Source organism: Fusarium tjaetaba (assembly GCF_013396195.1).
Source record: "Fusarium tjaetaba strain NRRL 66243 chromosome Unknown NRRL66243_c0000030, whole genome shotgun sequence".
NCBI lineage: Eukaryota > Fungi > Ascomycota > Sordariomycetes > Hypocreales > Nectriaceae > Fusarium > Fusarium tjaetaba.
This window is the reverse complement of record NW_023501226.1, coordinates 1-66788: the sequence shown is the minus strand read 5'-3', so window position 1 is coordinate 66788 and position 66788 is coordinate 1. Positions and strand designations below refer to the sequence as shown.

Below are 66788 nucleotides of genomic sequence, written 5' to 3'. Positions count from 1 at the left end.
CGACAATGGGGGCCTCATGAACCTTGCTTATTCCCCACTCCCACTAGGAAAAAGCTGAAGTAGCCAGGCCAGGGCAAGGAAAAACAGGGTCGAGCGGGGAGACGGTCACGGACACAGCAACCAGCATGGGGACGACATACGCACAACAACTTTCTTCTACTTCTGCTACTCAAAGTGAATTCGATTTGCTGCTGCCCAGGCAGATGCCAACACTACTTCCGGGTCAGCTTCATCGTTCAAGATCGCAAACCTGAATGGTACACACCGCAAGGGCCAAGTCTTGACAACATTCACAGTGGAGATACACACCAAAACCATTGAGTTTAGAGTTGCATTGTTTCGTATTGTCATTTTTCGCAGATCTACAGATGCCTATGTACAAGCTGTGCGTAACGCTTCTCCAAATTCCATCTTTTTTGCCTCTATTGTGAGGCACTCCCGTCAGCCATGTTTTATGACAAAGAAGGACTGAATGAATAAAGAATTCAACGACAATACAAGTCAAAGACTTGCCTGGTATTCAGGATGGCACGTAGCAACAAAGGCGGTTGCAAGATGCTCTTGGTATTGGTGCCGGAAGCGGCATGAAAAACAGGCGCTTGTAAGTAGCATGGTTGACACATACAGAGTACAAGATGGGGGGGATAACGAGCTAATTATGATAATGGATAAATAATAAATACATCAACATGCTTTGGGAGAAGACGTTTCGCTCATCGACCCCAGTGATCGCCCGCCCAGCCAAGCAAGCAAGCAGCCAAAATAACAAGGGAAATGATGCATCTTTGTCGGTCCTCGGGGAGCAAAAGATGGAGCGCATCGTCTAATCAAAACGGATAGGCCACACAAAGAATAACAAGGGGAAAAAGAAAAGGAAAAGAAAAAAAAGGAAAAGAAAACAATGCCTAAACGAAATGAGAATCGAGTCTAAATCTCCTTCTATTTTGAGTACCCTTTTTTATGCGCCGCTGCGACCTAAAAGTCACAGTAAGAATACTCCTTGTAGTAGTAGTAGAGACGACAAAGGCACAATGCAATGCGACATTGTCAACTGAGTGCCATCATGCGGGCAGGCGGGCGTTTCTGTTCTGCTGTAACCCCCGCCTTGGAGATGATAATGCCAAGCCCAAGGCGGCGAACGAGCTACCATGACGATGACTTGTTTCGATGTAAACATGCCCTGACCTTGTTCTTGATCAGTCAAGACAGACAGCTGGGTCGACAAGAGTGACAATGCCATAGCAGTCAGCCCCAAAAGTCTCGGCGTCTCGCGCTCAGCCCATGACCGCGAGTCTATGTGTTCGGATGCAAGGTGATCCGCCCGTGACCGCCAGGGTCTGTGTGGGGTCCAGCCTAGTGAGTTGGAGAGTAGAGTTAAGTAAAAGGATGAATGGGGTAAGGTGAGTCGAGGTAAACTGAGGTAAAGTTGTGTTGGTGGTGTTGGTGGTGGTTCTTCTGTCTAGCTCACAACGTCCTCCCCTGTTGCTTGAAACTGCCACCATCTCTCTTCCATCCTAGGGCGTCGAGTCGATGAAAAGAATAGGAAGCTGATTTGCTTTTTTTCCAGAACCACTCACTCACTCACTCACTAAACTTCACCCCTCTTTTTCGCGGTTCCCGCGGTAGCGCAAAGGTGCAGATAAGCAGGCTAAGTTTGGTCGATATCTCTGGAGGAACACCAATTTTCATTCTTTCTTGTTTTTTGTTGTCTTTTTCTGTTATTTTCTTTTTTTTTTTTTCGTCTTCGGGTCTCTCTTATGTATCGTCTCATCCGTTTCATTCCCCAGCCAGTAAGCCCGTTGTTGGTATAATCAACCACTACGGCCCTCGCCGGCCGCCAACAGAACTGACAATAGGTGACATTGGTGGCTGACACTTGCCTCGGGGTGTTTAGGACGGAAGATTTCCATATTCAGAGTGCCTGGCCGTTCCAGCTGTAGACGTCGTTAGGGCCGATCCCTATGAGGCGTTCGTTGACTCCGTCGCTAGCACTAGCACTAGCACTGACACCAGCGCCAGCAGGGCTATTGTGACCGCTGCCTTGATAGACACCTGTGACGTCTACCATCCCATACGGATATTCGCACGGAGATGAACCAACGTACATGCTTTGGGTGCCACTAGGCAGCGTATACGCGGTAGTGCCGTTGCTGTTGCTGGCGCTAGAGTTGACTGTATGCGCGTGTATTAGGCTCGGCTCTGGAAGCACGAAGCCAAACCCACTCGAGTCGGGTGTCATTGGAGAATACTCCTGCTTGATGACTGGTTGAGAATACTCCTGCTTCATGACTGGCTGTGGCATTCTGCCGACCCGTGGCATCATCAGCTCCTCGTAGCCTCGGTGCTGTGGCTGTGGTGACTGATACATGCTCGGCATCGTAGTCGCTCGGTGCATGGGATGAGGATGAGGGGGTGCGATGAAGTTGATATGGTGGGACCTCGGTGCCATTTTCACTTCATGAGGGTATTGACGTTCGCGCATCCTCATGTCGTTCGTCATGAACTCGCCCTTGACAATTGAGCTTCCCTTGGCGGCAATTGGGCTGTGTCGCTGTGAAAATCTGTCATCGTATGGGTGGTGATGGTACTTGCGCCCAATTCCTCGACGTGATGTGTTTTTGCCGCGGTATTTTGTTGTGCTCTCAACTCCATTGAGGACAGCCCAATCCTCCAACACCCACTCCGTCGCCTTTTTAGCTTCACCAGTTTTAGTCGAGCCTGAACCCTGCTCCGTTGCTCTCGACGCCGAGTCTGACCCCAGCTTGTGTTCTCGTTTGACAAAAGCCTACCATCAAGATCCACTGTTAGCTTTCATCGAACTCTTTAGCATGAATGATTCGTCCGAAAACACAACAAGCGTTGGTCCATGTACATATGCAGCTTATGCCGCAAGCTATACCCGGTAATAGCAGGGGGGGTTATGGAAACGAGATCTGAGACAGGAAATCCTGGAGAGTGTATGGCTTGAGGGCTGTTCTAACTTACATCATTCATACTCAGGTTGTGGCGGATGCTGTTCTGCCAGCCTTCGGCATTTTTACCCGGTCTCTTCTCTGACTTGTCCTTCTTGATGTCCTTATCAGTGTTATCACGAAACCACTGGTAAATCTCTTGAAGGGTCATAGCATGATCCGGAACGCTCATCAGAGCTCGGTAGAGCAGCTTGGCGTATGGTTCATCTGTCTTGGCGCCACCAGCAGTTGTGGCCTGAAGGTCCTTGCCTTCTTGAACCACTTCTGAGCTCGCGCGGTACTCCGGTACACCGGCGGGTGATTCATGTCTAGCTTTCATGAGCACGGGGGTTCCGAGAAGAGGTTCTTGCGGGGATCCGCTGCATGATAGTGCTCCAGCTGATGAACTGGGAATTGTCACTGGGGAGTAGTTTTGGGGCAGGCCATCAATCTCATTATCGAAAATCTGATTCATACCGCCACCGGAGAAAGGCGTCAGGCCCCGAGGGCCTCTGAAGGGGTATCCTTCGTTTGATGTCGGTGTGTAAATGCGGAGGTTCTTGAAAGAGTTCTGTTGGAGAGGATCTGAAGGTTGAGATAGAGGGAAGTCTGGAGAGGACCACGTCCTTGGTGAAATGGGTGATGGGTTGTAGCAGCTCATTGGGGCACTGCCACTGCTTGGGGAACTTTGGTAAGAGTAGTTGTCATAATCGTCAGGTCCTGGGGGAGGTGAAGGCCAGACTGGGTGATGACTTCGAGGCGCATATGGAAAACCTGAAGTCATGGAAGCATACACAGTCGCATCATGAGCCGGATGTGACGTCTGCTGTTGGTCCTCCTGGTGCTGTGACAGGGTTGGGTCTAGAGACAGCGGACCAGTTGATGATAGATGAGATGGTTGATCCTGAGGACCCGAGGAGAGGGCAAAGTATGGCTCCATACCGGTGAGCTCTGACACGCAAGGTGATTGTTGACCGTGACCCGTGATAATATTCGTGTAGCTAGAAGCTTGCTCGTCACCAGAAAACGGTGTATCCATTGCGGCCTCTGTTGAAGTCAAGGGCACTTGTTTGGGAGGAAGTACAATAAGTCGCGTGGGTGGTTTGATGGTGTTCTCGGAACAAGGAGATTTCTTTACTCAGGTACCAAGCAATGGGAAGCGAGGTGAATGAGAGATGTTGATGAACAAGTTGAAGAATGGAGGGAGAGAACGGAAGATAGCAGAACGTTACAATAGACACAATGGGACAAGGACAAGGACGGGGGCGAGGAAATATGGCGATATTTGATGCCGAAGCGAAGGGTGCTTGTGCTCCTCCCGCTCGTTTGGGGTAGGGCGTGGAGTTGCAGGGCTAGCTTTTAGACAACGGCTTCGTTTAGACGTCGATCCGTTGATAAACAAATGCCCGTTGACAGATTCAGCAATCTTAGCTTTCAGATCTCCCATCCACCCTCATCCGTCGAAGCTTATGGGCAAGGACCTCAAGATCGTAGCCAAGGTCGCTCGGGGGGCGTGTGCCAAGTGAAAGGGCGAAGGCCGACCAACAAGCGCCTAGCAAGCCATAGTGGTCCGTGGCAGACAAGGAAAACGGACAGGGACGCCATCTGTAAGCCACCCCACGGGCGTAGCTGATCACTGACGGAAAGCCTCCCTCATAAAATGCATTTGTGTTGTAAATGTGTGCCTGTGCTTGTGTTTTGCTGGCTGTGTTTTGTGTGTGGCCATCACCAAAGTCCAGAAGATGTTGGGCGCGAAATGAATTCCCACTAGGGTTTTCTGCCTCTGCCACCTTTGTCTTCTCTTGTTTCGACTCCAGTGACGTCTATGAGCCCTGCCTACCTGTAGGAAGAGTACCATGTCCAGCAGGCAATATCAGTCACCTCATACGCCATAGGCGCATGCGCTCAGATGCCCCGGTCTTTGAAACTGAGTTCAGATATTGTACTATGTAGGCTCAGTACTTGCATGAGAGGAGCAACCAGGCAAGGATGAGTGAGCTACATGCAATGGGTGATTGCATCAAGAATGAGATGGTCCAAGGGCCCTGATCCAAGGTCCCGAATAGGACGTGAAACCTTAGAACGAGTGCTCCTAGCAAGAAATGTGCCGATATTCGTTGGTTCAGCCTGAGAAACCTTGTGTTGCATGCCCCTTTGCGTATCGTCAAATCTTCCTTCTCTTCTGTTGAAACATCCCTCCTGGTCTCATCAGGCAGACCTGGTATGTATCGGGACCGAGAAGCATCACACCCTGTAAGGAACACGCTACCAACGGGCTTCAAGTCACTTGACGGTAACTCAACCGGCTTGTACTCTCATCAACGGGGCTATCGCGGGTAGTCTGCGTCTCAGACGGCACCTTGCATTTCAGACGATACGAATCGGGACACCAATCTGTATGCCAATCAGACCGCCAATCAAAGCATCGGTGGGTGCCCGTCCCGTTTGGATCCCCGTTATCCATCTGTTGCTGTTGTGAATCAGTATGGAAGCTGCCGGAGAAGCCGTCAGAAGCTTTCTGAAGCATAAAATCACCACTACTCTGCGGTCCGCTGCGTCAAAGAATATGCATAGAACAATCTTTCGAAGCTTCATCGACGGGTATCCGACTAGAAATCAGGACTCAAGGCATCATCAGGCTTGACGCAGCTGTTCTGGCTGGTGTTTGCTGCAACCAACCCTCTTGTCACATCTCGATTGCCCAAGCTCCGCGTGGATTTCACTCAAAACATAAACGTAAAGATGCCCGAGCGGTTTGGTGCTGTCTGTTCGCCCCGGTCCGTGAACGCTCGCAAGTGACAGCTTTCTAGAAGCCTTCTGATGCAGTAGGCCTGATGACCCGAGTTTGCATGCAAGAGTCATCGCAATTCTTGTGACAATCAATTGGATCATGGCTGCAGCAATCTTTGCTGATTTGAGGGGCTGTCTGCTGGGAAGATGTGGAATAGGGACATAAGATGTAATTCATGCCTGGTCTGCGCAGGTTCTCAAACTGGGTGCTCAGGTCGGGTCGATGGTCGAATAGGTATTAGGTAGCAGGACACTACTCCAGCATCGACTCAACCTCTGCCCACTCTAGCTCTCTACCAATCCCCGCTCTGAATCCCGAATTAGAAACCCTCAAATGGGTGGTACAGATGTATCAATGGACATGTCCCGGGTAGCGTAGACATGTCGAATGCTAATAACAACAATCATGATGCAAGCCTTATCAGACAGGGCGGATTGGTCCGCTCTCCCGCGTGAAAACGTGCATTTTTGTCCTCTCCGATACTCAATCTCAACGGAACGGGCGGTGCAGAAGCGGGCTTGCCTCCCCTTTTCATTAGGTGGTGGCCCAGTTTGGCTCTTGCTAGGCGAGGACCAACACAGCTTAGATAGTGAGTGATCGATCCGGAACTACTTCCGGTAGTAGATCTGGAGAAACGTGTTAGTCTAATCGAACAGGCTGGACCAACAAATATGGTTTCGAAGTCATACCTTTTTGAACTGAAAATGCAGCTGCAAGATACCCTGTTGAGTGTGCATGGTTAGCTTGGTGGGTTCATGAGCATGTAATGGAGGGGCGATGGCGTCTAATAGCATGGGAAAAGTAGGCTGTCACCAACGCAGACTGTTCTGGGCTGCATAAAGTGCAGTTCATCCAACGGCCAAGCCATCGTTGCAATACGAACTCAGGGCGGCCAATGCAGAGGCAAAGAATCTGCCCTGCCACGTGAAGTGAAGTGCAGGGGTCCAGATGAACATACCTTGTCGAAGGAGCTCTTGAAGCCTCGATCCTTCTTGGCGCTATAATCCCACTCTCGGTCAACAATGCGGAACGCAATATCTTCGTATGGAGGGCCTGCCATGAACCGTATCAGGCACGTGTCCTCCTCACCAGCAGCAGCAAATGATTCTCCACGTCTACGGCCATGTTCTCGAATGATCTTGAAGGTTGGTGCCTTTGTCTTGTCGATGAGCTCAGGATAGAATATGTTAAACTTGTAACCTTGAACAACCTTGGGTGGCGGATTATCGTGGTCGTAATGAGTCTGATTATACTTGTTCCAGTCGTAACCCATTTGGACACGATTGAAATAGCGTGGCTTCCGGGGTCTATATTTGTCTGCCCATTGAGGCTTAGTAGTGGTAACAGTCTCTTCGCTAGTAAAGATCTCCTCGTTCTCGTCGACGCCTCTGGCAACCTCTCGATCATACAGTGCTTTGGTTGCCTGTGAGAAGTCCACATTGTCAACCTGGGAAAAGCGTTCAGTCCCTGGAGGGGCTGATGTGCCCACATGCATCGAGGATGAAACGGCTGCAGGGGACGCCTTTTCTTCTGAAGCTGATGCGACTGGCTGAGAACCAAATGTAACTTTGGGGGCAGAAGTCGGCTGGCCCGATGCCTTGACCTTGGTTGGATCACGCTCCTTGAGTTGGCTAAGACGAGTCTCCTTGATTGTTTCGTATACTTGGTTCAGCTTGGCACGAGCTTTCCACACTCGGAGGCTTCGCAGCAACTGTTCCCAGTAGTCCGTGTCGATATCCTCGTTGGACTGTAGCTTGGCCTTGATCTGCTTTTCTAAGGCCTCCAGTTGGTCATGCGTCTTGGGAGCAAGGATCTTGTCGATGTCGTCTGAAACACTGCTTACAACCCTTCTCTCGTGGCCGTGCGGATCTAATTTCGCCTTCCTATCTTTACAGATGGTCTGCAGCGCTCTCCAATATTCCCGGTTGGTCGCATTGGTTTCAAGCACGTGGTATGAGGCGATATCGGATTCCAGCTCAGCAATCTGCTCTGCATCAAGCGAGGCAACAACATCTCCGGGTGCGGGAACATCGATTTCGATATCAGCATCGTCGTCGTCGAAGATATCGCGGTCTGTATCGATATATCTTAGGTTGAATGCCAGGTAATCGATGGGCTTCGCGCGGCCTTCCCGAATTCGGATATCTGCCTTCTTCTTGGACTGCTTCAGTACGAACTTGTCCTCATCGGCAACAAATTGTCGTGATTGCTCATCTTGAGTCAAGTACTTGGGGTTGATCTTGGAACCACTTGGTTTGGTGGATTTCGTGATTCGGTTGGTTGGATCGTGTCTCGGGGATGTCACATCTCGTCGGGTAGGTGACCGCCGTCCGGCGATCATGGCTTTTCTTCCAGGATCCATTATTGATGATTGTAGATGCTGATGTTTTGGAAGGGAGACGAGTCAAATGTTGAAGTATCAGGGAAGTATCGATCTTATCGGTGAAAAGTGGATACCTCTCGTTGGAAAATCCTTATCGGCAGGAACGCCTTGAGGCGCCTTGAGGCGCGCGAGCACGTGATGCAATACAACATCTCACTTACATGAAACTGAGGTTAATGGGCCATGTTATTTCGTACTACGTAGATCTACAGGTGAGGGTTGCCCTTTACTTGTGGTTTGATCGGCTTTGTTACTGCGGTCCTGCATCGAATTTTCGGCTTCTATTCTTTAGGGGTCCAACGGTTTTAACGCCATCATTCCAATCATCAAACTTGACTTACAGTCGATATGGTGCGAGTAGTGATTAGTTATCAGGCAACAATCGAAATAAGGTAACAAATTGCGGTCTTGTGGATGTTATGAGAGTGTATTTACAGATACTGTTGTGTATTGTACTATCTATTATCTTTGTTCGGGTGAGTGATGCTCTTCATTCCTTGTGCTATTTTGAATGTTCCTCGACTTCATGGGATAATGATGCTTAGGGTCAGTGATACCAGAAGCCTTATATCTATCAACAATTGCTAGGCTACAGTAGGTTTACGGAAATAGTCTCTCCACGATAGACTTTTTGTCCGCTGCAGACTGAACATCATGTTCGCCAACATGCACTGTTGTGATACCCAACTTCACTCTCATGCAACAACTTACCCTGTGTCACCTCGACAACCTCAATCACAATCACCAACACATGCCATCACCACACGAGTTCACCAAAGTCTAGACCAACATAACATCATTCATGCCGCTAATATTCACACCAATAAGAGTCGTTAACTACATCAATTGAGTTAATTATCCATGTTTAAGCTTGAGAAAGAAAAACAACAGCTTTACCTAACAGGGGTTGGTGCGGCCATTTGAGCAAGTTAATTATCATCTCAAACTCGCTCGCTCTCAGCCATCCCCCGCATGGCCTGACCTTATTGGGAGAATATGTGATGACAGGCAAGTGAGAATCATGTACAGATTCCGGATCTTATGCTTAAAGGAACCTTGTTTCTAAGCTTATTGTGAGAGAAAAAGAGAGTTCACGAGGATGTGTAGTTGTATCATCATGAATAGACTGAATTGATCAACGTTCACACTGCAGCTGCATCTATATAGCATGCTCCGGTCAAAGGCCGTTGTCAAACGGCCACCTGCAGCCCCAAAACCTCACACCAACCCCCGAATGTCCGGGGGAGACACCGGCTTCTTCAACGGTAAAGCTACCAGTGACACAGCAGTGGCTATCACGCGAAGTCAGCCACAACCCTGCGAAACTGACTCACGCTAAGTCAATAATTGCTTGGTCAAGAGCAGCTTCCAGATGCAGAGAGCTAGAGCTCGGTTACATGAGCTGGACCCTGGAATGACTGAGGTGCTGCTTTGTGCATATAAAGACAGCTGAAGCGCCTGCTGTGCTTCCTTTTGTTGTTACTCACCCTCTCCTCCACCGCAACACACTCGTCACCTCAACAATCAAGATGCTGGCCTTCAAGACTCTTCTCGGCCTGGCCACTGTCCAGGCTGTCTCTGCCCACTTCGGTCTCGTCTTCCCTCCTTGGCGTGCGGACACCCTCAGTGAGGAGGGCGAGGAGCGCTACAACCAGTGGGAGCAACCCTGTAAGACATTTCGTATCGTTCGCTCGCATACTCTGCTAACAAACAATAGGTGCTCGTGTTGACTTCAACAAGAAGAATCTCACTGACTGGCCCCTCGACGGCGGCGCTCTCACCCTTGAACTTCACCACGAATGGTCCTACATCTTCGTCAACCTCGGCCTCGGCGAGAACTCCACCAACTTCAACATCTCCCTCACCCCAGAGTTCCTCAACGCCACAAACTCAGGCACTCTCTTCATTGACAAGCTTGAGCTTCCCTCAGACGTCAAGCCCAAGGACGGAGACATCGCTAGTATTCAGGTTGTTACCGTTGGTGACACTGGCAATGCCCTGTACAACTGTGCCGATATCCGCTTCAAGGAGAATGCCAAGGGTCCTAGCAACAAAACTGGCGACGTGGACTACGTCAAGATCAAGCAGCAGAAGGGCAACGGAACTGAGGAGGATAGCTCTTCCAACTCTACATCTTCTGGAGACAGCAAGGACAACGCCGCTGGCACAATGGGTGTGAACACGGTGGTTATGACTTCTGTCGTGGGTCTTGCTGCCACTTTTGTGATGGGATTGGGCCTCTAGATGGATGACCTTATGAGACATGGTTACTTCAATGTGTAATCAGTAGTCATGATAGAACGTTCACGGCCTTCGAAAAATTATGATTGTTTATGCGCGGAACAAGATATTCCATTGACGTTGCCAACCTGCAGTATAGGCTGGCTACTGGGAGCCTTTTATTGTTAATCCATTGGAACCCTAAAGATGCTTCCAGACCCGTATATGATGACTTGCATGATTGAAGAAAAGGAAAATGAACATGCAGATGGTATAATATATAGAAACAAGAGTTACATTAAAACGTAAAGAATAATAACAGGGTATATCCAATCTGGGTTGGTCAGCTTGGTCAAACCAGGGGCGTTGTTTGTTTACTCACCATCGCACTCATAAATTCAGCATGTAACGCTGAAACACCAAACTCCAGTCATGAAATAAAAAAACAAAAGACAGATAATGACCAGTTGATTATTCTTGTGAGATCCTCTCACATATGGTTGATAACAGTTGCGACTCCTTATACGGCCTTCATCCCGTAGGAGCAGCAGCCTGTTCAACACTCAACTCTTGTACCACTTTGGCCATAGTGATACGTTGGTTGGGGTTAGGGTATAGCATCTCCATAACGATCCGCTCGAGTCGGTCCTTGGGATTTAGACTCTTCCTCGCATCGAAGATCTCGGCAAGCCAATCTCGCATCTGCTTCATAGCGGGTTGACCATTTCCATACTGCTTGTGCGGCATGTTGGGACTGTTCACCCCAGCGATCAACCAATAAAGGGGTCGCGGGTGTCGTCGATGAGCACGAGAGTCAGGGTACGTTATTTTGCGCAACACGTAGAGCATAGTGACACCGAGTGCCCAAACGTCAGAAGCAGGACCGCGTTGTTTTCGACCAATGAATTCCGGAGGAACGTAGTACGGTGTTCCGCCTACGGTCGGCGAATTAGTAGCAGTGGCCGGTGTAGACAGGCCAAAGTCACAAAGGACTGCACCTCTCTCTGGCGAGTAGAGGATGTTGGCGGGCTTGATATCGTTGTGCACCAGCTTGCGACCGTGGATGTAGTTGAGGGCCCCGGCGATGTCTCCCAAGATCCTGGCAGCGTCATTTCTGTCGCCAATGAACTCATCGTTGGTATTATTCCTCCATCGAGGCATGGAAGTCAGGTCCTTTGCGTCGATGTGCTCCATGTATAGGGAAAGGAATCGGGCATCACCGCCATAGTAGCGAACAATCGACTTGTGCTGCAGGTCTTCCTGACCCCTACACTCACGAAGCCACATGTCGGCCTGACGGATGACAGTCCGCTCGTGGACGAGCGCCTTGTCGTTGGGGTTGGCAACGCGCGTCTTGAGTACCTTGACAGTAACGATGTTGTTCGGTACGTGGGAGTGTGTTGCTGTGTACACGGCAGACAAGGAAGTCGAAGCAATTGGCTCTCGCTTGGTGAGTTCGTACTCATCGACTTCGCAGACACCTGAGATTGCAGCAGTTTCACCCTTTTCAGCGTCCAGCAGAGGATGGCCATTCACCGAGGAGAGCTCCTTGCTCTCGCGACCATTCGGGAGGGAGAAAACCAAGGGGTCCGCGGAAGGCCTGAGGAACATAACAACACCGTCGTCACCGGGTGTATTCGGGTCTGAGACACGACGTTTCACTCTCTTCTCGTCATACTCCAGAGAAAGGGCCCGCTTGCCGCTCGAGTTCACGGTGGGGGTGCTGGACTCCGAGGGAACATCCTCGACAATAGACGGTTGTTGTGGTTGATACAGTATCACTGGGCGCTTTTCAAGTACCCGGAAGTCGAGGACTTCCATGTCTCGAAGCGTAATGCGCCATGTTCCAGGCCTCAAAGCCTTGGCTGATCCGGGGTTGACGACATGCGAGGGACTGTAAGGGCTCGACGGCGGCGTCGGTGACACTCCTGACAGGGAAATTGGCAGGTCTGACCGGTTCAAGAAGATGACTTTGTCACTAGCGGGATCGTAGTATAGCTCGCACCACAAAGGGGGCCTTGGATAGTCATCCTGAGTCTCACCGGGGATACGGACGGTGAATTTGATATCTTTGGAGGTCTGAGTCACAGCGAGAACTTTGTGCTCAGGCTGCTCTGGTGAAGCCACTTCGGCGCGGAGAGCGAGCCACTGTAAACTTTCACTACCAGGGCTCACAGACCGCGACTTGGGGAAGTTGGCTAGGGGACGAAATAGAATGCGGATGCCTTGCCTGTGGTGGTGATCCTCGACGTGGAGCTCGTCTAACGAGACAAGCGAAGAGCTAGCAGCAGGGACTGGTTCTTCAACACCAATCCCCTTGAAGCGGGCGTCAATTTCGGATTGAGAAAATGGCTCGGTGCGCTCTTCTGAGACAACCTCAGAGAGCCCGAGCCTAGGTTCTGCCATAAGTTTGGCTATCTCTGCTTCATAGATGAAGTTGGTAAGCAACCAAGGCGTAGAGCGGTGGGTGGACCAGGCAGAAGAACTAGGCAAGAGTTTACCTCAGATGCTAGCTAACCAACCAAACGCAAATGAATGGATGGCAGGCTGAACAGAATGTCTATAGTAATTGATAGAGTTTGTGTGATTGCCACGTAGAAACGCAATCCGTGCGGTGATGCGTTGCGTAGCGAGATACGATTGATGTTGCGCCAGGCTGAAAAGTGTAATGTAGTTGTGAATGAATATGTATGAATGTATGAGTAATATGAGGGGCTGACTGTGATTGAATTCCAGGCAGGCTACTCAATGCTGCGCTTGTGAGGCGATGCACTCCAAGAATGTATGTACAGTACGACACAAGGCGAACCGAGGCGGGGAGAGAGTGGGAGTGGAAGGGTTTAATAGGAGCTGGGGAAGAGTGGGCTGTGGCTAGGTATTATTAGATGCAGCAATAACACCTTAGCTTGTACGGATAGGATGGGAATGTAATGTAGGAGATGCAGGAACAGAAACAAGAGCCAAACTCAGCAGCAGATTTGACCCTCAACGAGCCCTGTTTTAAGTGAATGAACAGGGCATATCAGAAGGACAGGACACGATGGGTGTGTTCTTCTGCGAGGGTTGAAAAGACAGCTTTCAGCCCAGGTCAGCCCAGGTCCAGGACAGGCCTGCTGATGGCGTATAGTCTCGTCTCAGACTCCACGAGGAACAAGACTGAATCGGGGTCGAGTCATACAGCGGTTTAGTTATTCGCTGCCTGAGGGCTGAGGGGATGATCCAAAAACGGGGAACGAGGGCGATTCATTCTATTCAAGAAAGGATAGAAAGAAGCGGGAGCGGGCGGGACGAGACGGTACGAAGCGAATGCCACTGAGCACTGGCGTTGGCGCTGGGGACTGTCCTGACCATCCTATTCTGCGCTTACGGTTGTTGGCTTGGGAGGGAGCTTTTGGCGTGTGTGGAGTGTAGGACTGGACTCTTAACGGGTAGGGCTGGGCTTGACAAGGCAGAATTTGACTGGACACAGTTGAGGACACATCCACTGCCACACTCGCTGCCACAACCGAACGTTTTGTGGCTGTGCATAGTCATCTCACGTAAGACTGACTTCCTAGGAAGTCAGGGACATTTACCTCGATGGCCAGATGGTATTATCTATTGGAGATGTCCTCATAGATCTCTGGTCATTATGAGATCCAATAGCTTGTACAAATGACAAGAAGGATGATGGATAATTCACTCGAATTAATTGCTGATGAGCCCTTCGTGAGCCTTTTGGCTGCACGTTGTCTACCAAAAGGCGAGCATAGAAGCATCTGGCATCTTACATGGCTCAGCGGATCTTACTATGACGACACTGAAGCTGATATTGAACAGACCAATTTCAGCATGACTGAATAACCATCGAGATTTGGGGAAAAGCAGGCTATATAAAGAAGACGATAAACTTTACGAGACAACGTGAGTTTGTCACGATATTAGGCACCAAAGACATTTGTGCAGAGGTCAGTTGTTGTCTCATAATGAGTTTCGGTGAGTGATCGTGACTTGAGACTAAAGTGGAAGTTGCCTCTGATGACAGTCCTCGTGACAGGTCAGACTTGGTCAATGAGTGTTTACGTGGCCAATACTTCAACAGTTATCAATGCCAGTCATTTCTGAGGAAACTACACTATAAAATTGTAAAATAATTAATGAGTTTGTAGCAATCATTGTGATATTGAATATCGACATACTTGGTGTTTTGTGTTTGTGTGAATCCTTCATCAATGATGGAATCGATTGGAAGCGGCCGGCGTCGGAACTGCCCAAACAAAATCTGCCGCAATTGCACGAAAGAAGCATCAAAGGGTGGGCTGCAAATGGCCCCCAATGGACGCCATCATATCACTAGCGTTGCCTAGTTCAAGAGATTGCATGAGATGGCTCCACTTGCTGCTGAGAAAAGATCGTCATTGGACGCTAATTATGCAGGCGCGTCTCGTGTCTCCGTCTTCGAAGGGATGACAGCCAATCGTAGCCCCTTATCGTGTCTGCCTCAGGCATCTCAGGCTGCACTCGTGGTCTTTGGGTTGCTGGGGGCCAAGCGCACCCTGAGATATGGGTATGGCTCTTGCCCCCCAGAACCTGCCGAATTCTGTTTCTCGTCACGCCCGCCTCCAAAACACCCACGATCATCACCTATAACCAAAATCCAAACCCGCCCAAAGAGTCCCAGAAGAGCCCAACAAGCACGCTTCTTGCACATCAGTTCAGAGCAGTCTTCATTTTTTTGACTTCTGAACACCTCGAGGATTTTGACGCCATGGACATGAAATAGATCCCGTAGCTCCCACGAGCTCTCGACCCACGGATACCTGGACACTCTTACTGGACACTCTCTTCTTTACCACAACCATTCCACCACTATAATTTACCTACTTCTATTGACTGTGACCTCGACATGGACGATCCGGGCTTGTCATGGCCGGCCTGGAAATTCGGCATGAAGAGGGATGACCTCTTTCATACTCTACACGAAAAATACAACACCTTTACCTTTAACCTCCAAGACCCCGAAGCCTTTCATCACGACGTTTACGAAATTTCCCGCGATGCCGATACCATCGACGATTTCCATCGCTTGCTGGATGAGCGAAAGCAACAGCGGATTCACGAACTCCACGAGTCTCTCGAATCTCTCGCTGTTGAGATCATCGCCAACCCCAAGTTGATGGATTCTGAACATTGGCAGTACGCCCTTCAACTCTTCCGGACCAAGTCTTTCGACTCGATCGTCCGTTATTTTGCAAGCTACCTACCCGAACAATATCTTGATCACAACGACCGTGATCATGATGCTATTTCTATTGCTTCCTTATCCTCCTTCTCTGAGACCAATAGCGTCAAGACCGAGAGCACCACGGCCAGCAGCGTCGATGATGCCTCTAGTTTCTTTGATGATGAGCCTATCTTGACAAAGGGTCCCCTCTCGATCCATACCGACATTCGATCATCATCTGTTGTTCAAGCGCCCCCCTCGCCCCCCCATTCCGAGGCAGCGCACGGCGATGAGTCTTCTGTTTCCTCTCCTACTTCCGTAGAGTCGCACGAATACTCCACCCCCCCTTCACGTTCCATGTCGTTTTCTGGTTCCGAGACAGCTGAAGCTATCTCTGACGTCAGATCACTCGTTCACGACGAAGATGAGACCTCGCAGTTCGATGACGGCGACTTTGCGGTCGCCTCGGATTCTGATTGCGCAGAGAGCCAGTCGTCACTGGACGTAATGGATGACGGGGAACAATCTAATGACAAGTATGAGGATGATCTAGAGGAGGAGGATGATTTTCCTACTACTCAATTTCCTGAAGATGCTAGCGACGGTTGCGATTTCTATGACGATACCCCAAATTTCGATGACACACCGACTCCCCGACAGGAGTCTATCGCGCCCTGCTATATTGAGTACAAGTCTGTCGCGGCATGGAGAATACCTTCTCCTCGTCGTTCAACCTCCCCCTCTCCACGAAGCCACCATCCCTACCGCCGCGAAGGCTCAAGCCTGAAGGACATCCGCCGAAGTCCTGAGGAGTCGATGAGCAAAATTCAGAAACCGATGCATGAGCAAAGGAAAAGGCCGACGTTTAGGAAACGGCTTGATTAGCGATTGGGGAGGCAGGGTGCTTTGTATATATTTGACGCAAGCGATAGATACCTGTATCTGATGACTTTTAATCCTTTCTTAATCACTTCTCTCCACAGTCGCTCGCGACATGGTCACTCTTATACAATGCCTTGGAGTAGAGGCTCTGGTGGTCATTTTCAGGTGAGAATGCCCTACTTTTAGAACACCCTGGTGAGTACGTTCCTGCGCCTGATGTACCTGCAGCATTTGACGTGACCGTTCTACCCGTATCACGACACGTGGGTCATGTGGCTTTGATTGTTGACATGCGACGGCGCAACCATCACGAGGCACAGACCTTTTGAAAGAGTGATATATACTACCACGTGGGCTAATGACGTACACGAAGCATGTTCTCGATGGGATTGTCGACGATTGTTGATCGGGATCGAAGCGTACCTGCATGCTGTTCCTGGCGGCCGGCTGTTAGGGACGCCACGGGAAGTTTGCTGTAACGACATGGTAAGCTGTGAGGGTGTATGATAGAGAGGTATGTTACGATAGATGGGTTATCTCTTGGTTGTTGATTTACTGTTGCATCAAGGAGTTCGGGGTGTTGATTCTATGCTATCTGATGTTATTCCCGAGCATCATTTATGAATCATGCATGATGCGTATCACAGGCGACGCAATGAAGGCTTGACTTATTCATAAGCTCAATACGAGCACCTTGAAGACATAATAGAATATTAATCGTGCTAAATATCTCTCCGGACTGCATGTGAATCGTTGATCTTCCCACGAAGACACAAGATTATTGACTACCGCGTCGACTCCTGTCAGATTTGTGAGAATGAGAGGCCTGACACGAGCTTGGGGGCCGTCTTCAAACCATCTCGTTGATGATGGTGTTCTCCACTGTCTTTGCCAGAGCAGTGAAAAATGTCACTCAGGTCAACTTATTACCTTGCTTGCATAAGCGGCCACCAGAGTAACAGACAGATGAATCGAAGTGCTTTAGGCGTTGCTGGTATGGATGTAACATGATCGTTGGCACTGTTCATCAAGGTACGAAGGAGGTATATGTCTCTTACCTGTAAACTGATTGTAGTGCGGAATCGCTCCGCCGCTCAGCGACCTTCCTATCACCGCAGTACGTGCCTAAATAAACGAATAAACGAGCTCGTTTTGTTTAGAACAAAAGTTCCATATGAAGATAGATGCCTGATTGGGTTGAGATTGCTGTCCATTAAATACTGCAGGGCGCATCTTACACTTGTGTTCTCTCTCACCCCGCACTTTGTAACCAAACCTGAACATCTACAATCGCCATGTCCACCACAACCACCAAGAAGACTGCCCGATATGGAGACTGGGAATCACCAATCTCGGTAGATTCAATCGTATCTAAGACGAGAAAACTTTCCTCACCTAGAGCCAATGTAAGTATTCTGGCACTTGATGATCCGAGCAGCCGTTGACGTGTCCAGCCCAAATCTGGTAGAGCTTTCTACACAGAAAGTCGCGAAGATGGAAGCACAACTATTGTTGAGATCCTGAAAGACGGTATCAAAGATATTCTTCCATCCGAGTACAGTGCCAAGAACACCGTGTATGAGTATGGCGGTTCAACATACGCCGTTCTCCCAGATGATCGTATCATCTTCTCCAACAAGGGTGATACAGTTCATATACTGAACCCAGACAGCAAGGAAGTTACAGAACTTACTGGCCACCCAAACCTGAGATACTCAAACTTCGAAGCAAACCCGGCGTCGTCATGGGTTCTGGCCAACCAGGAAGACCATGAGCATGACACTCCTGATGGAGTTCGCAACTACATCGTGGCAATCAACACTGATACAGCCGAGGTGAAGCGGATTCTTGACACTGCTGACTTCTACTACGAACCATCTTTCAGTCCGGATGGCTCAAAGCTTTCGTGGCTGGAGTGGAATCATCCTGAACTGCCTTTTGACTCTGCGAGGCTGTATACTGCGACATGGAACGATGGCTCTATCTCAGATATTAGCCTTATTGCAGGAAAGGATCGTGAGGGAGTTGCAGAGCCTAGATGGGGCCCCGATGGATCTCTATTCTTTAATAAGGAGGTCGGAGAGTATCGTCGCTTGTACCGTATTCTTCCCGGAAGTGACGAGCATGTCGAGATCAAAGTCGATGGCATCGGCAATGCCGAGTTTGGAGAACTTCGATGGTTTCAGGGAAGGTGAGAACTCCGAAGACATCACAACAACCATGCTAAATGAGTATAGTCATACCTATGCGCCCCTGTCTGATCGACATCTTATCGCTTCTCCCTACATTCTCGGAACATCTAGGATGATTCTCATCGATCTAGAGTCGGGAAGTTGGAAAGACATCGGCGATTCTCAGAGGCTGGCGGAAGTCCAGCTGGACGCAGTTGCACGCCTGAGCAATACTTCAGTTCTCGTCGTTGGTTCCGGAGAGACTAATGCTAAAGCGTTGTATCGAGTTGACACCGAAGGCTCTGTTTCGATCACCCAAGTACGGGGTTCTACAGATGATGGACTTCCTAGCGAATTCTGCTCCAAGCCTATCCTGAAGAAGATTCACTCAAAGGGCCAACCAGAAAGAGAATTGTATGGATTCTTGTGGCTCCCGCACAACCCGAACTTCAAGGCACCAGAAGGGGAACTACCTCCTCTGATTATGATAAGTCATGGAGGGCCAACATCCTACACCGGCCCTGGTCTTAACCCAAGAACACAATACTTCACCTCGAGAGGATATGCAGTTCTTGCTTTCAACTACAAAGGATCAAGCGCTCATGGGCGTAAATATCGAGAAGCTCTCTGGGGAAACTGGGGCTTAGTGGACTCAGACGATGCTGCAGAATTCGCAGATAACTTGACATCTGAGGGAGTTGTCAAATCTGGCGGAGTAGGGATCACTGGTGTCAGTGCAGGAGGATACAACACTCTTCGAAGCTTAACCCGTCACCCGAGCACCTTCGCTGGTGGTGTATGTCTCTCAGGTGTAAGCGACATCAAACGCCTGGATGACTCAACCCACAAGTTGGAATCAGACTACACAGATCACCTAGTGTTGCAGAAAGGGGTAGATAAGAGCGAAAAGGACAGAATCTGCCGTGAGAGAAGTCCCTTGTTCGAAGCCCAAAAGATCACAGCCCCATTGCTGCTCTTACACGGAGGTAGTGACAAGGTCACGCCGCTGGATCAGGCACAAGAGATGGCCGATGCCATTGAGAAGGCAGGGGGTGATGTTGAGCTTATCGTTGTACCTGAAGAGGGTCATGGATTTGGACTGCCGAAGAACGTGAAGCTGTGGCTTGAGGAGGAAGAGAAGTGGTGGAGAAAGACGTTGCTGTGAGAGACGGGGAGAAGAATTCGAAAGAGACACTTTGTCATAAAGAAGACTAGCTATAGAGTCAAAAAGAGCAACGAGAACTACATGACAACTGCATCTTGAGAACGTGAAAACAAGGGACTCTGAAATGACCATTCTATGCTAACGCTTCTAATTTTCAAGCACCATCACCAGGGGTATCCCGCTTCAGTTGACACCCGATTTTAGCTTACCATTAGACTTCCAAACCTCGTATTCGAAATCAGGCTGAAACTCAGTATACAACGCCTCCTATTCGCCATGTCAGTCAACTGCTTGTAATTTCTTCCATAGAACGACAACTCACAGGGTCAGCATTGTATCGATAAGTGTACTCAGCCTCTTCATCACCAATAATTCGTCTCGGCAGCCCAGCACTCTCCACCAAGAGCTGTATCTCACACGTCCTCTCCATGAGGGAGAACAAATACGCCGCTTCATCGACTGTTCTACCGGCCGTCAACAGCCCATGGTTCTGTAGAATGACGGATCGATTTTTCGGACCGAGTGCTTTGGCAATACGAGCACCCTCATCGTCTTCAAAGACAACACCTCCAAAGTCGGAGTACACGCTGTGGTCTTTGTAGAAGATACAGGCATCTTGACTGATCATCTCGAGGGGCTTTCCAAATGTTGACCAAGCCTTGCCATACTTGGAGTGAGCGTGGCATGCAGCGTCCACATCTGGCCTGGCTTTATGAATAGCAGCATGGATAGTAAAACCAGCTGCGTTGACGGCGACTCGGTTACCGCCAATGACTTGACCGTCTTCGTTGATGTGGACCATATGGCTTGCCTCAAGCATTCCGAAGTGAACTCCGATACTGATGCTGTCAACGTAAATGTCACCAGAGAGGAAGATGAGACTCACGGGTTAATCCAAAAGGTGCTAGGATCAACAGGATCTCTCACACTGATATGTCCCGCAGCACCCTCAGTGAATCCCATACGGGCAAACACACGAAAGGCACCAGCCATGTGCTGCAGTTGCCATTGTCGCTTTTGATAAGGGTCCTCGATCTTGGGAATGCCAGGATATGGGATACCACCCGTTGCAACAGCTGCAAAGTTCTGGTTGACTGGCTCTTCGGGGGTTGGAGCCGAAGCTTCGGAGCTTGTTGCGAAGGATGCGGATCGAAGAGAAGGTTGAAGCTTTGAATAAGGTTTGGTTGTGAGTTTATGTGAGGGGAGGATAATACGGGATCCAGAGGCTGAGCTGCTGAATGAAAGTGAGGCCTGCCTGGAGATAACTCGCTTTAGAGGCGCTGCACGGAAGGATTTTGATGAGAGCATTTTGCTTATTTGCACTTGAGGAGTGGAATATAATAGAAATGATGCCTTTATTATGATAGATAGAGATGTATGAAATGGCAGAACCGTCGTCAGTTATTCACTCGGTCCTCATTTATATGAGCCGGCCGGCCAGAGAGAGTGAACCGGCTCTCTTCCGGTCCCGCAAGTCAGTGAATCCAACAATCAATCAACTCCCCCGCCTCAAGATAGAGTCCAAGCTAGAGCAGCACCTAACAGCGGTAGTTGTATCTCTATGCGAACTATCCTAGGGTATTCTGGTGGACCTTGCTATCTGCGGGGTGCACTTCATATGACAAATCCGGGTCTTGTCATTTGAGCCAAGATGAGGTTCATGAACAAATATCATATTCAAACCAGACGCTTTTGCCGGAGCCTCTATTATTGCCAATTACTAAGTACAACACTTGCTTTATATCACTGACGCTCTAATCTGTGTATTTTCCTCCATCTGCACCATTAGGCTTGGTCCTCTCAAGGCGACCGAGACTCTGTCCATCCATCCAGCCCTTTGGTCTTCTGCTCAGCTTCCACCTCACAGCCATGCACAATGCGCCAAAGGTCTTGATGCCAAAGGCAACCCAGAGCAAGATCTCAGAAGCCAGGCGTCGTCTTCCGTGCATGCTGATTCCATCTGGCAAACGCTCCTCGAAATAGCTTAGGTAACGAACAAAGAAAACTGAGTTGATACATGTGTGACCGGCAGCAATGCCGAAGTAAGCGGCCGAAATGGCCCAGTAGGTAAGACGGACCTTGTCCCAAACGTAGTCGTCAAATTGCTCGATTTCCTCCTTGCTGCCCTTGGGAAGAGGACACCATCGCTTGCCGATGATGCAGCGACACTTCATCCAGTGAGGTCTGTTGGGAATAACCCACTCTCGGAGAATGTCCATGATGCTGAATACCAGAGCGACATAGATGTTGATCCAGACGATCCAGCTACTAATTGGAAGTCCGCCGCTGGCCATGTAGCTTCGCCAGGCTTCAAAGAAGATGTTGCCACATGGATCTTCATACGGGCCCGGCTTGGGGCAGTTGAAGGTGTCTTCTGGAAGTCGAAGCTCAGTGGCAATCTGGTTAAGATCATTGACGATATTTGAGTGATATCGTAGTCCTGAGGATGTGATTCCAACTTTTGGAAGACCCTTGGGGGCTGTGGGATGTTCCCATCCAAAGGAACTGGCGAACCAGTTTAGGTGCACCAAGAAATGAGAGGTATCATTGTTGGGAATTATGCCTTCAAACTGATGATTTGTTAGTCGGAAGATCCGGAAAGATATATTGACATTTCAAATCACCGTAATATCAAGGATATGAGAAGTGAGTGATTATGGGTGAACTTACCGAGACCAAGGCTAATGGCTTCCATAGAAGATGATCAGGATCACCACGAATAATGGTGGTACCAGCAATAAACACAATGGACGCCAAAATGACTGAGATAACACTGCCAATCACACCCAAGATAAGAAGAGCATCAGAAATGTTCTTCCTCGTGGGCTTGGTGAGATATTTGAGCATCATGTTGATGATGCAAGGTGAGCCGACCGATGCCCAGCTCAAGGCAGAAACTGATACTGATACTGATGCTGACGATGACGTTACAGAAGAGATAGATAAGAAGATGTCGTGTTTAGACTGTGAGGAATAAATGAGAGAAATAAATGAGTGCCAGAATGATAACGTGTAAGTAAAGGTATTAACTTGGACTAGTTGATGCCTCTTTAGGTAGTGAAAGTGCCCCTATTGAATGATGGGATTGGAATGAATGGGCTCAGCCTCGTTTTCTCAATCACGCACGATACGAGAAGAGAATCAATAACAACGCGGGGGGGCTTGAGGCGAGTCGCCGAACTAGGCCTAGTCTAGTCTTTTTCCTCTGCAGACGCCCAATGTTCAGGGGTGCTTTAGGGGAGACTACAGCACGTGAGGCCTAGATCTTTTGTTTGATGGGAATATTCTACAATCAACCCACTGATTTAAGAGCAGAGGCTTTGTGATGTATGGATCTTATCATTAGAGATTGATGATGATGTTCTAGAATGAAATCCTCAACTTCGGCAGTCCCAAAATAGATCCCTCGCTAGTTCTATCAACGGGTATAAATATTTGGCGGCCTCAGTTCTCGACCCATGATAAATATCAAATGGATCCATGATCCATCTGCCAATTTCCATTCCTTCAGAGACCATCTCGCATCGGATGTTTAATATTACCCGTTTAACCCCCTGCGTAACGCATCCTCCGAAGCCGAAGCATCCGTTGCACACACTCTTTGAGTCGGTTGAACTAACAAAATGTCACATCGGGCGCTAAGGTAGTTCTGACAACTGTCTTGTCTTGTCTTACAGAATGCAATGTAATGCAATGCAAGTCAGTGATAGGCGCCCGGGAATAACTCACTAATGCTAGCTAATAACCCCCTGTAACATGTCTTTTATCTGTCTTGCTGTCCATTCGTGGCGATCCTTTTCTCTCGGGGAGTTTATGTCAGATTTGCCCACTATTGGCTGCTCTCACATTTCTTGGATTCTGAAACCATGGTGATGGGAAATTCTGGAGCTGGGCCGCTTATAAATAAGGCTAGGCGAGGAAAGGATACAACGTCCATGGCAAATTCCGAGAAACGGATGAAGGAACAAGGATGATGCTCAAATCCGCGTATAGCTTCAACTTCCCTCGGGTCTTCAAACACTGTCTTCCAGCATATCAGCTCTTGACAACAGGCATTGTCTCCTGTAATACAACTCTCCTGATGCTTCGCAAGGCTCCAATGGTCAATGAATATTGATTCGACTTGGTCATAGTCATGTTCTCATCTCACTTGTTGTCATTCTCGATAGAGGCTCATTGAGCTGTCTCTTATAAGGCTGACAACTGCCGAAGCTGAAGATCATCTTGCCCATCAGATAAGACAAACGACCACAGCCCTTTCACTTTATATTCGAAGTTTCACCAACCCACTGAGACACGAGACTTGATTAGGAGATTTGTTCCCAAATCTAGCAACTTTAGGAAACTTTTCGTCGACACTAGTTTCTTCACCAAGGGTTTGAAACACAAAGCCTGTGCTTGATCACCCCTCAATCGGTGCCTGTTTGATGTTCCACCATCAATTCACCATCTATGACTGGCCATCATACGGGTTAATTGTTCTGGAGTTTTTCCACCGCTCTCAGCTCGTCTTTAAACATGTTTAGCTTGGTTCATTGCGCTGGGGTAGAACGCCATGGGTTCAGCTTATACACTTATAAGAGATGCTGCTCTCCGGCTTAGGTGGAGGACAGAGAGACGATAGCTTCACACACTGCTGGCTTGGATAACTGACCTGGGGTATAGTCCTCTTTACATTCTTTTGCTCTATTCATTCATTACTATTCTGACTACATACGTTCTTTTCCGTACACTATTCCAACCGAATACATTCGTTCCTTGACATCTAAGCCAACATCGCAATGTCTCGTCTTCTCACTTTCGCTGCCGGCCTGGCGCTGGCTGCTGCCCAACTCACCTCGTCCTCGCTCGAGAACCATGTCGATACCCTCACCTTGGGTGCCTCTTTCAACCCCGTCAAGGAAGCTTACTGGACTGGCCTTCCTCACCATCGCCGAACTCCCTTTGCCGTCTCTCCTGATGGAAAGACTGCTTTCCTGGCTTACCTCGATGCTAGCGGTACCGATGTCCACATCCAGGGCGTTGACCCCAAGACCTTTGCCGCTGTTGGAACTCCCGTCACTGTCAAGAACGGTAAGGAGGCTGGTGGTCTTGTTGCCCATAACGATGGTTTCGCTCTCCTGACCAACGAGGTTGTCTCTGGGGAGGCTAAGGATCCTCTCCCTGTGATCTACAAGTACACCAATGGCAAGCAGGCTTTCCGAACTCTCCTTGGTGGCTCTAGCTTCTCAGGAAATGCTCTTGCTTCTCCTGACATCAACGGTGATCTTGTCTTCTCCGAGAAGGCTGGTTACTACGCCGCCTACATCGTTGTTACCTCCTACAGTGGCGATGCTTCCGGTCACTTTGGTGATGCCATCCGATACATCACCTCCGAGGGTAAGGTCGAAGAGATCCAGGGAGCTTCTTCTTCCTGGGGCTGCTCTCACAACACCGGTATCGCCTTCGAAGCCGCCGATGAGCCTCCCTTCGCTTCCCTCTGCTCCGAAGATCAGGGTGCTATCTGGCTGAACACCGAGACTCAGGGCATGAGCAACAACGGGGTCAAGGTCTCCAACGAGCACGTCATCAACGGAGCTAGCAACGAGCCCATGGGTGGAATGAGTGGCTCTTACAGCTCTCTCGCTCGCTTCATTGGTGCTGACTCTTACATCTTCTCCTGGGTTTCTCGTGGTGCTATCGATCTTACTCTGAACGACTGGATGGGCGAGGGCTACACTCACGCTGAGAACCGCACCAACAACCGCAACGTTGCCATTGCTCTGTTCTCTGATAAGAAGACCCTCATTGGCGAGCAGGCTTCCTCCAAGGTCGGTGCCAAGGATGGTGATAGCCAAGTTAACTGGGTGACTGATGGTGCCAATGACTGCTCCAACGCTCACGTTGCTACTTTTGATGCTTCCACTGCTCTTGTTACCTGGGAGGAGATCTCCAACCCTGTTTGTGAGTTCGAGGCCATGGGTTGCAAGGGCAAGTTTGCTGGTACCAAGTTCCAGGCTGTCGACAGCAAGGGCAAGAAGCTTGGCTCTGCCATCACCTCTGAGGATACCTACGTTGCTGGTGACATGGTCACTATGTCTGATGGCCGTATCTGCTGGCCCTATGTCAACATGGCTTGGTCTCTCAGTGGCCCTACACAGGCTGCTGATGTCAAGAAGATCTCTTTCGCTTGTATCTCCAACGGCAGTGGCTCTGGATCCAGCTCTGGATCTACCACCAAGGCTTCTACTGCTGTCGTTCAGCCTTCTGCTACCAAGACTCCCAATGCTGGTGCTGCCAAGCCTTCGACTGTTGAGTCTGCTGCCGCTGCTGAGGGTTCCTCTGGAGAGTCTTCTGTCCCTGAGGGTGCGCCCCGTCCCTCTTTCGCTACAGTCCCTGGCTCTGTGACTGATGTTCTCTCCGCGCCCACTGAGGTCGCTTCGTCTGCTGCTGCTGAGAAGCCTTCCTCAGTTGTTGTCAAGCCCTCTGCCTCCGCTGCTCCTGTGGATGGTGACAACGAGCCTGCTACCACCGAGGCTCCTACCAAGGTCGCCCCGGTTACTACCCAAGCCCCTGCCGAGAGCGCTGCCCCTGTTGAGACTCTTCCCACCTCCGCCGATGGCGAGGATGACTGCAACGAGGAAGCCTCAGGTAACTCTCCTGTTAACACCCAGGCACCTACCAAGGTCAACAAGCCTTCTGGCCGACGCACTCGCACTCGAACCCGCACCCATACTCGCCGCCCCAGCTCTCCCTTTTCCAAGAAGGAGTGTGTAGCTAAGACCGTCACTCAGACAGTCTATGTTACTGCTACTGCCGCCCCTAAATACTAGTTAGTGGCTGGTTCAATTATCATTAGCAGTATATGGAATCGCTTGTGTGCCTGGCAATTATTCGTTCTTGTATATAGTACTTTACCTTGAAGAGCCCGTGTTTTATATATAAGATACGATATGGAGGCTTTGTTTACACTGGACATGAATACTTGAAATTGCAGGAAATGATGCTCGAAATTATGACTGTGAATAGTAGACAAAGAGTTGTCTAAAAAGCGACTCGTTGACTGAGTATGGATATGAATAGCTATCTCTCCCCAGCTCGAAGCTTAAGAATTTGCTAATATGACATGGGATGAGATTGTTTTCTACTCTCGGAATCTTCGACGGTACAATCAGAAATTCAAGGAAATATTTGACTTTGATCTAATCAACTACTCTCGGTGATGCCGTCATTGTCTTGAACGGGATTTCATGACCAACGACGCTGCAAATTCAACTTACAAGAACAGTAAAAGACTCTCAACTTAAATTCACATCGGGCATAAATGATATCGGCAATTGACTGATATGGATCATCAACGTCCCATCAGCCGTTAAATCCACTGTTGTAACCGACAGTTGGGACCATCTCGGCGGTTTTCTTGGAGCCGTAAGTGGATATCGTTTGGCGCGGCTGGCGTCATAGGGGTCTTTAGCACCAAATCTTTCTTTCAACTTCGCTTCCTCTCAAACTTCTTCCTCAATCATAGTTATTTCACTCGATTAGGCATATTTCTTTGATAACTTGACTCTAACTGGCATTTCGAGACGTTTTATTAATTTAAGGGATTGGCGACAAGTGCGTCATCGGCGTCATGGTAAGGGCGGTAGATCGCGGTGTTTGCAACACAGCGATGAGAGACGAGGAAACACCACTATTGGGATCGTCACTCTCTAGACCCCAGAAGAACTCTTGGAAGGAACGTTTACAACATGATGTCTCTTGTTCGTGGGCCGATGCCGTGTTACTGGCCTGTTACGTCGTGACTGGACTTCTCGACAGCTCCTCTATCCAGGTCTGGGGAACATTCGTGTCTATGCAGACAGGTCAGTAACTTGTAGCAACGACTAAGAAGATGGATGGCTAATAAGAACCAGGAAACACTGTATATGTCGGTCTCGGGCTGGCAAGCCTTGCGACATCAGCTCCTGGTCCTCGTCTATACAAATCCGCCCTTTCTATTGCATCTTTCTGTCTCGGCTCGTTCCTATTCGCCCGCTTCCATCGGCTTGTCTCCCCTAGACGTCGATGGGTTCTCTGTGCATCTTTCACAATCCAGGCCCTTCTCACAAGCGCAGCTGCGTTGATCGTTACCCTGCGACCGCCCGGTCCAAACACGGATAGCCTGGCATGGAACGTATTGGTGCCGATCGCCCTCATGGCCTTCCAGAGCTGTGGACAAGCTGTCGCAAGTCGAGCTCTGAAGCAGAACGCTCTTATCAGCCTGGTCCTGACAAGCGTGTATTGCGACTTATTCTCCGACAAAGAGCTGTTCGCATTGGACAACGTGTCGAGGAATCAGCGAGCAGCTGCGCCTACGCTACTACTTGTCGGTGTGATAGCCGGCGGGTTGTTTGCGCAAAGCTCTGTCGGCATTGCGGGAGCCTTATGGATCGCCGCAGGGTTAAAGCTGTGCATGGTAATTGCATGGTTTCTATGGCGCTCAGAGGAAGAAACGGAGGAGAATTAGTTCCGGATTTGCGGAATTAGAGGCATAGTTATTATCAGTTATTTCGAGTGAACGTCATCATGCAGCTTCAACGGTCAAGTGACCTGAAGTCGAATTGGCTGATGCAACATTGGTGACAGACTGGTTGATCATGGACAGGGACCTCGGGGTTTGTAAACATCTTGCCGATGGTTTAGTCAGACTGGAAGAAGATACTTCAGTATCAATCGATCAGCTGGATACAACACAGACCCGAAATCGGACATCCTCTACCAAGATTCGCGATGTTGGAGAGGATGCGCCGTGGTTGGGTTGCATGGCGCAGACTCAATTCGTGACCTGTTTCTCCTTCGGGATACCTATCTAGGAATTACAGGCTCTAATAGGACAACACGGCTTACTGTGATTTGCGAACAAGCAAATGATCTTCAATGTCTAGGATGTTCCCCCAAAGACAGGTCCTCCGGCTTCGGTACTCCACCGGCCGGCACGGAGCCGAAGAATCCTGCCTCTTTGGGAGAGCAACTCGGAGCTGTGGAACATAGAGAAAAGGGCCGTCAAGCGAAAATTCGAGACGATGAGAAACAGAAATTGAGTGATTGGTAATGATAGAGACGCAAATTATGAAGGAAAATTGTTGTATAATCGGGCCATTTTACGGCGGCTACTGTTGAAAAATTGCGAAATTCATCACGCATTGGGCACCTCTTGTTCTATTATTCCCTGTCTTATGCCCCCGCTTGGTTTGGGTTGGGGTGGTCTTTTTGTGTCACAGTCACAGTTTACGTACTGAAGGGTTAGAGTAGGATTGCCGAAGCGGAGCCTCCGCCTGTTTTGATAAGACTTTTCTTTCATATGGATGCTTCGAGTTTTTCGTATGCCTTGGAGTTAGAATTTTACCTTATTGGATTGGACCGTCGTCAGCTCGGATATACGAGTGAAGATCATAAAGAGTGGGGAGACAAAAGCGAAAAAGACACAAAAGATCGTTTGTATTCCCGCGATGAGCGCGGGTAGAGTTACCTTGGAGCTTCTGCATTGAATTCACTGTTACAGTTACAGTTGCGGGTGTAACCGTTTGAAGATGGAGAGTGTCGTGTTGTGTTGCTGTGCTGCGCTGCTTAGTGAGAGTGATGAGTTGTTCAGGCCGGAAGAGGTGAGCCTACAGGACAAGACAGCGCATTAATACGGGATGCTTACGAGGTTGACTAATGAAGGAAAGGTGCATTCGTTACTTGCTCAAGATAACCATCTTCAAGCAAACAAGAGTCAAAGAGTACCCCATTCATGGCGCCACTGCGAGTCATTGGAGCAATCCGAGTGGTGATCTGATCGGCGGGCGGTGGATCCTCTGTTGTTTTGCCGAGCGAGCGAGCGAGGGTGAGTGAGTTATTAGCGGATGGATGCATTGAGTAGGTAGACTCAGTCAGTGAGTGTCAGAATGTGAGAGAAGCCGTAGTAGCTGCAGATACATCTGCATCTGCATCCGCATCTGAAAGCGAAGCTTGTTAATAAAGTCAATGTCTCCCCCCGCATTTTGTTGGTGCTTGTCTCCCAAGTCCAAGACCAAGACCGATACCAAGACAAGACAAGAGTGTCTCGTGCTCATTGCTTGTACTACTCCTCGTCTCTTATTTCCAGGTCGTGTACAATTGCCAACCCGAAAAGAGTCAAGAGTGCAAAACGCCCAGAAAAAATAAACTCGAGCCATTGGTACACTTCCTCTACCTTAAACCAACTTACCCACCCACTTCTGCATTACTTCCGATCCGATTGACTCCAATCACTCACTGGGAAGGCGCATCGCTCCGCTTCAATTCCCTTTATTACATCCAGCTCATCTCCTTCGTCCCTTCCCTTGGGGCTCCAGGGTCTCAGTCTGGGTCTGGGTCTAGGTCTGAGATATATATTCTACATTCATCCATATATATCCGTCCGTAACCCGGTCTTGATCATTCTTGGCATTCATCTCTCATCTTTCATCTCTATTCTTTTGTCAAGTCCATATCTTATCTCAATAGCAACAACCATAAACAAGCCACCCTCGGCTCTTGACGGTGTCACAAGACGAAACATTAACCGATCATCTATTCGCCCCCTCCTGCCGATCTCAACTCTTCTCGATCCGTTCCATCGACAACAATATCCAAAAAACCAAAACACCATCTTCTTCCATCTCGTCGCATCACGGCCACTGAGTAGCCACAGGCCGGATGTCGAGCGACGTGGAAATGGAAAAGGTGCCCATTCCTGTGCCGTTCCCTCCTCCGGCCGCTGTTGACGATGTCGATTCGACTCTCGGAAAAGACGCTGTAAATACCCTCCTCACCCTCCTGCGCAACTTGTGCGCATGCCACCAACGCTGCAAATACTAACACTACGTCTCCCAGGACGCCAACGTTCACTATGCCGAAGCTATCAGCGGCCTCGAGAAGCAACTTCTCAGGAAACAAGACCTACGTATAATCCCACTATCAGGCGCCATCTACTTCTTGTCCTTCCTCGATAGAACGAATATCGGAAACGCCATGATCCTCAATTCGTCGACCAACGACGACATGCAGCGTGAGACCAAGATGACAGACCATCAGTTCGTCATCTCCCTCATGCTATTCCTCGTCTCATATGCGGTGTTCGAAGTTCCAAGTAACATACTTCTCAAGAAATTACGGCCCAGTCGTTGGCTCGCTTTTCTCATGTTTTGCTGGGGTGCAATGACGATATTGACGGCTGCCACCAAAAGCTTCGGTAGTGTCACGGCCGTGCGGTTCCTACTGGGTGTCTTCGAGGCTGGGTTGTTTCCTGGGTTGGTATACTACTTGACGTTTTGGTACAAGCACGACGAGCGTAGTGTTCGGTAAGTCTCTCCGTGTCCAAGCCTTATCAGCTGTCGGGGCGCAACGGTCGAGATACTAACTACGACCCTTTAGCGTCGCATTCATCCTTGCATCTGCCACTCTAGCCGGCGCATTTGGCGGCGCAATCGCCTATGCCATCGGCCACATGAATGGCACAGCTGGTCTCTCTGGCTGGCGTTGGCTCTTCATCATCGAGGGCATCCCATCTTGCCTGGCCGCCTTCCTCGTTCTCTTCTTCCTACCCGATTGGCCGGAGCGGGCAAAATGGTTATCTGAAGCAGAAAAAGATATGGCTATTCACCGGATGTACCATGAGGGTTCTAAGGAATCGCATCCCACGATGACCTGGGCAGAAGCCAAGGCAACATTGATGGACTGGCGACTGTATGCGCATTATGCGATTTACTTTGCGTCTGGGCCGGCGTTTGCGAGTTTGAGCTTGTTTGCGCCATCAATTACCGTTGGATTGGGATATTACGACTTAAAAGCACAGTTGATGACCGTGCCTCCGTGGGCCATTGCTTATCGTAAGTTTTAACCTGCTTTCTTGGCTTTAAGAAGTGAGCAAAACTGACCGTATACGACAGTCTGCCAGGTTTTGGTGGCTTGGTCGGCGGACCACTTCAACGCCCGAGGCGTTCACACAGCCGTGGCTGCAGCCGTGGGTGCTATTGGCTTCATTATATCGGCTGTGGTCCCGGCCGACGCCTATGCAGCCCGCTACGGAGGTTTAATATTGGCAACGGCCGGCTCTTTCGCATGCATGCCACCCATGCTGGGATGGCTCAGCTCTAATGTGTTCACGACGGCTTCTACCGGTCTAGCCATTGCCCTCAACGTTAGTCTCGGCGGGGTTGGACAGATTCCTGGTGTCTGGATCTACCAGACGTCACAACGAGAAGGGGGATTTACAACAGGGCACTGGGTCAATGCAGCTCTGCTGCTGTTTGTGTCAGTTGTGGCCCTGGGCCTGAGGATGTTCTATGGTTGGAAGAACCGGAAGTTGAGAGAATATGCAGAGAGCGTCGCAGTGCCTTATCGTTGCTATAAGTTGTAGGAAGACATGCTCTTCGTGATACGTTGTGTTATGAATTATTCAATGAGTTCAAAAGTAGAGTCTGTTCTATTGCGTGATGACGATGTTTGGGTTCTTGCACCGGAGAATAATGAATGGTTCTGGCACGATGAACTCCAATGCTACCCAGCTGAATCATGTCTCAATGAGTCAATCTGTTGAAGAAAGAAGATTCAGGAACCAGTGACCCGTCCATGGGGAACTACCTAGGGGAGGAAATAAAACTCGGGGCCTTAAGCCTAACTAATAAAAAGATTTAGGTAACTTAGTATAAGTTAAGGATACCTTTTGTGGAGTTTATTTTGTCACCCTAAACTTAGGTCTCGTGTTTTCTTGCTCCCTGAGGACTACCAATGGTCTGAAGTCAAATCGCTTGTCTCCAAGTGCCGAGATCCTGATGGAGACAAAGTTCCAGGAACGGCATCCAACCAACAAGCATCAAATCAGGGTTTCTGTAGTAGTCTCGAAACCCCTGGTCAGTATAGCTGAGACACCAACCATCATGAGAGTTTAAGCTGGGAGATATCAGAAATGATGCTAGCCGCTTAATGACCTCACGAGCTTCATTTAGGCAGCGGAAATATCAGAACTCACTGCCGCGTCACGGCGCTTATGAGGAAGGCTAGAGCACATGGCCCAAGAAGACGTTTCGGGCGTCCCATCGGTGTGCCTACTGACAACACCATGAACCCTGGCTATGGTGGTCTAGACCCTCGCACAGAGCTTCTCACAGCCCGGATAAGCTAAGCCATACTGTACAGTACAAACCCAGGACGGATGAGGGATAAGCAGTATTGTCCATGCCGTTTCATCCAATTCTGCGATGAGTATTTTTGCTTTTCAATACGGAGCATATGTTCCCATTAACAGGTGAGCTATAAGCCCTGGCAAGACGTTGGGTTCCGAGGAAATCCAATCAAGAGGGAATATGAGCAATCTTGGCATGTTGGTAATATGCAGCCAGGGTCTGAAATAGAGATCCAGACCGGGCCAGCAGGTAACATGGCATAAAGCCAAGTAACGTCCGAGTGGTGTTGTACTGTCAGCAGCCAACCCAGCCTAGCCCAGGTCGAATCTAAAAGCCTGTTTTGAGACTGGCTGCATTTGTCTAGGTATGTATGTAGATGGAAGACAAGAGATAATAATAGATAGACGGTGGATGAAACTGAGTGGTTGTACAGTATCAGGTGCAGTATCGTCATGATCAGCATCTCGTGTCAACATTTTCCATTCTTGTCAAAAGTGAAGCAATCCAGCTGAAGGAGAATAAGTGCTGTGATACAGGTGGCTTTCCCTGACTCGTTGGGGAACGGATCTACCTTGGGGTGATACGACGGATATGAAAAGGAAAAAGTAATGATGTGAAATAGTGTTACAGTTACGATGGACACGAATATCAGTTTGTGGAGCGAGTCGAGTGAATCTGGAGATGGGGGCTCGAGTTATCAATCAAAACTCCATAAATAGTCGGGTTTGCATTCAGACAACAGACAGGCCATCACGAGAAACTCATTCACTCATCTCTTGCAAGAGATTAAAGTCCACTGATGGATGGTTCCGGCCTGGGGAACCTTGCAGTGAGTGAGTGAAGCTCCAAGCTTGTTGCTGTGATTTCATTCTCAGCAGCCAACTCACTGGAACAGCCGCCACCAAGCCAAGACATCGCAGGGCTCTAGGTCCTCTAATTGGGCGCTGGCATCTCCAGATATCCACTCTTAGAGAGCGTGATGTCGTCACCAGCGTCATAGGGCGGAGATCTCGCCAGGAGCACCATTTACGTACGAGCAACGAATTATCTCCAGTGCAGTACATACATGCATGGATTGTTTATCGAGTCGTTGCTGTAGTCATGATGGATTCCTCTAAAAAAGAAACGGCGGATGTAGGTATGAGGTATTAGCCTCGAGATATGCGCAAATGATAAGGTACCGTAAACCGATGATGCCACTAACAAGCGACGAAGCACATGCATGGCATGGCACCCTAGCGCGGAGCATGGGTGACAAGAGGTGATGCCATCATCATCATCATCATCGCTGCGTGGGTGTGCACCTGGACCCCTTCTCTCTCACCTTTTCTTTTTCTCAGCCTACGGTGATTTGTGTCATTCCGTTAGGGGGGAGAGGGCGCTGGCAGCTTTGTATCTTTGTATTGTAAGTGTCGTAGTCAGTGACGGACGGGATGCATTAGTACTCCGGCGGCTGTGACGATGTCGCGGGGACTTTGGTACTGATTGACGTTTTGGGTGACTTCATCGTGTGTCTATCATCTACTATTACACGCCCACGACTTCGAATAGAGTCTAGTCGACACGTTTTATTTCAACATGAGGCTCTATCCTTAACTCGACATCTCAACTGTTTATTTTCTTTTTATCTTACTCATCTGGAGATTTTCTGTTTACGAGCTGAACTTTGTCAACGTCACAGCGAGTCTCTTCATTGGATACCCCGCTATCACCACTACTGACTCACTGGACTGGCCTGGACTGGACTGTATTTACCTCGTCGTCTATTTAGCTTTGACATCCATCGTCATTCACCTTCGCTCGCCAGCATCGTCTTACAAATCCTCTGTTTCAGCTGTAACCATACACTCAGCACATTCAGGGCAATAGTCTCCGAGATTGACCTCTCTTGTTCACTCAGTGACCTCACTACCCCCAGACCAGTGGACAGTTATTCGACTGCCCGGGCTCCTAGCAATTTCCTAGGACACTGAATTTGGCCTACAAACCCCTGCGTTTTCCAAGGTTTCCCGCTGGGAAACGCCCCCCATCCCCACCCGATCCGCCTGGCGTTGGCCTAGAATCCTGCTAAAATCTGGGCTGCCACTCCAAGTGGGCTGCCCACCCTTTCCCTTTCGTCACCTCTCAAATCTCGGTCCTCCCCCCGTCAAAAAGAAACCAGGCTCTACCTAACCTTACCTGACCTTGCATTGCCTCGAACAAAAACAAGCAACCAGCAGCGCAAGGCACTTTTATCCCAATCGATTTCCTTTTCCTGGTTTCTTCCATTGGGACGACTTCTCTTTTCTCTTTCTTCTCCATCCTCCAACATCTGTGTCACTTTTCGACTCACACACAACGTTAACCATTACTCATCATCTCTTCACTGACTACTCGACTTTCTACGACACCCTCACATCAAACGTCAAACAAGAAACGCTCCCGTCCGCTAGAGTAGACAGACAGACCTGCTAAACCCCGCATCGTCCACAGAGCAGTCCAATCCTGTTTTCCTGCTTCCGTCAAGAAATCTATCCCACTTCGTCTTTTATAATAATATTGCCCGCGCTTTGCGACACACCAAACAAGGCTCACGTTTACGATCACGACTCGCTACGACTCCAAGACGGAATAGCTCTAGGCTAGACCGGCGAACCCGTTTTTAGTTGCACTGCACACTAGAAGCAACTACTACTCTCAAAGACGTCCAATCGCCCGAATACTTGCTACCAAAGTTCGCTCAAGGCCTCACGACTTTTTCTCTCAAAGGCGACTGTCGCGCCTAAGCGACAATTTCTCCAGCCATGTCTACCATTCAGCAACTCAAGAACTTTATCCGGCACGGTATGTTCTAGCCCACTATTCTGCCAAGTTTGGCCCGTTTTTATGAGACGCTGACAATGGTTGCTTAGGCAAGCAAGCTCGTGCCGCTGCTCCTGACGAGTCTCCACGCAAGACAGAACAGCAACAGGCGCCCACAGTCCAGCACAAGACAGCATCAGATCCCAGTAACACCCACTACGCAAGGGCACAGGAGCCCGGAAACGAATATGGCGATGACGATTACGCCCGCAGCAAGAGCAAGAAGCGCGTCGACGATGAGAAGCTCGCCAAGCTTATTGCTGAGGAGAATGCCAGCAAGAGCAAATTCCCTCGTTACCCCGGCCTCGAGCGTTGGGAACTCGTCGACAAGATGGGTGATGGTGCCTTCAGCAATGTTTACCGTGCCCGCGACACAACAGGTCAGCAAGGCGAGGTCGCCATCAAAGTTGTACGCAAGTACGAGATGAACAGTATGCAGGTAAGCAAACACTGGGGTCGTCTGTGTCTGTCGCCCTATCTCCTTTTGTTTTGATGTTTCTTGTGCTTTTCATTCGTCTGCTTTCTCTTTCTTTGGGTCCCCATTTACCAACACGGGGTTGTCCCCTCTCATAGGGCAATAAGCATTTACATCCAGACTTCAAGAAAGTCCCGAAGGCAGCAGAGGTGCGAGAAGATTCTCCTTACGTCACTATTTATTTCCTATGTCCAGGCCGACGCTGTCCCCGTCTAAAGTCAGTTCCTGCTGTCTTGATGGCGGGGGTGGCCAGCCTTTAGACTCCAGGGCTTGCGAGGCAGAATACTGACACTTCTGCAGCGATCAAATATCTTGAAGGAGGTCCAGATCATGCGACAACTTGACCACCCCAATATTATCAAGCTCGTCGAGTTCTCCGAGTCGAGGCAATATTATTACATCATTCTGGAGCTTGCCCCTGGTGGTGAACTTTTCCACCAGATCGTCCGCTTGACATATTTCAGCGAGGAGCTTTCTCGACACGTTATTGTTCAAGTGGCCAAGGCTCTTGAATATCTCCACGAGGAGAAGGGTGTTGTTCATCGGTATGTCATGAGTCTGTTTTGGGCCGCTTGATGTCAGAAGTGGTGATGCCCCTCTTGACGTCATTCGCCTCTGCACGGCCTTGGAATCATCACTAACATCCCTACCAGTGACATCAAGCCCGAGAATATTCTGTTTGAGCCTATTCCTATAGTGCCCTCTAAGCACCCGAAGCCTAAGCAGCCCGGCGATGAGGACAAGGTTGACGAGGGCGACTTCATTCCCGGCCAAGGTGCCGGTGGTATCGGACGCATCAAGATCGCCGATTTTGGTCTCTCCAAGATTGTTTGGGATAACCAGACAATGACGCCTTGTGGAACTGTTGGCTACACAGCACCTGAGATCGTAAAGGATGAGCGATACTCCAAGTCTGTCGATATGTGGGCGCTAGGATGTGTGCTATACACTCTGCTTTGCGGTTTCCCGCCATTCTATGATGAGAGTATCGAGGTGCTCACTGAGAAAGTTGCCAAGGGCCAGTACACTTTCTTGTCTCCATGGTGGGACGAGATCTCAAAGTCTGCCCAGGATCTTATCAGCCATCTCTTGACTGTGGATCCTGAGAAGCGATTTACGATTACCGAGTTCCTCGCTCACCCGTGGATTGCCGGAAACGGACCTACTCCCCGAGATGAGATGAGGAAGTCTGATGGTATGCTCAAAGCCTTTGATGCTACGAAATTCGAAGAGTCTGGCAAGCGATATGACTTCCGATCTCCTGGCGCTGTTAACCTGCGTGAGGTCTTCGATGTCGGTTATGCTGTTCATCGTCAAGAGGAAGAGGGCAAGCGAAGGGCGCAGATTGGCCCCAAGGGCACACCAGCACGCTTCCTCGGCGGCCTCAACGAGGAAGACGAAGACGATGATGTCATGCAGATCGATGGTCAAGATAACACCGGCGCCAAGCCCAACGCAGCGACTCAGGCCCTTGAGCAAAGTATGCGAAAGGCCAATATCCGAGACCAAGAGCAACAGCAACAGTCTCGGGGTCGTGAGCGTGAGCGTACTGAGAGAGGCTACGGCCAACATTCGGCAACAGTTGCCGCGGCTGCTCGACAGCAGGTCCGTGAGCGCAATCGCCAGCGAGGAGCATTCGAGCTCAACCTGGACAACGCTACCCTTCTGGGCAAGCGAAACAAGAAGGTTCCTGTCATGGGGGTATAGGAGCCCAATGATGTAGACTCAGCCGATGATTCGGGAACAACAACACCCAAGCGTTTGAGCCTCGATGGCACAGTGTCGCCTAGGCCAACGCCTCTGCGGCGGCACTCCTCAGAGCTTCCTTTTATGTTTGAACAACATAGATGACTTAGAGACCATGGGCCTGAGGTGTGACTGTTTCACATTGACTATTGTTTTTGGAAAGATGGAGGATGATATGTGACACCAAGATATTGTCACGGGGGTACATTTATTCGGTATCCATGGCAGAGGAGGAAACAGATTATTTGAAGTGCATTCAGGCGCAAGGAGTACCGGGTGATTGGCACGGCTAACGATACAGCCCGGGTCATTTTAGGACTCAAGACTATTTGCAACGTTTTATGTCATGTAATATTTGTCAAAGGCCAGGGGCTATGTATGATTCAGCAGGGCTCTTGTCTCTTGGTATTTATAATCTCTCTCTGTGTGTATCTTTGTTGATGTCGTGAAGAGAGGTTGTGGCAACATTGCGTTGTGCAATATCGATCATCCATAGGTTAGGAGTTTGGGGGTCTCGTTTACGTATTGAATGACACGGTTTTAAGACTGAAGATATACTGGCTTGGATGTTAGAGACGTATGTTTATCGTCAAGTTATACAATTGGACTGATTCAGTACTCCTCGTCGCCTTCTTCCTCCTCTTCAGTGTCCTCGTCTGAAACTGGGTAATGCGAACCATTGTTCTTCCTCAGGTCACCACCAGACGGGACATTTCCACCTCTCCTTGACTTTGCCGGGTCAGCTTGATGCTTTCCCTTGGTACAGCCTTTGCGTCCACCTAATTTGTCACAGCACGTCCAGCGGAACCCACCCATCGGGCATCTCCTCTCTCATCTCAGGCGTATCAATTTCCCCATGACAATCCTCATCATGATCCGCCCAGAAATCCCCCGTGTCATCAACATCAAGATCCCCTAACGCCATCAGCCTCATCGCAACGAACATGCACAAAAAGTAGGGGCTGGTTAACGTACCTGGATGGTAACGACACGACGTCTCAGTGTTATCTTGGTGGGTAAACGCCTGGTCACACTGAACACAGACAAACAAGTCGTTCATGGCTTTGCGCTTGAGGCCGGTGACTGGATTGTCTGCGGCTTTGAGGCGACGGTAATGGTTTAGGGCGCGGGCTTTGACGGAGGGGTCGTCGAGGAGGGCGAGGAGGATTGCACGGACATGTTGCTCCGGTGCGAGATGGACCATTTCTTGTTCTAGTGTGAAGGACATTTGGCGATTGGGATGTTTTTAGTAGGAGATGAAGTGAGTTGGATGAGTGTGTAAGTGAAGTGACGTCTTGAAGTTGGAGTAGTGTAGTTGGGAGCTTGTTTGATTAGTGTCAGTGTGATATGCAGGGGTAAGTAGAGAGATATGGTCACAACTTCACAGATTCTTCCAAGCTGACAATCACAATAACGAAGGAACTTGATAGAGTTTTGATGAATTGGAATTTGGGAGACATCGGGTTCTTGCTGCCTAAACATCATCGTCGTCGTCATAATCCTCGAGATCACTTGGCTCTTCGCCCGACGCTCTCCTTGATTTAGTTGGATCAGCTTCATGCCGCCCATGGTAACAGCCATCCTCATCGCCAGGTTTATCACAGCAATTCCAAACAAATCCTTCGGGGTATTCCACGCGCATTGACTCTGTGTCTATAGTTCCGTGACAGTTCTCATCGTGGTCTGCCCAAATATCGGCATCATAGTCAGGCTCAAGCTCTCCTGAAACGTACATGTCAGCTCTCGTGTTTCTGAGCTGAACGCGTTAATTTCTTACCCCAATGGTAGCAGCAAGCGTCTTTATCATTGTTGTCGTTTGTGTAAAAGGCCTCGTCACATTGGACGCAGATACTAAGCTCATCTTCCGCTTTGCGTTTGCGTGTATCGGAAGAATCATTAACAGCTTCCAGGGTCTCAAAGTAGCTGCGTGCACGGGATCGGGTGTCAATATCTTGGCACAGAGCTCGGAGAATGGCACGGACTGTAGCGTCTGGCGCTTGTAACATGTCTTCCAACGAAGTCATGATAGATGAACCAATTGGATGCAAAGATGGCGTTTGATTGTTTGGTTTTGTGGGAGTAGAAAGCTGAGTTTGCTCTTCCGTGTCCTGGTCTTTTTAGTGCCACGGATTGACATGGTTGCTTTTTTGCCGGGTTGAAACGCCAAATATTGAGACATGCCTGCTCGGGCACTTACATGCCCAATGACTAGAAGGTTCTACGGCAGATCAAGTCCAGCCTTTTCGTTTTATTCCCGTGAAGCCTGATCGGATGGCGTTTGATATTGGCGATATCCTTGACTTACATCGCTTGGCTGTGAGACAGGCTTGATGAGGTAACTCACTTGCAGTCAAACATTGATATATATGTATCTGTTTGCAATGCACGACCAAACGGAATGTGGGCTCAGCTCATGCTTTGAGTCTATCCGTTTATTTGTCTTTATTTCTTTCTTTGTCTTTAGCTTGTTTCTTATCCTTTCCTCCTTTCCTGATTCCACACGTTCCGTGGACCAAAGTCAGTTAGCAAATTGAGCTACAGCTCGACTTCAGCTTCATCTATTTCATCAATCACAATCATTCCAATAATACTAAGCTTCATTTGTCTATTCTCCTCTAAGATTGGGATTGCTGTAAGTTTCCCAATCCCATGTTTGTCTGTCGGCTGTTGATCTAATCGCTAATCTTGTTAGTCTCCGGAAGTTTCTGACGATGCTCTTCATACTCAGATACCTCATTCTATTTGCAACCTTGGTTGCTTGTCAAGAATATGGCCAGCCTGGAAACACCAGCTGTGTCTCCGGAGCTCACATCATTGTGGCCAGAGGCAGTCTGGAACCTCGGGGGCCAGGCATCATCGGAGCAGTTGCTCAGCAAATCCACCAAAGAATCCCTCACTCCGATACAATATCTCTAGACTACCCAGCTATCTACAATCCCTATCAGCCTTCGCAGATGGAGGGTGTGGCGGCTCTTTCTGTTGTGCTGGCGCAGTATGTTACGGTCTGTCCCAAGACAAAGATTATTCTACTTGGGTTCTCGCAGGTCAGTCCATCTAGACATCACCTTGAGACCATTAAGAAGCGTATGTTTATTAATTACTGACTCTTCTATGCAGGGCGCCCATGTCATTGCCGATGTGATGTGTGGTGCGAGTTCCATCGGGTTCCTCCCTACCAAGCCTTCACCTTCAGCCATTACCAATAACAGTCAGTCAAAAGAGCCACAAATCTTCGTCACCCATACATTCTAACCCCCTTCAAGTTGCAGCTGTTGTTCTCATGGGGGATCCAAGCACTACCAAAGGCCAACCCTTCCATGTTGGAAGTAGTGTTGGTAATGGGGTAAGTCCTCATGAACACACTGGACACAATCGGCAGCTGACTAGAATTGCTAGATATTTCCCCGTCAGAAACCCGAAGGATGCAAATGTGTTTCGGACAAAACAATCTCTTTCTGTGACGCCGGTGATCCTTTCTGCGAGGCTGGTGGTCATGACTTGAGAACTCATATGAACTACGTAACTGCATATGGACATGCTGCTGCCGACTATGCTGTTGGCATGTTCCACAGAGCCTAGCATCCTAGCTTGGCTGGGTCTTCGTCTTTTGGCGTTGGTATAGTAACAGATAAGACTGGAATCGATCTATCAAATATCGTCGCTAACCTAGCAACATATCCTGGATTGCTCAGCTACAGTTGAAGTAATTTGTGATGTAAGTGGTCTGTACTTACTGCACAACTCTGTTATTAGGAATAGGGGTAAGCTCCCATGGATTGTTAATGGCCATGATAAACCTAGCAAGCCAACTACGTCAAGTACAATCTTGGCACCAAATAGCCCAGTTCTCAAACATGTTTACTCCGTAATTATATTGTAATTCTAGCAAACATTGATATCCAACTCCAACCCCAGCAAGTTGACAGAAACTAGTGTTGAGTCTCCCCACTTGCACAAACACACAATATAATGATATAAAAGGCAGAGTTGGCTGTTTTAGTGCGGTCGTTGGACATGTCATATATAATTTCTGCTCATCCATGCTCTATAAATTACTGTCTCCCCTATATAAACCCGTCTGTTGTCGAGTTACGCAGACTATAGTGACCGAATCAAGAAACAAGTCCGATACCATCGATGTACCCCAGTCCCTGCAGCCGAACCGCAAAAGTTGCAAAGATGCGATTTGACAGTCGAGGTCCACGGTTTTGCTTTTTCCAACGTTCACTAGAGCTTCTAGAGTGCGGTTGTGGGTCTGCCACTGCTACGCCGCTGCTCTACTATCTTGAAGATGGATATTAGATCGTGAGAGAGGTTACTATCACTCTCTGCCACTGTCGGTCATCGCGTTCTCATTCTGTAGCTGCCACTGCTAGTTCGCAGTGACAGTGGCCAAGGTGAGGATATATATTCTCTTCTACTCTTTCATCCGCTCTTCTTCTTTTCCTCCCCTCTTCACTCTCATCCTCACTTCCAATCCATCATCCCAACTATTCACCTTCAACTATCCATCACCACATCAACATATCACAGACGACCTCTTTACTATCTCTCAAGAAGAACCTTTTCTGAACTTCTGCAAATAGTCGAACCCAACAAACGCCTTAATCATGATTTCTTTCATGTTCGTTCTGAGCTTCCTGATGGCTCTGGTCTCAGCCAACTCGACCACCGATGCCATTACTTGCGCCAAGGGCGCCCACCTCATCGTCGCTCGTGGTAGCCTTGAGCCAGAGGGACCTGGAGCGATGGGTATCCTTGCGGAGGAGATCATCAAGCTGATCCCCGGTTCGGACATGGAGGCTCTTGTGTATCCCGCCCTCTACAATGAGTACGTCGAGTCTCAGACAGAGGGCGTCCGCACTATGAACTCCGTGATCAACAACTACGTGAAGAACTGCCCCGACACTGACTTGATCCTCATGGGTTACTCCCAGGTAAGTACTCATCCTCACATCAGTAAACTGCCATTAATGCTAATGATATCCAGGGAGCCCATGTTACTATGGACACCATGTGCGGCGCCAGCTCAGATGGCTTCCCTGGTACTCTCTCCCAGCCTGGGTACATCGCCGACAATGGTAAGATACACTCACTCAGTTGATACTTGAAAGGTTGCTTACTTTTGGCAGTGGCGGCTATCATTGCCATGGGTGATCCGAGTCTCACCGCAGGGCAGCCATTCCTTGTCGGAACGAGTGAAGGCAGTGGTGTAAGTCTTCACAGATAAGTACATCATAAACACAACTAACATCTTCCAGATCTTCCCACGCAACCTTCCCATCGGCTGCAACCAGATCGCCAGTAAGACGGTGTCCATCTGCGATAAGGGCGACCCTTACTGCGAGGCCGGCGGTAAAGATCTCTCCGTACACTTGAGCTATATCAAGAACTACGGAGAGTTCACCGTCGGCCACGTAGTCAAGGCGTGGAAGTCCCGTAACTGAGATCGCTTGGGTCACTTCTTGAGATTGGAGTTTGGGAGTAGAGCAGATCATTTTCGGATTGACGCATAGAGAGTGCTTTGGAAATACCACCAGCCAGAGATGCTGAGTTTGGCTACGTAGAGATACTGGATTGCTCTCACGAATAAAGACACTTTTGCAAAGTACTATTGTGAGGTGAATAAATTGCCTAATCTCTAAACTTGCAATAAAAAGTCAAAAATCTCTCAGTCTACATTCTTTGTCGTCTTATCATTAGAAACGAAGGAAATAAAAAAAACATCCATCTAGGGTATCATGCGATGCGTAGCTGTAACCAAACTTTAACCCCATAAGCGTAACCATATCCCATATCCATGCCGTGTGTCGTGTCGTGTCGTGTCGTGTCGTGTCGTACTGTGCCGCCGTAGCCCGAAACTCCAAATCATTCCCATGTCGCTCAATCTCATTCATCGCATGTCATCTCAGCTCAGATCAGTTCATCTCAATGCCATCCATCGTCTGGAATGCTCCATCCCGCCTTTGCAAATAGAGGCACCGTTTCTGGATATGATAGCGTAAAGGGCAGCCAGAAGGTCTCCCTGATAAGGTGCGGTATCCTCTCGGGCCGCAGGGCATGCTCAGGCAATCTGCACTGGATGATTCTCTTGAGGATCCAGATCATCTCGTGAGCCAGATTCTCCTGCCTGTCGTGGTCCGAGTGCTTGAGCTCATTAACATAGGTCCTCGCAAGCTCATCAGCCAGCCCCGCTAGGGACAACATGGAGACGGGGAGGCTGCCAGCGGTGCCTATTTTTAGGGCATGCATCTCGTTGAAATCGTAGGGAAACCTCACGCGGATCTGCTGGAGGATGCCGTCAGAGGTCGCGACGCCCCAGACGTGTCGCTGGCGCGGGATGGGGATCATGCCCTGCGCCCTGGCCCAGCACTTTTGGTTCTCGCGCGTGTGCTCGGGACACACGATGCTCACTCTGTACGGCCTCGCCTCGTAGCCGTAGTAGACCATGGCCGCGAGACCGCTAACGGCGTAGGGGATGTGGCTAAAGCGCTGGGCTATCATGTCGACTACCTCTGACACGGCCTCGCGGTTCATTGAGCGGTCGTCGGAGAGGAAGATGGCTTCGTTGCTCCCCTGGTCCAGTTCCTGATCCTGATCCTGTTGATAGATAGTATGTATACCATGCTTCTTCTGGTTCAGCTGCTTATTAGACGCGTTTAGTCGGGTATCAACAACATTGCTGCGTTTACGTCTCTGTTTCTGATTGTGGCCCTCCCTTTGCAGGGATGTATCCTCTGATGGAGTCCGTTGGCCTCTTGCTGGTGGGGGACGTCGTTGACGTGGAACCACAGGCAGAGGCTTCGATTGCTCACTAAGACGATATTGCTGCCCGCCTGACGCGTGTTGATCCTTGTGACTTCTTTTCTTTTTCGCCTCAACTCGCCTGGAAAAATCATTGTCTCCGTAACCATTAGTACCGTGGCAATGACTGCAATAAGCTCGCTTCTTGGGTAACCCAAATGGATTATTCCTCTCCCTTTTGTGTCGCTGTCGATTTCGGTCTGGCAGAGGACACTCTCCTCTGACTGATTCTATACGGACATCAGGTTCTGAGTCAGTGTCAGAATACTTGTCTGTCGCAAACCAACCGCGCAGGATTGAGCGTAGACTTGTTCGAGAACTCATGGTCGCTTGAACAAATCTACAACTCTCTCAGGCGAAAGGGAAGAGTAAGAACTCACCTGCTTTTATAGATATCAAATCTAAGTATGCGCTCTTCTAAGAATTTCCTGAACTGCTTTGAAGATATTCGGTGATGGCGAGCTGCTTCTGGTGGCTGTGTTTGTCTTTGTCTTCCGTGTGGCTCTAGATTAAACAAGCAATAGCTGCAAGTCGAAATATGCGGTTTGTCAATATGAGCGCAGCTTTCGAAAAGTGAATTAAAAAGAAGAAGAGAATTATGCCCAACTTTCGCCTTTATAGAGACGTCAAGAACTTTGTTCTACGAATGAGTAGCTGTGTTCAGAGTCCAGCAATCTTTAACAAACATAATACCCAGCACTTACAGCGCTCACAGCCTATGAACACCATGTACGATCATCTCCGCACATAAACTCACTGAACAAAAAAGTACACGCGGAATCAATTCATGCATGCTATCATGCTAACCTTGTGCAATAATTCGTGACATGGCTAGGTAGGTCTCTAAATCTTCCGTCCCGACCGCCAACGCCCATTAATCTTACAAGTCCATCCCGTGGCCTCGTTGTTTCTTGTTAAAGGTACCGATTCATTTCCTCTCGCTTATAACTCCTCTTCCACGTCCATTTGTTCACCGTTCACTTGCCCCTTGGACCCTGCTTGCCCCTCCTTCCTGGGCATCGTGGCCTCCTTGTCGATCATTTGTCTCGACACAGAGACAATGTTGTCCTCAATGAGCTCCTGGCCAACATCCTCGAGATGCTTCTTGGGATCCAACTTGCCAACGTAGCGAGTCTTGAGCTGATCCTTAGTCAGCTCAGTCTCCTCCTTTACGCGCTTCTCGTAGCCATCCGCCAATGAGACCAGCTGTTGCAGTCTGTCCTTGTTCTTGCAACCCTCGTGTCGGAAGTCGTCCATCTCCAGAGCTTCGGTCCAAACGTGCTTGTGCAGGTTCATGAGCATGTTCTCTTCGAGCGCGGTCTTGCGGTAGTTGATTCCGATCGAGTAGTAGTGTCGGTTCAAGCCGTGGATGAGAGCCTGGATCGAGGGCTTGTTGAGGTGGCCCAAGTTGCTAGTGCTCTGTCGGGGCTCTTGTCCAAGCATCAAGAGCTGGGGGTTGATGAGTCGGAAAGCGTCAATAACGACTTTGCCCTTCACGGACTGGATAGGATCAATGACGACGGCAACGGCGCGGGGGTTCAGTTGCTCGAATGACTGCTGTGTGTTGATATCAACGGAAGAAAGCCAGCAACCGAAACCGGGATGCGAGTGGTACCATCCGACGACCGACTCAGGTCTGTTGAATCCGTTAGACAATGACAACAAATGGGAGACCGTAATCAACTAACCTTCCTGTTTGCCTAAGCATGTCCATCATCTTGGTCTGGAAAACGGGGTCGACAGCCTCGACACTAACACCGGTACCGCTCTGAGGCATGGCAAACACGTCCATAACCTTTACAGTGAAGTCATCCACAAACTCGCCAAGCATCAGACCCATGACTTCCATGGGCACACCTGCGCGACCGTGTCGAAGCATTTTGAGTAGGGCAAGGGAGGAGATATAGACCGTTTCGGAGTTGTCAATCAGGTTTGTGTTGTCCTACAGTCGTAAAGGTCAGCGAAGCTCAGAATTGCATAACACACTCCATTAGGGAGCTCATATGAAGGAGATGATAGCTTACAGTGCCATGTGCAGCTCCTCCAAGGCCCATTCCACCGCCACCAAGTAAACTCCTGAAGCGCTCCATGATATCGACGGTGTGTATAAATGGCTATGGATGATCTGCGGGTAGAGTGATTTGTCGACAAAAATAGCGTGCAGGTGTTGATGTTGATGTGGGCGGTGATGGAGGGTTGGCGTTGCTATGATCGGAGCTTGGTAAAGGTAATTGACGTTGACGCCAGCCCGGCAGCCTGGGAGCCACAGCTGAGAAGCTTAGTCACGTCACGTGCTTGAGCTCGATCCGCTCTCTGTGGCGTACCTCATGCGAGGGACTCAAAGCGTGGCGCATATCAATATAAACGGAGGCGCTTCAATATTTATTCCGGTGTAAACGGGAGACTTTCAAGCTCCCGGGATGTGCTTCGCATCAGCCAGTGGTAAGTGAGTGGTTCTGCCCATTAGTTACATACTTACACTCAAAGATTCTTCTCGAAATCTTGTCACATTCTACCAAACTCTTCTCTAAACTTTTCCCTCGATCATGCTGAGCTCTCCCTGAGCAATTCCCTATCGAAATACATATCCAAGATCCTCTTTTCGAGCACAAATTTGATCTAACCCTTTCTTTTACACCCGCTTTCCGAGATTCGCGACTCCACGAGTAGCCGCAGTCATGGGCGACGATATACGTGTCGAGCTCGGCTCGGTTGCGCTCAATGGCTCATCCCCCAAGAAGGTCGCTTACTTTTATGATTCCGACATTGGTAACTATGCCTATGTTACTGGCCATCCCATGAAGCCTCATCGCATTCGGTTGGCGCATAGCTTGATTATGCAGTATAATCTCTACCAGAAGATGGAGATCTACGTGAGTCCATTCTTGGTCCCCAACTCAACTCTAGGTGTAAACGAGTTTGGAATGTCATACTAACAGACTGCAGCGCGCAAAACCTGCGACTCGAGGCGAGATGACCCAATTCCATACCGACGACTACATCGATTTCCTACAAAAAGTCACACCAGACAACATGGACAGCTTTATGAGAGAGCAAGGAAAATACAACGTCGGTGACGATTGTCCCGTTTTCGATGGTCTATTCGAGTTCTGTGGTATCAGTGCAGGTGGTAGCATGGAGGGTGCCGCGCGACTGAATCGCCAAAAGTGCGACATCGCCATCAACTGGGCTGGTGGTCTTCACCACGCCAAGAAGTGCGAGGCCAGTGGTTTCTGCTACGTCAACGGTTTGTCTCTCCCATATATCCCAAGTACCACGGTCTAACACGGTATCTAGACATTGTCCTCGGTATTCTCGAACTCCTTCGATTCAAAAAGCGGGTCCTTTACATCGATATCGACGTGCATCATGGTGATGGTGTTGAGGAGGCTTTCTACACCACCGACCGTGTCATGACGGTTTCTTTCCACAAGTACGGAGAGTACTTCCCCGGCACTGGTGAACTTCGAGACACTGGTATTGGACAAGGAAAAAACTATGCTGTCAACTTTCCTCTTCGAGATGGTATCACCGATGTGTCCTACAAGTCCATCTTCCAGCCTGTCATTGAGAATGTCATGAAGTACTACCAGCCCGAGGCTGTTGTTCTCCAATGCGGTGGTGACAGTCTGTCTGGCGATCGACTCGGTTGCTTCAATCTGAGTATGGACGGCCACGCCAACTGTGTCAACTATGTCAAGAGCTTTAATCTCCCGACTCTTGTTCTCGGTGGAGGTGGCTACACAATGCGCAACGTCGCTCGAACTTGGGCTTTTGAGACTGGTGTTCTTGTGGGCAAGGAGATGGACCGAACCCTGCCCTACAATGAATACTACGAAGTAAGTTATCTGATCCTGTGTTGACAAGCCCCCACTAACGTGGTACAGTACTATGCTCCCGATTTTGAGCTGAATGTGCGATCCTCTAACATGGAGAACTCCAACAGCCGAGAGTACCTTGAGAAGATCACTGCTTCAGTCATCGACAACCTTCGACAAACCGGACCTGCTCCTTCAGTACAGTTGCAAGATGTACCCCGAAAGCCCTTCGGCGGTATGACTGATGAGGAGGAGGCCGAGTTGGATGACCTTGATGAGGATGAGAACAAGGATGTTCGCATGACCGAACATCGTTGGGACAAGCACGTTGAACACGACAACGAGTTCGAAGCCAGTGACGACGATGAGATGGCTCAGGCGCATGGTGCTACGCGCCAGAATGGTAACAAGCGCACATTTACCGATTATCGCAAGGGGGAAATGGAAGTCGATAATGCCGATGCTCCTCCTGCCAAGGTAACTAACGGTGCTTCCGCTGACGAACCTGCTGAGGGGCAAGCTGGCGAGGATGCTCACGATGTCAATGACGATACTATCGACGACATCTCAGCCCCGGCCCCAGCCGAGAAGGAGGCTCCATCCAAGGAGAGCGAGAAGCCTGATGAGCCCGCCAAGGAACCTGAAGCTAGTAAAGTGGATGGAGACGGTGATGTTGGCATGGAGGACTCGGCGGCTCCAGAGGAGACAACAATCAAGAAGGAAGAGGTCGAGCCTGAGGCACCCACAGAGCCTTCAGCGCCTACCGAGAAGGCCTCAAAAGACGAGCCTGCTGCCCAAGAGGCTACTGATTCCACCACGAAGGAGCCTACCACAGAACCTAAAAGCACCGAAGAAACCTCAGATAAGCCTGCAGCAGCACCTGAGAAGGCTCAGAGCGAACAACCCGACGATGCTATGGACGTCGATACGGAGAAGGATAAGCCAGAGCCACCTGTCGAGAAGAGCAAGAGCCCTGTAAACTAGGGGCTTCTGGGCAAAGCTGTCTTGATTTCTTAAGAGATAATTTCACATTACAAGAAAAAGCTCATGCCACGTGCACCTTTGCATGGAAGTAACCCTCCTTACGACACTCAACAAGCAAGAAGGCGAAAGCTTTGCATGTGAAGGAAGCACGTGGTCTGCAGTCAGGCGTTCCGGGCGCAGGGATAAAGACGATATGAAGGGACAGGCATCGAATTGTACAAGAGGGAGGAATTTCAAGGCTCGATGACACATAATTGGGATGCTGTCTTTATTATGATGTTTGATGTTTGTACTGAGTAGTTAAGTCACTAAAGCGAGTGAATTTCTTTAAACACTACAAATCACGATATCCTGAGCATGAGTGACGTGGGTGAATCTCAATTTTATTGAAGCATGAGTCTTAGCAATGATAAGTCTTTTTGTTGGGGAGTGACGTCTTGTCTATTCCAACCAAGAAACTTTAAACTGAACACACACAACTCAGTTTCTCCCGTAACTCGACTGCTGCCCTCATGATTGCTCCTCATTTCTCTCCTACTCTCAATCTTCCCTCCACGGATTTGTCCTAAAGTCTACTTGGTCTCAACACGGACATCGGTCTGACTCTGCCGCAGACTTGTCCCGTCATCGTTCTCGGGTGACTCATCGGCCAAAGGCTCAGTTGAACTCGGTGGAAGACCCATTGTCTGTGGGTGATTGTGCAGCGAACACATCATGTTCAGGAATGCTTCGTCTTGGCTCCACGGACAGTGGCTCTTCAGAAAGTTGTAGCGTTCGATTGCTCTGGCGTGTGAGGCGAGCTCCTGGCTCAAGTGCGCGAATCTGTCGCATCTGACAGATGACTTTGCGGAAGAAGCATCCTCCTGTGTGCCTTTCTTTGTGCTTTGAGTGTTCGTTTCATTTGCTGAGGTGTCGTCGCTTGAAGTGCCGCTCTTTGAAGCGTCATCATTCGAGATACCTCGATTGTGGTCTCCAAACATGTGGTCAAACTCGGCCATAAAAGCTGCGACTTCTTGATCGATTTCTTCTCTTTCGGCAGCTGAAAGCATTTTGAGGATACTTTGTTGTAGATTATGCTCAAGGGATTCGTTCATTTAATACTAAATTTGGGTTGGCTTAATGTTGCGGTTCGTGAACTTCGACAGTGATGATATAGTTGGAAAGTGTCAACGACGTAATGTTTTCGAGGAAAGAGATGAGATTTTTCGATAGTGAAGAAGAAAGGGACAACTCCCGATATATAGTCGAGTTGTTAAACTTTCTATGTCGAGGTTCTTATGATGAGTTGATACGACCTTTCACGATCCTAGAGTTTATTTCTGAGATGATGGAAGCCTAAACCTTCACATCGAGTGGCATTTTCGCGGCCGTGGCGAGTTTTCTCAATAGTTAAAATACAGTCAATATCGAACTTCATGGTGTATTGTTAATGCCTTGGTATTATGTTGCTTTACTATACAGTCAGGCCTTTAGTCAGTCTCATTTGTTGGACATAGAAGAGTGTGTGTTTAGGAGACAAGCAGAATGTACAAATGGAACTTATATAGAGAGGTAGATGCGACCATAAAGTGAGCGGTATGATGATCTCGGTGACCCGTATGTGTCATGGCCTATTTAGGAAGAAACATGAGCCATAGATGCATGGTGTATGGATGGTTTCTGGCTTGAATCATGCCTCAGGTTAAGACTCTGAACGATATCACACAGCTTTAGATCAGATTTCACATGATTCATATAAGCCTAACTGAAAGACCCTCAGATTATAGCATAAAACTATAATATCAGACACAGGTCAGCTCACAACTTCAGAGGTATTCAAACTCTCATGACAATGAAGCTCTAGGGTGGCTGATGGTAGTATTCACAGATGGTGGGGGACCGGGACGTTGATAAGATACCCCACATTCCGCATGCACTGCCGACATTCCGCCGGGTCGACTCACAGGGAAGGTGGAACCTAAAACCTATTGTTCAGTAATAAGGTAGCAGGGTAGGGGACGAGCTACACTTTAGCGTCGACTGCGGGGGACTCAAAAATAATTATTTCCAACCTAACCCAGCCGCTTCTACTTCAAGAAGCCCATCGTCATCCGTCTTCTTTCTCACATTCTCTTACTCGCCACTCGCTATTTTATGTCAATGTAGCATCAAATATAATCAGATCTTTGACTCTTCTTACCAAATCCTCCCTCCTACGACAATTCTATTCCTCTTGTCGCATCCTCGCTTGACTCACAATGCCCACCCCCGCGCCCGCCGAGGGCGACGCCGCGACGGCCAAGCTCGGCGTCTGGAAGCAGGCCCTCTACGATCGATGTCGCGAGTCTGGGACCGACATGTTCTCCCAGGATGACCTTTTGCGCCTCGACGTCATTCCCAACAGAGACCTCATGCTGCTCGCCCGTGTCGTTCAATCCCTCACAGATGACAAGCTTTTCATCACCATGCGCGAGGCCTCGGGCCAAGTGCTATGGAAATGGCGCGACTCTGAAGAAGCCCACAAGTGCGTAGAAATACCTCTGGAACACTCCATCAAGCCCGTGGCTGACAATTGGCTAGGTACAAGCAGTGCTCGACCGACGAACAGGTCATGGTCTACTCTCTCATCGACGACTCGGGCGGCGACGGTATCTGGTCGCAGACGCTACAGAAGCGACTGAACATGCACGACTCGGTCCTCAAGAACGCACTCAAGCAGCTCCAGGCAAAGGGTCTAATTGCGCCCTTCAAGAATGTCGAACACCCGAACAAAAAGATGTTCATCAAGGCCTCCATACGGCCTAGCGACAGAGCCACCGGCGGCCCGTGGTACACCGATCAGAACTTTGATGAGGCCTTTATCGAAGACCTGCAGCGAGTTGTATATGATTTTATCAAGCGTCAGAGCAGCTATCACAGCACACACGGGGGAGGTGCTGCGCGGACGCAAGTTCCCAAGAAAGGTGTCGTGAAAGGTGGCGTGGAAAGGGGCAAGAAGCGAGATGCTAGTCACATAGATGAGCCCCCAGCGAAAGCCACCAAGATATCTCCTACGGCGGCCGTCAAAAAGGACGCCCTACTTCCTCTGCCTGCTGGATACACAGGCTATCCGACCGTACGCGACATCGCTCGTCTCCTCTCATCAAGCGGCATCACCCACAACACCATCCTTTCCGAGCACGATGTACAGAAGCTTGTCGACGTACTTGTCTGGGACAACCTCATCGAGTCGGTCAAAGTTGCTGGAAAGATTGGCTACCGCGTATCTCGCATCGCCAAGCAGTCTTTAGAAAGCTGGGCTGGTCGAGATGATCCTACTGGCCGTGAAGGCGGTCCCGAGCCTATCATCAGTGCCTTCACCGAAGCTCCCTGTGGACGTTGTCCCGTGTTCGAGATCTGCGAAGAGGGCGGTCCTGTAGGCCCCAATAACTGTGAATATTTCAAAAGGTGGTTGGGCGTTGAATAGAGCATGAGTGCAGATTTTGCATGTCGATACGATAAGTATGGGTCACTGATACCTGCATTTTTCTGACGGAGAACGGAGTTATGGTCTGGAAGAAGGCTTTTTGTATATAGGGATAACAGCAAAGGCGTAGAAGGACAAGCGAAGGCCATTTAGAATGCAGCCAAGCGCAATGGTCGCAGCGATCATCAATCAATTTTACCAAGTAGAGCTCTAGAATGAGCTGTCCGGCGGTATTTCAAGAATCAATCATTCACATCATGATAGTATCAAATGGAAATGCGTGTGGGGTTAAATGGTTGACATTGCTCATCAGCTAAGCTAGTCTTTTATGCCAGCTTGCGAAAATCCAGCTATTTATGCTAGTCCTCATTCAGTTTTGTAATGTGCTCCCAAATCCCATCCCGTTGTCTTGTCCTTAATAGGAGCTTTTTACAGCTCACCAGAGTCGACAATGGTGGCACGCTTCTGGTACTTGACAGCACCGCTGCCGGAGCCGGTAGCCTCAAGAGCTCTGACAACGTTCATGGACTCCTCGTCAGCGACCTCGCCGAAAACGACGTGGCGACCGTTGAGCCAAGAGGTAACAACAGTGGTGATGAAGAACTGGGAGCCGTTGCTGGGAACATTGTTAGTCTAATTGAATATGTAGTCAGGAGTGAAATTGCTTACGTGTTGGGACCAGCGTTGGCCATGGACAACAGACCGGGGCGGTCGTGGGTGAGCTTGAAGTTCTCGTCGGCGAACTTCTCACCATAGATGGACTTGCCACCAGTGCCCTTGATCGTGTTAGTATGCGCATGGGAGGTTTAGGGTGACAGAAACGTACGTTGCCACGGGTGAAGTCACCACCCTGGAGCATGAAGTCGGGGATGATTCGGTGGAAAGAAGAACCCTTGTAGCCGAAACCCTTCTCGCCAGTGCAGAGAGCACGGAAGTTCTCAGCGGTCTTGGGGACCTCCTTGTCGTAGAGGTTGAAGTTGATGCGACCACGCTGGCCTGGAGAGAAGGAATGTTAGCATTGATGCAACAGCAAGCGGAGCTCAAGCAGAGAACTGATGATGCGAGGTGATGACGAATGCTATGGATGTAGATCCAAATGCCGCAAACATCAGACCATCGTGCATCTCTCGAGGTATCGAGCCGAAGGGTAGGATAGCTGCATCTGCAGCTTGCCGTCTCGGATCGTTGAGGATAATGGCATCGGGGAGGAATCAACAACTTACTCTGAACGGTGGAGGTTGGCTTGCCGTTCTGGAAGACGGGGCCCTCCCACTCAATATCGAAGAAACTGATCAGAGTTAGCAGATGGCGACATCAATGCGATGATTGACAGGGCATGAGATGACTTACACCTTGTTACCCATGACTGCGGATGAAGCTGAGAAGAATCTAACGGATTTGATTGTGTTGGAGAGTTGAGGAAGAGAAGAAGAAGTTCTCGCTGCAGAGAAGCAGTTATGGCGGGGTAGGAGGGGCTTGAAGAGGGAGGGTCTCATTTTGAGGAAGCTGGAGGGGCAAAGCGTTAGCGTGGGCCGTTGAAGCCAATCGAAGCGCGTAGAAAGTGTGAAAGAGTGGAGCAGTTGATCGAGAGGCGATCACGTGAAGTGATCCTGAGAGCTTCCTCTCGCTGTTTTGGCTGTTGCAGTTGTACCTAGAGAGCCCGCTAGGCCATGAGGTCACCGTGGTGGCTATGGCCACAGTGGGGCGGGGGAGGGGGAGCTTTGCAACAGCTAAGGTTCTGGCTCTGTTGATCAATGATGAATCCATCAATCAATACAGCAAGCGAGAGCTGACGAGCATGGCATGGCATAGCTCTGACCGCCATTACCTACAGCCATGCCATGCTATGCCATGCCAGACATTGCAAATAGCGCAAGCACGCGCATTGAGAAACAACAAGACCACATTGGACTGTGCTGTGGACTCAATGGCTGGCTCTGGCTCGCTCGCCCTACCCGTCAAAGCTTCAAAGGGGCTATCCTTGGAGCTGATGGAGGTTGTCCGGGCCACGTCAAGCAGGCAACGTATCGTATCGTGCTGGACTCACACACTCCTCTCTGGTCTGTCTGGCTGCAGCAAGTCTTGTATGTACTTGACTGTACATAGTACTTGGCCCCTCAAACCACCAGTCCAGAAAGTCGCGTCGAGTCAGTGGCCCGATACGCCCGAAGTGCAGCAGACTTTTGCCAAAGCATCACCCCCATTGGAGGGGACATGGGATACGGCCACCCCGGTGGATTGCATGGGCCCTCCACCTCGAGTCTCATGTAATGTACCAGTATCCAGTCCATTAATCAACCCGTGGGCAGAAGTGACCATTCCAATGCATTTTGAACAGTCAGACGCCGGGAAAAGAAGCTCCCCTCCCTCCGCAGGACCGGGGGGCGACCAAGACCAGCACCAGGCAAGCTCAAGCTGGCAGTGAGGAACAAAGGCGAGAAGAAGCCGACAATACCGGTATTGGGCCGATCAGCTGGCTTTTCCAAGATCCCAATCCGGGTCAGAATAATACCATTGATCCAAGAGAGGTGCTCAGATGGGCCAATGTTTGCCTCAAAGGCGTCATGCTTCTCTCCCCTCTGTAGCGTGCACTACAGCTTGAGAGCTTGCCCAGAGCTCTCTGTGGTAGAACAAAGGCAAACGCGGCAGGGGAAACAATTGAACTTGCACGTACCTTGAAGACTAATACGCTTGGGGAATTGGCTTGATAGTACAGAAGATGTAGATTTAGATAGATAGAATTACAGAAAACTGGTGATGTACGTGCTGAGGTTGGTCTTTTGGACTGATCTCGAGAAAGGGAAGATAAAAGTTTGGACCAGCTTGACGTCTGGTATCCAATTCTAGCGCCGTGACTGGCCCTCTAGGGCCCTCTTCAGGCCTGAAGTCTAAGGTTGTATGGCGGGGACTAGAGGTTTCCATCCATGAATGTTTCCAGATGAGTTAAAGTGTCTGCTACTGGGTAGAAGCTCGGTTTCTGGCTCTGAAACTGTAACATATGCCAATTAGAGCACAGGAGATGGACCGGAAATTCAATTGTATTTTCAGATCAGTGTTGCAGGCCCTGAATGAATGTTCAACTCCATAACCTCTATATCCTCATACAGGAATGTTGATAGCATCACGTGATTAGCCATGATCCATGCTGACGTTGGGCTCTGGGAAATGTCCAAGTGTCCACCATGGCAATAGCGCAGCAAGGGGCATCTTGAACTCCAGATACTCCGTTCAATTCCATTACGAATCCCTTCAGGAGCATCATCAACGGCTCCGCGTCTTCTGCGCTCATCCTTCGACTTTTCTGCTGGCTTTCATCTTCTTGGACTAATTCACCATGGATATTAACGATTTGAAGAACACAGTCTCCAACCTGACCTTGTATGACCTCAAGGCAGGCTTTCGGAAGGCCCAGAATGGTACCCCCTTTTAGCGATCACCTAATGCGCGTCATAAGTTACTGACGATGTCCAGCCGTTATGAACTTTACCGAGATGGAGGCCAAGGTTGGTTGAGCTCTGCGCGACAACAGACCCGGACATCGTCGACTTACCCATCTTCAGGTGCGAGAAGCAACGAATAACGAGCCATGGGGTGCTTCATCGACACTCATGCAAGAGATTGCCAATGGAACATTCAATTAGTACGCTCGCCGCAATATTGAGCAATATCCAAGACCAACTGTTGACTGTGAGCCAGCCAAACCCTTAACGAGATTATGCCCATGATCTACCGTCGCTTCACCGAGAAGGCTGCCGAGGAGTGGCGTCAAATCTACAAGGCCCTCCAATTACTCGAGTTTCTTATCAAGCACGGTTCCGAGCGCGTTATCGACGATGCTAGAGGACACATCTCGCTTCTTAAGATGCTGCGCCAATTTCACTTTATCGATCAGAACGGAAAAGACCAGGGCATCAACGTGCGCAACCGAGCCAAGGAGTTGGCCGATCTTCTTAGTGACGTGGATCGCATCCGGACCGAGCGCAAGAAGGCGCGTGCAACCAAGAACAAGTACACCGGAGTTGAGGGTGGTGCGACCTTTGGAGGTGGCTTCTCAAGTGGCAGCTCTGGTCGTTATGGTGGTTTTGGCAGTGAGAGTGCTGGCTACGGCGGTGGTGGTAGCAGCGGCGGCCCTGGCAACTACGGCGGATACTCTGGTGGTGTCTATGGCGATGGTGGTGGTTTCGGAGGTCAGTCTGATGACTGGCGAGGTGATGGCGCTGCCAGCCGATCCGAGCGATTTGAGGAATACGATGAGTTCGACGAGGGCGAGAGACCAGCTGTCAGCTCATCAAGAGCTGCTGCTAAGCGACCCGAGCGCACTCCTGTCAAGAAGGCCGCTGAGCCTCCCAAGAAGAAGGAACCCGAGGTTGATCTCTTCTCTTTCGATGACCCTGCTCCAGCATCGTCTGCAGCACCAGCTTTGGCCCCAAGCAACACTGCCGCCGCTCCTGCGCAAGACGACGACGACGAGTTCGACGACTTCCAGTCAGCTACCCCTGCCCAGGCAGCACCATCCAACAACTTTATGCAAAGCCCTGCTGTGACAGCGACGGCCTCCTCAACCGCCCAGTTTGTTGCTCCCCAACCTCAATCGGCTCCTCAGCAAGCTGACATTAGCCACATGGTTAGCATGGCGTCCATCTCGCCTGCACCAAGTGCCTCAGGAACTCCCGGGCCCAACTACTCTGCCTTTAGTATCCCTGCTGCCCCTGCGGCACAGGCTCCCAAGCCTGCTGCCTTCCAACAGACTGGACCCAACTACTTCAGCTCTGTCCAAGCACAGACAGCAAAGACCCCAACAACATCTGCCTTCTCAGGCATGGGAAGCGCCTCTAGCGCTGCGCCCAGCGGCCCTACTACTATGGCTAACATGAAGCCCGTTACTAGCCCATCAGCCAAGCCAGCGCCCGCTGCTGGTGGAGATGCCTTTGGAGCTCTCTGGGGCAAGGCCAGTGGAGGCGTCAAGAAGCCAGAGACACCCAAGACTGGACCCGCAATGGGCCAACTTGCCAAGGAGAAGAGCAGTGCTGGAATCTGGGGAGCCCCAGCAGCTCCATCTTCCAGCGGCAGTGCTCCTCCCAAGACCGGCGGATCTGCTATGGATGATCTCCTTGGTTAAGCTTATGTGCTGAAATCTATCTTGAGAATGGTGGATCATAACCTGGAACTGAGACGACGGCTGGGGCACTAATGCCTCTGCTGATTGAGCGGGCTTGAGAATGTACAGAATAATAAGCAGTGGGACAGCATGTTTGTATTCATGATAGGATCCTAGATAGGCGTCTGGCGCAACAAAATGAACTGACATGTCATGTCGCTCTATTTTCAGCCAACTTGAACTTGGCCTGGCTGGCCCCTGTGGTAGGCCACCAGCATTAGATCGATTATGCTGTGTCAGGTGAAAAGTAACCAACGATGGATTCACGTCGATCATTGTGAACCACACAAGATCAGATCAACAGCCGAGATCGATCCTGGACCGGATCAGTTGCTGTTGCAGTAGGACGACTATCCCGGAATAACTTGCAACAGTGGACTCATAATCTTCACCCACGCAATCTCGCCGTGTATGCGACCTCATTCTAAACAAAGGAGCCTCATCCGGGCCAACGAACCGTATTTCCCCAAGAACGACTCTCACCCAATCATGACCATGTCGATGTTTTCTGAAACACCAGCCGCTCTCTCCCCTGCGCGGCTATTGCTATTCATCCAACATCCCTGCTCGTCTAAGCGCCGCCACAACGTTAAGCCTCTGAAGCCTCATTGGCCGACGAAACCCAACGCCCAGGAACAGCAAGAGAATTGCTGTATCATGTTGTTGAACCGGCAGGGTTGAGATGATCGTCTGTGGGAGAGCGTGAAGCGCGATGGCGGCTGGTAGCAGGCGGTTGCTGTAATTGGAAACGAGGCTAGACAAGGTACTACCCATGAACTGAGTGTGTTATTCTTGTATCTTGGAAAGGTTTGTTGACTTTGGATTTGTGTATAAAGACACGGAGTATCGGGCTGGTTGAGATATCCTTTTCTCTTCATCAAACAACTCCAACAGCAAACACTCCAATTTCTCTCTCTTTTCCTTTTGTCTCATTTCCTTAGTTTCCTTTGTCCTCTCTTGGGTTTTTCTTCTTACTCACGACCAGACGAATCTCATAACGAATTCCTTTCTTTCTTTTACAAGTCCATCTCTCGCCTCTTCTTTGGGCGGGCCATTCACTTAGACAAAATAACTTCCTCAGCCCCCTCCATCCCTTTCTACGCCAAAAACTTTCCTTTGCGCACAGCTGGCTCGTCGCGCCCTCGTCTCTCTCTAGACACAGAATCTGTTGGAGCCCTCAAGCCCAAGATGCAGCCTGCTCTCGGAGCCCTCGGGCACACCTGGACTGCCATGCGAGCCATGGAGTTCATCTCTCTGATCACCATCATCGGATTGACTGCCAACTTCATTGGTGAGATGGTCAACGCTGATTATGCGGCGCCTTCTGCCTTGATTGGAACACTGGTTGTTGTAAGTTGGCTTGTATATGTGGTGTGATCGAAGAGTGGTAGACTAACATGGTATAGGCTTGCATCTCAACCCTTTACATCGCCATCTCTTACATCCTCTACTGGGATGGCATGCTTCCTCTCCTCCTCTCGACTGGTGCTGATATCATGCTTCTCGTCGCATGCATCGTAGTCGCCTGCACTGTCGGCAAGCCCGTCAGTTACCTCTCATGCCCCAAGTTTCCATCAGACGGCAACACAGCCAACTTTATCAACTCCCTCTTCCACAACGTCTACCACTCCCGTGGCAACACTTTCGCCTGGGTCGACCCTGACAAGGCTTCGTGCTACCAGATCAAGTCCATCTGGGGCCTCAGCATTGCACTCTGCGTGCTGTTCGCCTTCTCTGCCATCACCTCCGGATGCCTCTGGAAGCGAACAAAGGGTACCTCTCGCCCTGCCCCCAAGGACATCGAGGGTTGAGGGTGCGGCCGTGAGGGGCAGGTCAACGCCCTGGGCATCAGTCTAGGACCGCATGTGATGGCCCAGGAGCGAAGTCTGGGGACCATGGCCATGGCGAAGCGGTTCGACAGCGACTCTTCTGATGCTGAGAGCGCACGCCAGCCGTGGTGTCCCCCGCCCCCCACGGCGCCTGTCCGAGTAAAGAGAAAGGAAGTGCCACAGCCTCTGCAACATCTTCCTCCTTTGCCTCCAGTTCCGGTATCACCAGGACGTATGAACGATAGTGGGCCGAAAAGTCCTCTCGAGAGGGTCTGGTCGAAGCGCAAGACCCTGCTAGAGCGAGTAGAGGGTTGGTGGGATCTTGATCTGCTCGAGAAGAGACAGACACTCTTCGGCGGGAAAAGAGTTCAGGGGTAATCGTGTTTTTGGAATATAATAGATTGGACGGTTTGCTTTGCTTTTCGGATTATGGAAATGAGTGTTTGGGAACACCTGGGTAATGTCTACTGGTTAGATCGGCTTCATCATCAGAAAATGAATAAAAACGGGATTTGGGTCAACATAGATTGTTCAACCATCAACCGTTGTATCAACATACCTTGTGATCTATGACGCCTGGCCATAATAACCGTTGCTGACAGAATACGAGACAGATAAACACAAAAGGTTTGAAGACGAGGCTGAGTATAGAAGCTAGGTGCCGCCTCGAAAGAGTTGTCTCGAATTGTAGTAAGAGGTGACACTTGGGAATAAGACACGAAAAGCCAATTCATATATGTTCCTCCGCAAATGACGAAAATGAAGTGAGTCCCTTTCACAGTAGAAATTGAGGCAAAGAAATATTCATATCCTGAACAAATTAACGAACTCACTCCCAAGGGTATCAAATCAGCAAAACTCCGTGTCCTAGAATCTGAAGACACTTGGCCACATCCCAACTCTCATCAATCTGATCTCGCCTCGCCCACACCTTCTCCATAACTTCAAGCGCCTCTCTGATGGTGCCGAACACACTGACCGGGCCCAGACGCTCCACCATTGCGCGATACTTATCCTCGTCTTCAGGGGGCGAAAGGCAACCTGCGATACAAAAGGGCCACACTAGAGTTCGGAGGCAGACGTTGGTTGGAAGGGTCGTAAGGAGTTCTGTCATACGGGAAACGGAGGTTTGGATCTCTGGGCAAGACGGTTGCCAGCCGGATATGACGACGTGAAGGTATGTGAGCGCTGCTTGGAGCCAGATCATGTTATTGACCGCAAGGCCAGGGGCTTGTTTGGTATCAACACCGTAGCCGTAATTTTGAGTAGGATTTGCCACAACGCTTATCACGGGATCGAAGAAGGGGCCCGATGTTTGGATCTGCGCTTCAATTACACTGAGTCCCCCCTTGATGGCGTCTTCCATGATTTTGCCTCGCTGAACCAACTCATTTATTGATAACGAGTTCTTTTTCTTCTGGTCCTTCTTCCAAGCATCGAGTGCCGCAATGTCACCAATGATCTGCACAACCCAGTTGTTGAGACCAACATAATCTTCCATGAAGAGTGAGCCCGAGATCCGAACTTCATGTGGGTTGGTGTAAGTTTTGCAACTGGGCATAATGTTATCTTGGTACTTCTGAAGGCGTGGCGCCTGCTCGAGTGTAATGCTGGATATGACATCGATGTAGAGGACATTGGCTGTAAAGAAGCGAAGGGCAGCTTGATTAGTGCTGAAGGGTCTTCGGATACCCATCTCTGGCGGTGGCCAACGGTAGCTGTAGAGAGCCTCCAATGTCTCGCCCCATTTCTCTGACTGCGGGAGGATTTGTTGGAACATGGTAATAGCGGCATCGAGGTGCATCTTCCAGTGGTCCTTGTTACTCGTTGAAACCTCAAAGATGAGCATCTGTAGGATAGCTTGTAGAACAAGGAGACGATCTCGGACGCCGGCACAGGAGACCTTGTGGTTGACAGCGGTCATCTCACGCTGCAGTTCCCTCAGACCCATCTCAAGTTGAGACTGCAATTGATGAACCATTCGGTTTGTGCACTCCTGATGCTCGACTGCGCCATTGGCCATGACTATGCTGAAGAAGTACGAAGTAAGGGACACAGCTGTATGCCAGACGGACTTGTTGCTTTGGAGCACGTCGAGTACCCAGCCACGACCGCCGGCCAAGATGGGAGGGCGGTAGAAGGGAAAGAGATAAGGGAAGACGTAGTCGAGGTAGATCATGATGAAGTGAATCTCGGTACTGGCGCCAGTTGAGCTGCTGGAATCTTCAGTCGGGACAGAGAAGTGACTGTGCCATGGCATATCAGGGGGCGAGGCACCGCTGGTGTTGCTAGAAGCAGGCGTCGATCCAAACTCATGGCCCGAAGCAGGATCCGTGTCGGATGCAGCGGACATGGCAGCGTCATGAGGCTGCTGTTGGCTTTGGCCCTCATTCTGGAGTGTAACATTGCGAGTGCCGGCTTCAAGCATCTCCATATACTTGCGATCGCGACGCTGACTGGCCTGCTTCTTGACCTGAGCCTTGATCTTCTCAGCCATGGCTTTCTGCTTTGGTCCACCGTCCATCCATTCTGGCTTTTCCTCATCAAAGAAACAACTGATCTCAAGGGCGCCACACGCATCACAGACAGGACGCTTCTCATCGCATTTCTTGCGCCGGAGACGACAGGTCCAGCAGCCTGCGTTGGAGCGCACCTTTGAGGACATGAGATGGCGAAACATGATGGCTGGGTAGATGGACCCCTGAGCCTGAGCCTGAGCCTGAGCCTCTGTAGTAAAGATTTGATGGAAGAGCAGTCAGTCCGGTATAAGTAAGTGAGTCGTGGTGGTGCTGAAGATGGAAATGGAGATGGAGATGGGAGTGTGATTAATAAAGCTGTTGCATTTGATCAAAGTTGCGAGTTAGGTCGAGACTCGAACGGGGGCTTCTCAATTGGGTTAGTAGGACAACCCCCATGTTGAGGATCGACAGGTTAACGCCAATCGAAATTGGGGGACATCCACTTCCTTGCCAAGATAATTTGTCAGCCAATTCTGTTTCTATGTATCTCGATCAGACTACATCTTTGGTTGATAACTGGCAGACAAGAACCTCAGAGAGTAAGAAAACTCAAGCCTCGAGACATAGGGTATCGAGATAAACTTAGCAAAGGGTCCCCTAAACTCATCTTGAATTATATTAGCTTACCTAAATATCCTTTTTGTCATTTAGAGTCTAGCTCCTGAGTTTTCTTTCCTCCCCTCGATGAAACAGGAGACGTAAATGTCTCGTTTAGTTTAGTAGAATGGGAGACTACCATCAACAAGACACCGGTGTCCAAGATCAAGCCAAGAAGGCCTCTTGGCAGGCCATTGTCGACATACACCTAAAGCTCTGACTAGCCGCAGCGAACCGGGCCTCGAGGAGCAAGAAAACATCAGACCTTGATCCTAAATGAGAAAAGAGACTTTTATTAACTTAGTATAAGTTTAGGATACCTTTGCTCAGTTTAGGATACCTTTGCTCAGTTTAGGATACCTTTGCACAGTCACGTCAACACATATTGATACAATCAGACCCTGTTATTATATGCTAATAGCCTAATATCAAGTATAAAGAATGCGCCATAACCCGCACGCACGCACGCACGCCCGCCCGTCTCCTCTACCAGCTTGAAAACAAGCAAATATCGAGCTTCCTCCAACCTTTTTTTGCCCAAGTCTTTGACCAATCCCACATTCCCTAAACATCACAACAAACCCCAGGCTGCTGGAACACACGCTGATAAGCATTTGGTTTGTTAGTTTCGGTCTGGGGATCGCGCCCAAAGATAACGCAGCCAAGGTAATGGCCGACTATGATACAGAGAATGACGTAACCATTAAAGGAAACAGCCATCAGTATGAGGCCATAGGCAATGGTCACCTGTAACACGTACAATAAAGACCGGATCAAGGCATGCTCAACGCGGCGATGGAAAAAAGGGGGAACGCGGTTATTGGGGCCAATAGCGGAAGCAGGACGACCAGCCACAGGTTGAGCATCAGCGGGTTGAGCAGATCGAGCGGATTGAGCAGATCGAGCGGATTGAGCAGATCGAGCGGATTGATCATCCGCAGATTGAGCATCAGCGGGTTGAGGACCGGCGGATTGGGCAGGAACAGGCTGAGCGGCAACGGGTTGAAGGGGGCCAAGTTCAATAGCAGGAAATTCTCGAGGATCGCCGACGTCTCTGGCGAATGTGTGGCGGTCCCATTCTCTAGAGACACGGCGTACGAATTCAAATAGCAATGCCACACCGAAGGCGCCAAAGCAGGTCAAGGCGAATAAGGCTGCGGAACTTATGTACCACCCCTCAGAAATAAAGCAGGCACCAATAGTGTTCCAGTTCCAGAGCATCTGTGGGAGGTGTTATCAGCTGTGATGCTCGAGGTGAAATTGATGAGAAAAGGATGGAATAACTTACGTTGTTTCTCAAGCAGGATTCAAACTCCTCCAACCTGGAGGCGGCGAGGGTAGTTGTAGAAGCTGGATGCATTGTAACGGAGGGAATAATGTTGCAAAGCTATAGCAAAGTGATGAAGTTTTGTTTGATGATCTCTTGATGAAAGTTTGATTGTTGAAGCAAGTGGATGATGATGGAGGAGAAAAACAAGGTCAAGATTCGAAAGGACGGTAGGTAAGGTAAGGTAACCTGCCTTCCCCTGGGCATCACCACAGTCATCTACAATCGCCTTTAGTCACACCTTCCACAAAACCCGACGACATGAATGCAGTGTTTTGAGGAGATGACGACGGGAGTCAGGAGAGAGGCAGCTTGGCATACCTACCTGCCTTACCTAGGTACCTAAATGTAAACGAGTTACGTACCATGGGCTCAAGACTTTGATGCAAGGATCGTGACTGTGTTGCGATTTAGGGGGGACAGGCGTTTATATCACGCCGAGATTCATTGGTAGAACTAGGTACCTAGGTAGGTAGGCTAGGAGATGAAAGAAAACTCAAGACCTCGATCCCAAGTGATAAAAAGACTCAGGTAAATTTACATAAATTTAGGATACTATTATTAAGTTTAGGATATCTTTTGCTGAGTTTATTTTAATACCCTTTATTAAGGTCTAGTGTTTTCTTGCTCTTGGAGGCTAGGGTCAAGGATGGTTACAAGGACCAGCCAGTTCGTCAATAACTTTATTTCAACGTTCGTCGTCGTTTTTAGTGGATGAGAGACATGTGAAAGCTTGGCAGTCTTCATTGCACGATTGGACGTCTGCACCATTAACTTGATATCTACAAGAAAAGACACGAACAAGTATCGAGATGGTGTGAGATATATGCAGTAAAGACTGTCCATGCTCCTCTTGTGAAGGATGGGCACGGATAAATATCAAACATCCTCAACACCACATAATTACATAACTACCAGCTCACAAGATCATCTTGGAGTTGGAGCTTCGTGCAACAACGCCAACGGACCCCTCGCCATTAGTGGCCAAGGCAACCTTGGTAGGTATGCAATGTTGTAAATGATGGCGTCATTTGACACTGCAGCCTGACACTTGTGCCGGCCGATTCAAGTCCCTTCGCCCGCCCCTGAGGCATCAACACTCTTCCACCAGATTCTACGTAATGCTCGTAACCCCGGGAGACGGACTGGCAGTAAACAATGGAAGAGTGTCTGACTACGGTGCATGAAGGGTTTGTGAATTATTGATTTGTGGTTGCACAATGCTCGAGTGTTTGCCCTGCCCTAAGCTTCCCACCAAACGAGCTCACCAGTGGAATAAACAATGACTGCGGGCTCGATGCATTTGTTCTTGGGTGGTCAGGAGTGAGATTGGTGAGAGTATGGGAGGGAGAGTGTACATGAATGGATTTGCCTAGTAAAACACGCCTAGATTGGGCTTGCTACACTGAGGTGTCCACGGGAAAAGGACTGACGACACTGCTCAATTTTAGACTTCAAGCGCACTGAGCGGTGACTCAAAAAAATCAATCACATTAAGCAAATTCTAAGGAACGTAGGGATATAGAGATGAAGGCATTCACGTCAGAGATGGTCAAGTTTGGGTCTAGTTGATGTATTGTGCGTGTCTCGAAGAGGCAGCCTCGTTAAAACCGCTTCATCTACTGTACTACTGGCCCCAGTTCAATGTCGTAACCGTCATCCGCGACTCCCAACTCCCGAGACCCTTCGCTATTGTGACTGTCGTAAACTCATGAATTCGTTGGTTGTCTAGGAATGGTCGATTTAGATTTGGTTGCTTGTCTGGGTCCCATCCCAGATCCCACCGCCATCTTGGGCAGCAGCAGCCTTTTGCTTCTCGTGGAGCTCCCGAGCCTCTTCGACCGAGACACCGAACTGAGTTGTCTGGGGCAACATGTGAGCACCATAAACCGAGCGCCGGGCGGCCACCATCACGTCCATCGAGCGCTCGATTTTGTGCTCGGTTCCGTCACTGCTCAAACATGGGTTAGTTCCATCATGGGTGGACGACGAGGAGAGTCGAAGATGAACTTACACTCGCTGGACCTGGGCGAGTCGCTCCTCGTGAGCGACGTTGGCGGCAGCGGTAGTAGCGGCGGCATCCTTTGCCAGGAGGCGACGGACCTTGATCTTCGCAAAAAACTTGCGTACCTTAAACTTGATCTTGGCGACTTTGCCCATGATGAATGCGATTCAGGACACAGAGGGAATGCTGAGGGCAAATGTGAGATGCTGGAAGGGGAGACAAAGGAGCGTGAAGTGAAGTGACCCGAAGGGAAACAACACAAAGAGAAGGGAGACATACCTTGGAAGAAGAGCAAATGTAACTGTGAGAGCAAAGTGACTCTAGGT

At 49.6% G+C, this 66788-nt stretch overlaps 27 protein-coding genes across 27 annotated transcripts; 13 read left to right on the top strand and 14 right to left on the bottom strand.

Annotated features, from left to right (window-relative positions):
- Positions 1-1912: 1912 nt before the first annotated feature.
- Positions 1913-3990, bottom strand: FTJAE_1592 (forkhead box O4; the record flags this gene model as incomplete). Its single annotated transcript, XM_037347697.1, has 2 exons — positions 1913-2785; positions 2986-3990. 2 exons carry the CDS (start codon positions 3988-3990, stop codon positions 1913-1915), a joined length of 1878 nt encoding a protein of 625 aa, XP_037211160.1.
- A 2600-nt stretch (positions 3991-6590) lies between these two features.
- Positions 6591-8083, bottom strand: FTJAE_1591 (cactin; the record flags this gene model as incomplete). Its single annotated transcript, XM_037347696.1, has 2 exons — positions 6591-6659; positions 6701-8083. 2 exons carry the CDS (start codon positions 8081-8083, stop codon positions 6591-6593), a joined length of 1452 nt encoding a protein of 483 aa, XP_037211159.1.
- A 1571-nt stretch (positions 8084-9654) lies between these two features.
- Positions 9655-10369, top strand: FTJAE_1590 (uncharacterized protein; the record flags this gene model as incomplete). The annotated part of the gene is made up of 2 exons (XM_037347695.1): positions 9655-9793; positions 9843-10369. The coding sequence occupies 2 exons, from the start codon at positions 9655-9657 to the stop codon at positions 10367-10369; spliced, it is 666 nt and encodes a 221-aa protein (XP_037211158.1).
- Positions 10370-10876: 507 nt separating this feature from the next.
- Positions 10877-12751, bottom strand: FTJAE_1589 (STE kinase; the record flags this gene model as incomplete). The annotated part of the gene is made up of 1 exon (XM_037347693.1): positions 10877-12751. One exon carries the CDS (start codon positions 12749-12751, stop codon positions 10877-10879), a length of 1875 nt encoding a protein of 624 aa, XP_037211157.1.
- Positions 12752-15230: 2479 nt separating this feature from the next.
- FTJAE_1588 (uncharacterized protein) lies at positions 15231-16433 on the top strand (the record flags this gene model as incomplete). The annotated part of the gene is made up of 1 exon (XM_037347692.1): positions 15231-16433. The coding sequence occupies one exon, from the start codon at positions 15231-15233 to the stop codon at positions 16431-16433; it is 1203 nt and encodes a 400-aa protein (XP_037211156.1).
- Positions 16434-17725: 1292 nt separating this feature from the next.
- Positions 17726-19766, top strand: FTJAE_1587 (Dipeptidyl peptidase family member 6; the record flags this gene model as incomplete). The annotated part of the gene is made up of 3 exons (XM_037347691.1): positions 17726-17836; positions 17885-18621; positions 18668-19766. The coding sequence occupies 3 exons, from the start codon at positions 17726-17728 to the stop codon at positions 19764-19766; spliced, it is 1947 nt and encodes a 648-aa protein (XP_037211155.1).
- A 183-nt stretch (positions 19767-19949) lies between these two features.
- Positions 19950-21074, bottom strand: FTJAE_1586 (fuculose-phosphate aldolase; the record flags this gene model as incomplete). The annotated part of the gene is made up of 3 exons (XM_037347690.1): positions 19950-20033; positions 20089-20605; positions 20653-21074. The coding sequence occupies 3 exons, from the start codon at positions 21072-21074 to the stop codon at positions 19950-19952; spliced, it is 1023 nt and encodes a 340-aa protein (XP_037211154.1).
- A 446-nt stretch (positions 21075-21520) lies between these two features.
- FTJAE_1585 (uncharacterized protein) lies at positions 21521-22616 on the bottom strand (the record flags this gene model as incomplete). The annotated part of the gene is made up of 2 exons (XM_037347689.1): positions 21521-22336; positions 22437-22616. The coding sequence occupies 2 exons, from the start codon at positions 22614-22616 to the stop codon at positions 21521-21523; spliced, it is 996 nt and encodes a 331-aa protein (XP_037211153.1).
- A 1931-nt stretch (positions 22617-24547) lies between these two features.
- Positions 24548-26578, top strand: FTJAE_1584 (MUC1 extracellular alpha-1 4-glucan glucosidase; the record flags this gene model as incomplete). Its single annotated transcript, XM_037347688.1, has 1 exon — positions 24548-26578. One exon carries the CDS (start codon positions 24548-24550, stop codon positions 26576-26578), a length of 2031 nt encoding a protein of 676 aa, XP_037211152.1.
- An 839-nt stretch (positions 26579-27417) lies between these two features.
- FTJAE_1583 (DUF1275 domain protein) lies at positions 27418-28254 on the top strand (the record flags this gene model as incomplete). The annotated part of the gene is made up of 2 exons (XM_037347687.1): positions 27418-27610; positions 27662-28254. The coding sequence occupies 2 exons, from the start codon at positions 27418-27420 to the stop codon at positions 28252-28254; spliced, it is 786 nt and encodes a 261-aa protein (XP_037211151.1).
- Positions 28255-30464: 2210 nt separating this feature from the next.
- Positions 30465-32148, top strand: FTJAE_1582 (allantoate permease; the record flags this gene model as incomplete). The annotated part of the gene is made up of 4 exons (XM_037347686.1): positions 30465-30545; positions 30624-31090; positions 31164-31618; positions 31679-32148. 4 exons carry the CDS (start codon positions 30465-30467, stop codon positions 32146-32148), a joined length of 1473 nt encoding a protein of 490 aa, XP_037211150.1.
- Positions 32149-35697: 3549 nt separating this feature from the next.
- On the top strand, positions 35698-37937 carry FTJAE_1581 (CAMK CAMK1 CAMK1-RCK kinase; the record flags this gene model as incomplete). Its single annotated transcript, XM_037347685.1, has 4 exons — positions 35698-35737; positions 35806-36194; positions 36531-36775; positions 36884-37937. 4 exons carry the CDS (start codon positions 35698-35700, stop codon positions 37935-37937), a joined length of 1728 nt encoding a protein of 575 aa, XP_037211149.1.
- A 651-nt stretch (positions 37938-38588) lies between these two features.
- On the bottom strand, positions 38589-39180 carry FTJAE_1580 (uncharacterized protein; the record flags this gene model as incomplete). Its single annotated transcript, XM_037347684.1, has 2 exons — positions 38589-38755; positions 38952-39180. 2 exons carry the CDS (start codon positions 39178-39180, stop codon positions 38589-38591), a joined length of 396 nt encoding a protein of 131 aa, XP_037211148.1.
- Positions 39181-39450: 270 nt separating this feature from the next.
- On the bottom strand, positions 39451-40000 carry FTJAE_1579 (uncharacterized protein; the record flags this gene model as incomplete). Its single annotated transcript, XM_037347682.1, has 2 exons — positions 39451-39698; positions 39754-40000. The coding sequence occupies 2 exons, from the start codon at positions 39998-40000 to the stop codon at positions 39451-39453; spliced, it is 495 nt and encodes a 164-aa protein (XP_037211147.1).
- Positions 40001-40687: 687 nt separating this feature from the next.
- Positions 40688-41555, top strand: FTJAE_1578 (acetylxylan esterase precursor; the record flags this gene model as incomplete). The annotated part of the gene is made up of 4 exons (XM_037347681.1): positions 40688-41020; positions 41094-41184; positions 41240-41319; positions 41373-41555. 4 exons carry the CDS (start codon positions 40688-40690, stop codon positions 41553-41555), a joined length of 687 nt encoding a protein of 228 aa, XP_037211146.1.
- A 1031-nt stretch (positions 41556-42586) lies between these two features.
- Positions 42587-43423, top strand: FTJAE_1577 (acetylxylan esterase 2; the record flags this gene model as incomplete). The annotated part of the gene is made up of 4 exons (XM_037347680.1): positions 42587-42913; positions 42967-43057; positions 43109-43188; positions 43238-43423. 4 exons carry the CDS (start codon positions 42587-42589, stop codon positions 43421-43423), a joined length of 684 nt encoding a protein of 227 aa, XP_037211145.1.
- Positions 43424-43904: 481 nt separating this feature from the next.
- FTJAE_1576 (acetylxylan esterase precursor) lies at positions 43905-45104 on the bottom strand (the record flags this gene model as incomplete). Its single annotated transcript, XM_037347679.1, has 1 exon — positions 43905-45104. The coding sequence occupies one exon, from the start codon at positions 45102-45104 to the stop codon at positions 43905-43907; it is 1200 nt and encodes a 399-aa protein (XP_037211144.1).
- Positions 45105-45722: 618 nt separating this feature from the next.
- Positions 45723-46870, bottom strand: FTJAE_1575 (26s proteasome regulatory subunit rpn11; the record flags this gene model as incomplete). Its single annotated transcript, XM_037347678.1, has 3 exons — positions 45723-46416; positions 46469-46722; positions 46805-46870. 3 exons carry the CDS (start codon positions 46868-46870, stop codon positions 45723-45725), a joined length of 1014 nt encoding a protein of 337 aa, XP_037211143.1.
- Positions 46871-47458: 588 nt separating this feature from the next.
- On the top strand, positions 47459-49582 carry FTJAE_1574 (histone deacetylase 1 2; the record flags this gene model as incomplete). The annotated part of the gene is made up of 4 exons (XM_037347677.1): positions 47459-47653; positions 47727-48027; positions 48078-48619; positions 48668-49582. The coding sequence occupies 4 exons, from the start codon at positions 47459-47461 to the stop codon at positions 49580-49582; spliced, it is 1953 nt and encodes a 650-aa protein (XP_037211142.1).
- Positions 49583-50154: 572 nt separating this feature from the next.
- On the bottom strand, positions 50155-50631 carry FTJAE_1573 (uncharacterized protein; the record flags this gene model as incomplete). The annotated part of the gene is made up of 1 exon (XM_037347676.1): positions 50155-50631. The coding sequence occupies one exon, from the start codon at positions 50629-50631 to the stop codon at positions 50155-50157; it is 477 nt and encodes a 158-aa protein (XP_037211141.1).
- A 1188-nt stretch (positions 50632-51819) lies between these two features.
- On the top strand, positions 51820-53027 carry FTJAE_1572 (DNA-directed RNA polymerase III subunit RPC6; the record flags this gene model as incomplete). The annotated part of the gene is made up of 2 exons (XM_037347675.1): positions 51820-52085; positions 52142-53027. The coding sequence occupies 2 exons, from the start codon at positions 51820-51822 to the stop codon at positions 53025-53027; spliced, it is 1152 nt and encodes a 383-aa protein (XP_037211140.1).
- Positions 53028-53456: 429 nt separating this feature from the next.
- On the bottom strand, positions 53457-54523 carry FTJAE_1571 (peptidyl-prolyl cis-trans isomerase mitochondrial; the record flags this gene model as incomplete). Its single annotated transcript, XM_037347674.1, has 5 exons — positions 53457-53643; positions 53697-53803; positions 53854-54023; positions 54251-54315; positions 54378-54523. The coding sequence occupies 5 exons, from the start codon at positions 54521-54523 to the stop codon at positions 53457-53459; spliced, it is 675 nt and encodes a 224-aa protein (XP_037211139.1).
- Positions 54524-56361: 1838 nt separating this feature from the next.
- On the top strand, positions 56362-58146 carry FTJAE_1570 (cytoskeletal adaptor; the record flags this gene model as incomplete). Its single annotated transcript, XM_037347673.1, has 4 exons — positions 56362-56443; positions 56499-56530; positions 56588-56667; positions 56724-58146. The coding sequence occupies 4 exons, from the start codon at positions 56362-56364 to the stop codon at positions 58144-58146; spliced, it is 1617 nt and encodes a 538-aa protein (XP_037211138.1).
- A 1227-nt stretch (positions 58147-59373) lies between these two features.
- Positions 59374-60392, top strand: FTJAE_1569 (membrane-associating domain protein; the record flags this gene model as incomplete). The annotated part of the gene is made up of 3 exons (XM_037347671.1): positions 59374-59535; positions 59592-59991; positions 60043-60392. The coding sequence occupies 3 exons, from the start codon at positions 59374-59376 to the stop codon at positions 60390-60392; spliced, it is 912 nt and encodes a 303-aa protein (XP_037211137.1).
- Positions 60393-60858: 466 nt separating this feature from the next.
- FTJAE_1568 (C6 transcription factor) lies at positions 60859-62694 on the bottom strand (the record flags this gene model as incomplete). Its single annotated transcript, XM_037347670.1, has 1 exon — positions 60859-62694. The coding sequence occupies one exon, from the start codon at positions 62692-62694 to the stop codon at positions 60859-60861; it is 1836 nt and encodes a 611-aa protein (XP_037211136.1).
- A 1000-nt stretch (positions 62695-63694) lies between these two features.
- On the bottom strand, positions 63695-64490 carry FTJAE_1567 (Ctr copper transporter; the record flags this gene model as incomplete). Its single annotated transcript, XM_037347669.1, has 2 exons — positions 63695-64351; positions 64419-64490. The coding sequence occupies 2 exons, from the start codon at positions 64488-64490 to the stop codon at positions 63695-63697; spliced, it is 729 nt and encodes a 242-aa protein (XP_037211135.1).
- Positions 64491-66200: 1710 nt separating this feature from the next.
- Positions 66201-66617, bottom strand: FTJAE_1566 (mei2-like protein; the record flags this gene model as incomplete). Its single annotated transcript, XM_037347668.1, has 2 exons — positions 66201-66408; positions 66472-66617. 2 exons carry the CDS (start codon positions 66615-66617, stop codon positions 66201-66203), a joined length of 354 nt encoding a protein of 117 aa, XP_037211134.1.
- Between the last annotated feature and the right edge of the window lie 171 nt (positions 66618-66788).